This window comes from Ovis aries, chromosome 10, assembly GCF_016772045.2.
Source record: "Ovis aries strain OAR_USU_Benz2616 breed Rambouillet chromosome 10, ARS-UI_Ramb_v3.0, whole genome shotgun sequence".
In the NCBI taxonomy this organism is placed as follows: domain Eukaryota; kingdom Metazoa; phylum Chordata; class Mammalia; order Artiodactyla; family Bovidae; genus Ovis; species Ovis aries.
Genome location: NC_056063.1, coordinates 63705308 through 63777396, shown reverse-complemented (window position 1 = coordinate 63777396; position 72089 = coordinate 63705308).

Below are 72089 nucleotides of genomic sequence, written 5' to 3'. Positions count from 1 at the left end.
TTTTCAACTATTATCTCATCAAGTATTTTCTCATGGTCTTTCCATTTGTCTTCTTCTGGAACTCCTATGATTCAAATGTTGGGGCGTTTAACATTGTCTTAGAGATCTCTGAGATCATCCGCATTTCTTTTAATTCGTTTTTCTTTTTTCCTCTCTGATTCATTTATTTCTACCATTCTATCTTCTACCTCACCAATCCTATCTTCTGCCTCCATTATTCTACTATTTGTTCCTTCTGGAGTATTTTTTGATCTCATTTATTGCATTATTCATTATACATTGACTCTTTTTTTATTTCTTCTAGGTCATTGTTAAACCTTTCTTGCATCTTCTCAATCCTTGTCTCCAGGCTATTTATTTGTGATTCCATTTTGTTTTCAAGATTTTGGATCATTTTCACTATCATTATTTGGAATTCTTTATCAGATAGATTCCCTATCTCTTCCTCTTTTGTTTGGTTTTGTGGGCATTTATCCTGTTCCTTTACCTGCTGGGTATTCCTCTATCTCTTCATCTTGTTTATATTGCTGTGTTTGGGGTGGCCTTTCTGTATTCTGGCAGTTTGTGGAGTTCTCTTTATTGTGGAGTTTCCTGGCTGTGGGTGGGGTGTGTGGGTAGCTTATCAAGGTTTCCTGGTTAGGGAGGCTTGTTTTGGTGTTCTGGTGGGTGGAGCTGGACTTATTCTCTCTGGAGTGCAATGAAGTGTCCAGTAATGAGTTATGAGATGGCAGTAGGTTTGGAGTGACATTGGGAAGCCTGTATGTCGAACCTGAGGGCTATGTTCCTGTGTTGCTGGAGAATTTGCATGGTATGTCTTGCTCTGGAACTTGTTGGCCCTTGGGTGGTGCTTGTTTTCAGTGTAGGTATGGAGGCATTTAATGAGCTCCTGTCCATTAATGTTGCCTGGAGTTAGGAGTTCTCTGGTGTTCTCAGGATTTGGACTTAAGCCTCCTGCTTCTGGTTTTCAGTCTTATTTTTACAGGTAGCTCAAGATTTTTCTATCTATACAGCACTAATGATAAAACATCGAGGTTAAATATGAAAAGTTTCTCCACAGTGAGGGACACCCAGAGAGGTTCACAAGGTTACATGGAGAAGAGAAAAGGGAGGAGGGAGATATAGGTGACCAGGATGAGATGAGGTGGAATCAAAAAAGGAGTGAGCAAGCTAGCCAGTAATCACTTCCTTATGTGCGCTCCACAGTCTGGACGGCTCAGAGATGTTCACGGAGTTATACAGAGAGGAGAAGAGGAAGGAAGGAGACAGAGGTGGCCAGGAGGATACAAGAGGGAATCAAAAGGAGAGAGACAGATCCAGCCAGTAATCAGTTCCCTAAGTGTTCTCCACCATCTGGAACACACAAGAGATTCACAGAGTTGGGTAGAGAAGAGAAGGAGGAGGGAGCATATAGAGGCGACCTGGTGGAAAAAAAGGAAAGTCCAAAGGTGCAGAGAGCAGTCAATCCAGTAATCTCGCTCCCAAGTAAAAATAGGTACTGAAGATTGCGTTCTTAAAGGTACAAAATTGATAACAAATACCAAAAAGCAAAGATTAAAAATCTAGAGTAGAGGTTGGACTTTCAAAAATACAATATTAAAAAAAAAATACAATATTAAGCAAAAAGAGAGAGAGAGAAAAAAAGTCACAAAATACATATTATATTATAATTTTTTGTGACTTTTTTTTTCTCTCTCTCTTTTTGCTTAATATTATATTTTTGAAAATCCAACCTCTACTCTAGATTGTCACCCTGCTTACTTAACTTATATGCAGAGTACATCATGAGAAACGCTGGACTGGAAGAAACACAAGCTGGAAACAAGATTGCTGGGAGAAATATCAATAACCTCAGATATGCAGATGACACCACCCTTACGGCAGAAAGTTAAGAGGAACTAAAAAGCCTCTTGATGAAAGTAAAAGAGGAGAGTGAAAAAGTTGTCTTAAAGCTCAACATTCAGAAAACGAAGATCATGGCATCCGGTCCCATCACTTCATGGGAAATAGATGGGGAAACAGTGGGAACAGTGTCAGACTTTACATTTTTGGGCTCCAAAATCACTGCCGATGGTGATTGCAGCCATGAAATTAAAAGACGCTTACTCCTTGGAAGAAAAATGACCAACCTAGATAACATATTCAAAAGCAGAGACATTACTTTGCTGACTAACGTCCATCTAGTCAAGGCTATGGTTTTTCCAGTAGTCATGTATGGATGTGAGAGTTGGACTGTGAAGAAGGCTGAGCGCAGAAGAATTGATGTTTTTGAACTGTGGTGTTGGAGAAGACTCTTGAGAGTCCCTTGGACTGCAAGGAGATCCAACCAGTCTATTCTAAAGGAGACCAGCCCTGGAGTTTCCTTGGAAGGAATGATGCTAAAGCTGAAACTCCAGTACTTTGGCCACCTCATGCGAAGAGTTGACCCATTGAAAAATACTTTGATACTGGGAGGGATTGAGGGCAGGAGGAGAAGGGGACGACGGAGGATGAGATGGCTGGATGGCATCACTGACTCAATGAACATGAATCTGAGTGAACTCCGGGAGTTGGTGATGGACAGGGAGGCCTGACGTGCCGCGATTCATGGGGTCGCAAAGAGTCGGAAATGACTGACCAACTGAACTGAACTGATATATATATATATGAAGTTTGCTTTTTAAAATAGGCTCTTTTTTTTTTTTTTGCAAAGTAATAGTAGGTTATAAAAATGAAAATTAAGGGAGTAATAGAGGACTTAAAAATTAAAAAAAAATATTAAAGAATGATAGTAAAAATATACCTAGGACTTTCTCTGGTGTTGTGGCAGTGTGGGGTCAGTTAATTTTTGGATAGTTCCTTGATCTGGCTTATATTTCTCCAGATCTATAGGCCCCTTCCTATGTAGTTGATACTTTTTACAGGGTTTTAATCTATTGCACCTGTCACTTCCAAGGAGGGTCCCTCTGTTTTAGCTTTTGTTTGCTGGTCTCTTCAGTGTCTAATTTCCACCCTGGTACAAGGGGGTGGTGGTGGACACTCTTTTAGGCTCACTTGTTCAGTTGTGCTGTGGGGAGGGAGGGACTCTACAAACAAATAACACTGGGGTGTGGTTGCAGTGTCTGGGCCACACTGGGTTTGCCCTCACTCACAGTGTGTGTGCTTTCCCTGTCTACACTGCTTAGGCTCTAGGTTGCTCTGCTGGGAACTATCTGAGTTCGGCCCTGGGTTGTATGCACTTCCCAGGTCTAAGCCACTCAGGTTCAGGTACTCAGGTAGTCCTCAGTGGTACAAACTCAGTTGGGCCTGCATTTTGTGCCCTTCCCAAATCCAAGTAGCTCAGGTGACCAGGTGTTTGGTGAGCACGGTTGCTGTGAATTATCTCCTCCCGCATCCCTGCTGCTCAGCTTTATGGGTGTACAACCACCGCACCTTCTCAAGCAGATGTTGACCGTCCAGAATCCCAAGAAGTCTTGGTTAGCAATGAAGCCTGCTTGCAGTTTGGTAGATAATGCCTCTCTGGGGCTGCGATTGCCCCATTGCAGCTCTGGCAGCCCTCGCCTGCCTGTCTCTGGAAGGGGATGAGCTGGCCTGCAGCTGGCTAGCTCTGCTCAGTCCTTTGTTCTGTGAGCAGGCCTGACAGATTCTTAGGTTAGAGTTTTTCATGTAGCTCTTGTCAGTGGTTTGTTCTGTGAGCGGGCCTGACAGTGTCTTAGGCTAGGGTTTTTCACGTAATAGTTATCCCACAGTCTGGATTGCAATCCTGAGTTAGTACCTCAGATTGCCCTCAGGGCATTCAGACCCGGTTCTTACTCTAAGCAATGCAGCCCGCGCCTCCCTGCCCAGTACCCATTTGCTAGTGGGGAATGCAGGTGTCTACGCTGCTTCTCCGCTGGGGGAGTTACCATTGGGCACATAATCTGTGGTTTTTAAATTATTTATTTATTTTTCATCCCAGTTATGTTGCCCTCTGTGGTTCCAAGACTCACTAGAGACTAGGCAGTGAGAGTGCTTCCTGATGTTTGGAAACTTTTCTCTGTTTTAAGACTCCCCTCCCCAGACAGAGCTCCATCCATACCTCTTTTGTCTCTCTTTTTAACTTTTATGTTTTTTCCTACTTCCTTTTGAAGACAATGCACTGCTTTTCTAGGTGCCTGTTGCCAATATCCGCTGGATCATGGAAAAAGCAAGAAAGTTGCAGAAAAACATCTATTTCTGTTTTATTGACTATGCCAAAGCCTTTGACTGTGTGGATCACAATAAACTCTGGAAAATTCTGAGAGAGATGCTCTTGAGAAACCTATCTGGAGGTCAAGAAGCAACTGTTAGAACTGGACATGGAACAACAGACTGGTTCCAAATAGGAAAAGGAGTAGGTCAAGGCTGTATATTGCCACCTTACTTATTTAATTTATATGCAGAGCACATCATGAGAAATGCTGGGCTGGAAGAAGCACAAGCTGGAATCAAGATTGCCGGGAGAAATATCAATAACCTCAGATATGCAGATGACACCACCCTTATGGCAGAAAGTGAAGAGGAACTAAAAGCCTCTTGATGAAAGTGAAAGAGGAGAATGAAAAAGTTGGGTTAAAGCTCAACATTCAGAAAACAAAGATCATGGCATCTGGTCCCATCACTTCATGGGAAATAAATGGGGAAACAGTGGGAACAGTGTCAGACTTTATTTTGGGGGGCTCCAAAATCACTGCCGATGGTGATTGCAGCCATGAAATTAAAAGACACTTACTCCTTGGAAGGAAAGTCATGACCAACCTAGACAGCATATTAAAAAGCAGAGACATTACTTTACCAACAAAGGTTCATTTAGTCAAGGTTATGGTTTTTCCAACGGTCATGTATGGATGGATGTGAGAGTTGGACTGTGAAGAAAGCTGAGCACAGAAGAATTGATGTTTTTGAACTGTGGTGTTGGAAAAGACTCTTGAGAGTTCCTTGGACTGCAAGGAGATCCAACCAGTCCATTCTAACGGAGATCAGTCCTGGGTGTTCTTTGGAAGGAATGATGCTGAAGCTGAAACTCCAGTACTTTGGCCACCTCATGCAAAGAGTCGACTCATTGGAAAAGACTCTGATGCTGGGAGGGATTGGGGACAGGAAGAGAAGGGGATGACAGAGGATGAGATGGCTGGATGGCATCACCCACTCGATGGACATGAGTTTGGATGAACTCCGGGAGTTGGCGATGGACAGGGAGGCCTGACATGCTGCAACTCATGGGGTTGCAAAGAGTCGGACATGACTGAGCAACTGAACTGAACTGAACTGATGTTCTCTTTTGGCATTCAGAAGTTGTTTTGTGGAATTTTCTCAGCATTCAAATGTTCTTTTGATGAATATGTGGGGGAGAAAGTGGTCTCCCCATCCTATTCCTCAGCCATCTTGGACCGCCTCCCAAGTTTCCCTTTTACCTTGTACCATGCTTGCCTCTGTTCCTTCTACCGCTCCTTCCTGATGAATCAATGCAAGGCTGTTAGAAACAGAGAGCAGTGTTTTGATGGTTATCAGGATCACACTAACCACCAAGAGCAAGAAGTATCAGGCAGAGCTACCTTCAATCCGAAATTCCAGATAAAGACCAAAAACAGCTGCTGAGCCCAAATGATGACACATACCCAACCTTCGTCCATCCTATAAAAATTCAACATACTTTCATCAGGGCAATTTCTGATCTCCCATGCTCCCTGAGAGGCATCAGCTGAAGAAAGGATTTAACTGAAATCAAGTTTGTTAAACAATCTTTTTTGTGCACAGGAATATAATACCCTAACTAAAATACAACAGTTTAATAAGGAAGAACTGCTGATGGACAATGCTTCTGATTCTATAAGTTCATCCCACGTACAAATTAATCTATAATTTTATTTTTGGACGATCTTTTTTTTAAGTCAAGACAATTCCAAAAGCCAAACCTGTATTTTTCATGTATGTCCCCTCCCTGAAGCCTCTGGAAATCGATGAAAGGAGTTCAGTTGGAGTTATGCAGTTAGCAAGAGAGTGCGGGATTTTATGAATATTGAGAAAAGCACTCTCCTCGAGTGTTGGTCAAGAATTGTTGCTTTTATTCAGTCATAAGTCATCTCCAATTCTGTTGCAGCCTCATGGACTCTAGCCCACCAGGCTCCTCTCTCCATGGTATTTCCCAGGAAAGAATATTGGAGTGGATTGCCATTTCCTTCCTAAAGGATCTTCCCAACCCAGTGATGAACCCGTGTCTCCAGCATTGGCAGGTGGATTCTTTACCAGTGAGCCACCAGGGAAACCCTGCTCAAGGACAGAGAGACTCGAAGCATGCACAAGTGCAAAGGCCCTTCCTGGTTATTTTAGCTTTACTTGATGTTAAGAATGGGGTAAGGGATGGAAGCTCACAATGAGAGGTCCATTTAAAATTTCTTTCTTATGTCATTAAAATTACATTTAGGCTCAAATTTAAGGCACTCAACATCAATTTTTTTTTTTCAATTTTTTGAACACTGACCCATTAAAATTTCTCATTAAAATTTCCAGCCTGGTGTGAGTTCTTTGGACATGGGGATATTTTGAACAAGTTAAGTCAGCTATGGATGAAGCAATACAAGAGCAAGGGTTGTAGATCCCAATAGCAAAAAATATAATTTCAGAGAGAAAGATCCACAGACTAAACTGGGTGGCAGATAAAATGGTAGCCACCAGGCTCAGAAAATGTATAAATACTAACTGGAAATGAAAAGAAAAACACTGTGAGAAGAAAATATTGGAAATAAAGGTCTTGCAGTAAGTCCAGGGAGGTGAAGCACAAACTAAATTGATTGGGGCATTAAGCATTGCTAAATAAACTCTTAATATTTTGGTTATCTGAATTACACCATTTAAGAAAAAAAAAGATTACCTTCAGTTTACTATCCTATATATGCTAATACCCTACTTAATTGTTTCTACTAAAAGCAAAATATGTTTTAGAACATCTAAATATATCAAGGGATAGGTTTGTAAAATATTTTTATAATTCTCCAAATACAGCAGTTCACTTTATAATGACTGCTTACTTTTTTGGGTTGTAATATAGTCATTATTTCTTGGCCAAAATATTAATCCCATGACAGTGACTGTTAGTGCTGCTAATGTAAAGAAAATTGTCAGATATTAGAATTAAATAACTTCTATTAGTTATATTATTTCTATGAGGTAGAATGAAATTATATTGACAGTAAACATCTTCTAGAAAGGAAAAGAGAAATAGCTAGAAAAACTTTTTTTTTTTTTTAATAGAAGCTTAGTATAGCACACAGAACTCTACTCAATGGTGACCTAAATGGGAAGGAAATCTAAAGAGGAATAGGTTGACTGGTTCATTTTGCTGTACAGTAAGAAATCAACACAACATTATAAAGCAATTAAGCACCAATAAAATTAATTTGAAAGAAAGTAGCTTAAATATAGTTCTTTTAGAGCCACCTGATGTTCTTAATGAAAAAAAAAAACTTGAAAACTATATTGCATATGCAAATGATACATAAAATAAAGTGTTAAATTATCAATAATATGTCAAAAATGAATTTTACTGATAATTCTGATGTCCTTTTCTGTCCTTCCTTTAATATAACTCTTTCTAGCTTTAGACATAACTTTAGCATTTCTTCGTCTGCTAGGTATGGTCATGAGACTAAATTCTGTCCAGTGAGTTATAAGGGGAATTGTAGGGTGGGATATCTGAAACAGTCTTCAACGTGACAAATTATGTTCTTATTTGCCATGTCCTCTTTTCTACTGGCTGAAATGCTGGCATGACTGACATCCCATGATACATGTACTGAAGTAAGGGGAAATCAGAACAGAACAGCAATGAGTGCAGCAGTAGTTAGGTCCCAAATAAAGGTGAAGAGTCAAACCAAATATGAACTGACTTCTTCTGGACAAAGTATATGAATAAGAAATAAGCTTCTATTTTGCTGATACATCTGCTACTTTTGTCACTCTCAGGTTTATTTAATCCTAATATACACATGCAAAAAAAGTCCCCCCCCCTCCCAGACCACTGCAAAGCATTTAGCTTAATCATGCATTTCTTCTTCAATGTTTTAAATGTTTTTGATGGAAAAAAATTAATCAGCATTCAATTTAACTCTATTTTCTTTTTTTTATTATAATTATTTTTTAATTTTTATTTTTACTTTATTTTACTTTACAATACTGTATTGGTTTTGCCATACATTGACATGAATCCACCATGGGTGTACATGCGTTCCCAAACATGAACCCCCTTCCTACCTCCCTCCCCATAACATCTCTCTGGGTCATCACCGTACACCAGCCCCAAGCATGCTGTATCCTGCGTCGGACATAGATTCGATTCTTACATGATAGTATACATATTACAATGCCATTCTCCCAAATCATCCCACCCTCTCCCTCTCCCTCTGAGTCCAAAAGTCCATTATACACATCTGTGTCTTTTTTGCTGTCTCACATACAGGGTCATCATTGCCATCTTTCTAAATTCCATATATATGTGTTAGTATACCGTATTGGTGTTTTTCTTTCTGGCTTACTTCACTCTGTATAATCGGCTCCAGTTTCATCCATCTCATCAGAACTGATTCAAATGAATTCTTTTTAATGGCTGAGTAATACTCCATTGTGTATATGTACCACAGCTTTCTTATCCATTCATCTGCTGATGGACATCTGGGTTGTTTCCATGTCCTGGCTATTATAAACAGTGCTGCGATGAACACTGGGGTACATGTGTCTCTTTCAATTCTGGTTTCCTCAGTGTGTATGCCCAGCGGTGGGATTGCTGGGTCATAAGGTAGTTCTATTTGCAATTTTTAAGGAATCTCCACACTGTTTTCCATAGTGGCTGTACTAGTTTGCATTCCCACCAACAGTGTAGGAGGGTTCCCTTTTCTCCACACCCTCTCCAGCATTTATTGCTTGCAGATTTTTGGATTGCAGACATTCTGACTGGTGTGAAGTGGTACCTCATTGTGGTTTTGATTTGCATTTCTCTAATAATGAGTGATGTTGAGCATCTTTTCATGTGTTTGTTAGCCATCCATATGTCTTCTTTGGAGAAATGTCTATTTAGTTCTTTGGCCCATTTTTTGATTGGGTCATTTATTTTTCTGGAATTGAGCTGCATAAGTTGCTTGTATATTTTTGAGATTAGTTGTTTGTCAGTCGCTTCATTTGCTATTATTTTCTCCCATTCAGAAGGCTGTCTTTTCACCTTGCTTATATTTTCCTTTGTTGTGCAGAAGCTTTTAATTTTAATTAGATCCCATTTGTTTATTTTTGTTTTTATTTCCAGTATTCTGGGAGGTGGATCATAGAGGATCCTGCTATGATTTATGTCGGAGAGTGTTTTGCCTATATTCTCCTCTAGGAGTTTTATAGTTTCTGGTCTTACATTTAGATCTTTAATCCATTTTGAGTTTATTTTTGTGTGGGGTGTTAGAAAGTGATCTAGTTTCATTCTTTTACAAGTGGTTGACCAGTTTTCCCAGCACCACTTGTTAAAGAGATTGTCTTTACTCCATTGTATATTCTTGCCTCCTTTGTCAAAGATAAGGTGTCCATATGTGTGTGGATTTATCTCTGGGCTTTCTCCATTTTCATTAGACTTTCCCTCCCAAGTTAATATAAGTACACATATATTTATAATGTTTTTTAATAGTGTTATTTTGAGGCTTTAGTCAAACTGTATCTATCTATCTACCATAAAATAGAACATTATTCAAAGACCTTGACACTATTTGGTAGTGTCATTTCAATCAATGATTTGCTTGTTTAATCACTAGAGATGGAGAAGGTTTACAGCAAACAAGAAGATATCATATGTTATTCAAACCAATGATAATGCCATCCATCAGGTTACAGACTTTTTGAGGTTTATGTGAAGGTAATTAAATACTGGTGAATTTAAAAAAATGATCAGTGTACCTATATTTGGAAGGGCATATAACTTTGTTGCATATGTAAATGACCCAGCCATCTAAAAGTATCACAAACCCTGTGATTTTCATTAATACATTATTTTTTATGATTTTTGACATATTCATCATTAGGCATGGAATGAAATGAACACTTTATTATAGTTTCTTAGGCAAAAAGAGACTACCTCAATTAAGCTAACAGAGATTTGAAATCATTTTTGGAAGTTATTCAATATATGCATAGATAATTTATATTATGCCCTAACAGCCTTCAAAAACATTGACTTTTAAATTCATGTTATTGGCGATATTTCCTGTGCTTAAACTCAAGAAATCAAAATATCTAAATGTTAAGTATATTTGAACATGATTTATTTTACAGTGTTCAAGATATTCAACTAACAAATCTCAAGGCTGATAATGTCTCCTGCAATTGAGTAGCACTTCATTTTTTTAACTGACTACAATTGTTAATAACTATCTGGGCAATGACTATTAAATATTAAGAAGATGGAAATTTGACAGATTTTAAGCAGTATAACCCCATGGCTAATAACTTACAGAACTGTAATTTCCTCTTTCAGCTGCACCTTCATGAAAATAGCAAAGCAAACAAAAAAAAGACAGTCTATGTAATTGGCACTAGTACCTTTATGAAAGCTTTATAAGAATTCCACCGTTTAATTTTTCTAAAAGCAAACAGTAAGTGATATGATAAATATACTCAAATGGGAATTTATATTTGGAAAGCATTCAACATAAATGAATTTCAGCTGAGTTCTGTAATTCAGAGAACAAAAATAGCAAAACAGAACTATATGTTTAAGGCCAAAGAATATGCGATGTTATTTATGTTTCATTCCTTTAGTTTCATACATTAGTATGTTGTATTAAATAGTATGTTGTTGTTGCTGAAATTCAGTGAATTTCATTTTTAAACTAAGCTTGAATGCCCTCATTTTAAACAGTTAGGTGATTAAAGAAACAGGACTCTTTTAATGCCAGAGTTAACGTATATGGATATGCTAATAGGCATAATTAATAATATCTGGGGCTATGTATAACACTTACCGGAGTCATTTAATCAACTTGTAATTATATATATATATATATATATAAATAAATATTCAAATAAACAGGGCACTAGATCAAGGATTTCGATATCTTTGCTTTGGTTATGCTCTAAGTAAAAATCACATAATAGGTTCCTGTGGAGATAAGAGTCATTTGTAAATATCAATTATCTAGATTGAAAGAGATATTTTGATACTAACAAAAATATTTAACAGATTCTTGGTATTTCTCGCATAACGAAGATTAAACAAGAAAGTGGTACTATGGTAGAAAACTGAAAGAAATAGTTGAAAGTACAGTAAAGCAGCATTTGATTGTAGATGGTGGAGAAATGAAGCAAAAATGTGAGGTCATGACGATATACTCCTTTTCAGTTTGAAAATTGAATAATTCAAAGAATAAAATATATCTTAAGCAAAAAAATTTGGCTTAAAATGACCGAGTAAGCTTCCATTAACAAAATCTAAAGAAACCATTAGCTTTTACATTAGTCTGATATTTTGAAATCCTAACCATTGTCTCCATTTATATTACATAATATTTAAAAGGTTAACACTGCTGGGACTTTGGTACATATTTTGTCTAGATTTTAATTGAGACATAGAGTCTGGCGTTGTGGAAAATGTATCACTAAATTATTCAGGTAGTTTATTTTTATCTCAGAAAATATACACTTCAGTGAAAATTCAGTGATTTTCATTTTTTATTAATAACTAATCTTGGATGTCCTCATTTTATAAAGCTTAGATGATTAAAGAAGTTAAACTGTTTTTCTGGTTGTGAAATATGTATTATCAGCAGTATGCTGAAAACAATAAAGAATAACAACAATAAGTATAATCAGAAAAAAAGAGCTGAGATAACCACATTAATGAAATGATGAAGAGAGAAAAAAGTTTAAGATTTAATGGCACAGTCTAATGTAAATTAAAGACTATTGTAAAAGGCAAATTAGGAGACCAAAAAGATCTTTATAATTCTCTTTACTGAGTTTTACCTTATTTGATGTTGTTCAGTAGGTAAGTCATGTCCGACTTTTTGTGACCCCATGAACTGCAGCACACCAGGCTTCTGTCCTTAACAATCTCCCTGAGCTTGCTCAAGCTCATGTCCATTGAATCCATGATGCCATCCAACCATCTCATCCTCTGTCATCCCCTTCTCCTGCCTTCAATATTTCCCAGCATCAAGATCACTTCCAGTGATTCAGCTCTTTGCATCAGGTGGCCAAAGTATTAGAGCTTCAGCTTCAGCATTTGTCCTTCCAATGAATATTTGGGGTTTATTTTCTTTAGGATTGACTGGTTTGATCTCCTTGCTGTCAAAGGGACTCTCCAGAGTCTTCTCCAACACCACAGTTCAAAAGTATCAGTTCTTCAGCGCTCAGCCTTCTTTATGGTCCAACTCTCACATCCATACGTGACTACTGGAAAAATCATAAATTCAGTTCAGTTCAGTCAAAGGGACTGTTAAGAGTCTTCCCTAACACCACAGTTCAAAAGCATCAATTCTTTGGCACTCTGATTTCATTATAGTTCAACTCTCACATCCATACATGACTACTGGAAAAACCATAGCTTTGACTAGATGGACCTTTGTCGGCAAAGTAATGTCTCTGCTTTTTAATATGCTGTCTAGGTTGGTCATAGCTTTTCTTCCAAGGAAAAGGCATTTTTTAAATTTTGTGGCTGCAGTCACCATCTTTTCCCCATCTGCTTGCTGTGCAGTGATAGAACCAGATGCCATGATCTTCGTTTTTTAAATACTGAGTTTTAAGCCTGCTTTTTCACTCTCCTCTTTCACTTAATCAAGAAGCTCTTTAGATCCTCTTCACTTTCTGCCATTAAAATAGTATTATCTGCATATCTGAGGTTGTTGATATTTCTCCCGGCAATCTTGATTCCAGCTTGTGCTTCATCCAACCTGACATTTCATAATGTATTCTGCATATAAGTTAAATAATTAGAGTGACAGTATACAGCCTTGGAGTACTCTTTTCCCAATTAGGAACCAGTCCGTTGTTTCATGTCCAGTTCTAACTGTTGCTTCTTGTTCTGTGTACAGACTTTTCAGGAGACAGGTAAGGTGGTCTGGTATTCCCGTCTTATTAAGAATATTCCACAGTTTGTTATGATCGACACAGTCAAAGGCTTTAGCATAGTCCATGAAGCAAAAGTACATTTTTTAAAAAATTCCCTGCTTTTTCTATTGTACAGTGTATTTTGACAATTTGATCCCTGGTTTCTCTGCCTTTTCCAAAACTATCTTGCACATCTGAAACCTCTCGGTTTACATTATTGAAAAAAACATTAATCACAGAAAATGCATTCAATAACATGTAAAAATTTAAGAATAAACAGATGAACATAGTTGCCAAAGAGTAATAATGAATGCTAACATGACAATGTATTTTATTCATAATGCATATGTCTTTTATAACGGAGATAAGTGCATATATGTCCTGATATTCTAGATTTTTCACCGATAATTTTCATGCTATTAATTTTATATAATCATAGTTCAAAATAGTTTCATTGCTAAGTAAATATATTTCACTTAACGTCTTTACAAATGCTGTGAATATTTAGGAGACTTTTGCCCACATTTCTAACATTATAGATATTAATGAAATCATGTCATTTGCAGCAACATGGTTAAACCTATAGATTAACATACTATGTGAAGCAAGTCAGACAAAGACAAGTAGCATATGATATCACTTATATGTGGAATCTAAATAATGATACAAATGAACTTATTTGTGAAACAGATTCCAGAATTAGAAAAGAAATTCACAGTCACCAAAGGAAATAGTTGGAAGGAGGGACATATAAGGAGTTAGGGATTAGCAGATAGATGCTACTATATATAAAATAATAGTTAACTTCTAATCAACACTATAAAGGGGAGAAAACTAAAGAAACATGAAGATAAGAATTGGATAAATGTCGTTATTTAGGGATTATACCATCTATCTAAAACTCACAATATATTCAAATATAAACTATGTGAATAAGATATTTTCACATATTTTCCAAATTTAAAATCAGACACAAAAATTAATACTATTTTCAACACCAACAATAACTAGAAAGCATTGAAAATAAGATGTCATTCATAAGAACCTATGCTATAAGGTACATAGAATTAACATATTAATTACTTATAACATCTCTAAGGAGAAAGTTTTAAAACTCAGAAGTTATGCTATGTGTTCTAAATTTCCCCAGTTTATACCATCTTCAGATATGGAATGTCTCATAATCAATAAGGTAAGAAAATATTATGGCATAATTTAAAGTACAGCTTTTTTTTATTAATTTACCATACAATAATGCTGTATCTTCCAATAAATAGCATCTTACATTCAATAAATACTGCTAAAGGATATAGCAGATGATTTGAACAAGTGAATATATACTAAATTATTTTTCAAGAGATTACAATATTATAAAGTTATGTGTTGTTGTTGTTAAGTTTCTAAGTCGCGTCTGATTCTTTTGTGAGGCATAGCCCACCAGGCTCCTATGTCCATGGGATTTCCCAGACAAGAATACTGGAGTGGGTTGCATCTTCCCTACCTACGTCTCCTGCATTGGCAGGCAGGTTCTTTACCACTGAACCAGCAAGGAATCTCATAAAAATGTCTATTCTCCATAAATTAATCTACAGAGTTAATGCAATCCTAATTTTAATCCAATGAAACTCTTTTTAAAAAGTCAATGAATTAAAATTACCTTCAGTTGAGTTCAGTCACTAAGTCATGTCCAACTATTTGCAACCCCATGAACCACAGCATGCCAGGCCTCCCTGTCTATCACCAACTCCTGGAGCTCACCCAAACTCATGTCCATTGGCTCAAGGATGCCATCCAACCATCTCATCCTCTGTTGTCCCTTTCTCCTCCTGCCTTCAATCTTTCCCAACATCAGGGTCTTCTCAAAAGAGTCAGCTCTTTGCATAAGGTGACCAAAATATTGGAATTTCAAGCTTCAACATCAGTCCTTCCAATGAACACCCAGGATTGATTTCCTTTAGGATGGACTGGTTGGATCTCCTTGCAGTCTAAGGGGCTCTCAAGAGTCTTCTCCAACACCACAGTTTAAAAGCATCAATTCTTCAGCACTCAGCATTCTTCACAGTCCAGCTCTCACATCCATACATAACTAATGGAAAAACCATGGCCTTGACTAGATGGACCTTTGTTGGCAAAGTAATGTCTCTGCTTTTTAATATGCTGTCTAGGTTGGTCATAACTTTCCTTCCAAGGAGTAAGTGTCTTTTAATTTCATGGCTGCTATCACCATCTGCAGTGATTTCGGAGCCCCAGAAAATAAAGTCAGCCACTGTTTCCCCACCTATTTGTCATGAACTGATGTGACTGGATGCCATGATCTTAGTTTTCTGAATGTTGAGCTTTAAGCCAACTTTTTCACTCTCCTCTTTCACCTTCATCAAGAGGCTTTTTAGTTCCTCTTCACTTTCTGCCATAAGGGTGATGTCATCTGCATATCTGAGGTTATTGATATTTCTCTCAGATATCTTGATTCCAACTTGTGCTTTATCCAGCCCAGTGTTTCTCATGATTAACTCAGCATATATGTTAAATAAGCAGGTTGACTATATACAGCCTTGACTCATTTTCCTATTTGGAACCAGTCTGTTGTTCTATGTCCAGTTCTAACTGTTGCTTCCTGATCTTCATACAGATTTCTCAAGAGGCAGGTCAGGTGGTTTGGTATCTCTTTCAGAACATCCCACAGTTTATTGTCATCAACACAGTCAAAGGCTTTGGCATAGTCAATAAAGCAGAAATAAGATGTTTCTCTGGAACTCTCTTGCTTCTTCGATGATCCAGCGAATGTCGGCAATTTGATCTCTGGTTCCTCTGCCTTTTCTAAAACCAGCTTGACCATCTGGAATCATGGTTCATTTATTGCTGAAGCCTGGCTTGGAGAACTTTGAGCATTACTTTTTAGCGTGTGAGATGAGTGCAATTGTGCAGTAGTTTGAGCATTCTTTGGTATTGCTCTTCTTTGGGTTTGGAATGAAAACTGACCTTTTCCAGTCTTGTGGCCACTGCTGAGTTTTCCACATTTTCTGACATATTTAGTGCAGTACTTTCACAGCATCATCTTTTAGGATTTGAAATAGCTCAACTAGAATTCCATCACCTCCACTAGCTTTGTTCGTAGTGATTATTTCTAAGGCCCACTTGACTTCACATTCCAGGATGTCTGGCTCTAGGTGAGTGATCACATCATCGTGATTATCTGGTTCATGAAGATCTTTTTTGTATAGTTTTTCTGTGTATTCTTGCCACCTCTTCTTAATATCTTCTGCTTCTGTTAGGTCCATACCATTTTTGTCCTTTATTGAGCCCATCTTTGCATGAAATATTCTCTCAGTATCTCTAATATTCTTGAAGAGATTTCTAGTCTTTCCTATTCTATTGTTTTCTTCTATTTCTTTGCACTGATTGCTGAGGAAATCTTTCTTATCTCTCCTTGCTATTTGTTGGAACTCTGCCTTAAATTAAATTTTAATTAATTAAAATTCAAATAGAGAAATTAAGGACTACAATAATGGTCACTCTCATTTTAAAAAATGAAATAAAAGTGAGTAATTTTTTCTACCAAATATTAAAATATGCAAACAATCTTCCCAAGTTCACACACAGCATGTGCTCTTCAGTGTACAGACAAATAAAGTCCATCAGCAGATGAATGGTAAGAAAGCTGTGGTACATATACACAATGGAGTATTACTCAGCCGTTAAAAATAATTCATTTGAATCAGTTCTGATGAGATGGATGAAACTGGAGCCGATTATACGGAGTGAAGTAAGCCAGAAAGAAAAACACCAATACAGTATACTAACACATATATATGGAATTTAGAAAGATGGCAATGACGACCCTGTATGCAGGACAGCAAAGGAGACACAGATGTGTATAACAGACTTTTGGACTCAGAGGGAGAGGGAGAGGGAGAGGGTGGGAAGATTTGGGAGAATGGCATTGTAACAGGTATACTATCATGTAAGAATCGTATCGCCAGTCTATGTCCGACGCAGGATACAGCATGCTTGGGGCTGGTGCATGGTGAAGACCCAGAGAGATGTTATGGGGAGGGAGGTGGGAGGGGGGTCCAAGTTTGGGAACGCATGCACACCCGTGGTGGATTCATGTCAATGTATGGCAAAACCAATACAGTATTGTAAACTAAAATAAAGTAAAAATAAAAATTAAAAAAAATTTTTCTCAAAATGTTATATTCTCCTAGTGCTAGTTATAAATGTACCGGGAAATGAAGAAAATAGTGAAAGGGATAATGAGTGTGTTCTAACGTAAAATATTAGAGATTAAGACTCAAAGTCTTCTATTTCTTTGCATAATTTTTATCAAGGGTAGTTTGAATATTGTCTGGCCTCTTTTCCCATTATATAAATTATGAGTGAGCATCTTTTCAATGCTTTGGAGATTGTCGAATTCCTTTCCATATACTGATAACTTCCAATATCCCAATCACTTGAAAGAAGTGATATGATTACTCCCTGACCATTATATGCACCTCTTAATTTGTACAGTGTTAAGTGATTGAAATATTAGCAGTGAAGTTTGTGGTTTATGCACTCACAGTTGATTTATCCTGGCTACTAAGTTTTGACTTGCTTTATTTAACTAAACCATGGTAAATTAAATTCATGCAAATCAGAAACAGGCAAGGTGAAGACTACCTGCACTTCAAAGGCAAAATAATAAAACAATGTTATTGTCACAAGAACAAACAACACTAGAGATAAGAGAGAACTACAAAATAGTCTCAAATAAAGCAAGTTGATGGGGTGAAGCATTTCTTCAGTAGATGAACTTATTCAACTGACTCTCTTCATGAAGAAGCATACAACCAGATGTGTCCTATAACAAAAACATTGAATCTAGAAAAATCAAATTTTAAATATTTAAGTTAAAACTATATAGTTAACAGAAGAAACTACATAGAATATCTTTCTGAATGTGGGTTGAGAGAAATAATGTTTTAAATCCATTTTGTTTTTTCTTATCTTTTTAATTTTATTAAAATACTTTTGATTATATGAAATGTTAGCATAATTCTAAAAATCACATCCATATATAAGATATTCTCAGAGAATCTCACTCTAAAAGTGCATCCCTTTTAGTCCATCCCCATCATTCCTATCATTGCTACTTTTTTGTTCTATGTGAACATTAAAGGAACTTTAAAACATATCATAAACTGAGACAGAGAATCTAAAATATATGTGACTGAACCACATAAAGGATTTTTAGAAATAAATAAGAAAAAGTTAATAAACTAGTAAAAAATGAGCATTTATCTGCAGTAAAATTTGAATATGCAATACTCAAATAAAAAGGGATTCGATCTTCCATCACATTTAGCTTAATTATGTCTTAGGATATGTACATATGTTTAAATATGTTTAAGTGATGTATTGATTTTTGATGAGGCTGCCACAAAGTGGGAAAACATAGACAGTGTTCTTTGTTGCTGTGTATATTTCTATGAAACATCTTCCATTTGCCATCTCCATGAAAGCTGAAATTGTGCATTCCCTCATAAACAGAAATTCCATGTTTGTCAAGAATGATAAACACAAGATGAAGAATAATGGAAGCTGTGCTAACAAATGAGATAGATGATACTTTAAAGTTAAGAGAAATAATCTGTTTCATAAAATGATTAATAGACACACTGGTAGTCATCCTATCTCGAATGTTATAAATCAGAATGATTCCCAAAGACAAACACACCCAAATCCCTAGAACCCATGAACACATTATGTTACATGATAAAAAGAGCTTTGTAGATAATGAGGTTAAACATTTCAACAGAGGGAAATTATCCTGGATTGTCTCAATAAAAGTGAAAAAGTTAAAGTGTTAGTCGCTCAGCTGTGTCTGGACTTTGAGACCTCATGGACTGTAGCTCACCAGATTCCTCTGTCCATGGAATACTCCAGGTGGGAATACTGGAGAGGGAAGATATTCCCTTTTTCAGGGTCTTCTCAACCTAGGGATTGAACATAGGTCTCCTGCATTGCAGGCAGATTCTCTCTCTCTCTCTCTCTCTCTCTATATATATATATATATATATATATATGTTACTTTAATTGAAAGAGAATGTCTGTCCAAGAAAGAAGATGGAATAAAAGAATGTGAAAATTTTCATGGGACTATATCCAAGTACCTACATAGTATTCTATAAAGATCAATAAACTCTAGAATTTCCTACCGCTTCATATTTCATATTTTTGTTTTTGTGAAATCCTCCTTCTCTTTTTAAAACAAATTATTGGCCTTTCCTTTGTTTCATTAGCAGTTGTCTCAATTACATATAAGAATGTCTAATTTTCTTACATAAAATAAATTCAAAACAGTGAAGCAATTATGATTTAACAAATACGTAGCTTTATCCTTTAAGGTATGGAAGGAAAAATAATTTTGAAACTTATTTTTGCTTCTAGAATAAGAAATCACAAATTTATTTCTCTGGAATGGAGAAAAAGTGAAGGTTGAAATTGGAATCATATTATAAGAGAAGTATAATTAGATAAAGTTAATGTTCCAAGCAGGATCTATATGTTCTATTTCTAATTTCTAATCTTCACAGAGCTTCTAAATCCTTTCTGCTTCTTGGCATAGATTTAATCATCACTCTCTCTCAAAGTGATTTAAAATGAATTCATTATGTGACTTATTTAGCAGTTGAACAAGGGAAGCCTCCAAACCTAATCAGAGCCTAAAACAAATGCATTATTAATACATAAATAAGCAAGAGTCACAGTATAGTATATATAATTAGAATTTATTTATATATTTTTTTCCATGGGTCATCAGCATCTGAAGAAATGCACTTAAATATTATGATTCCCTCCTGCTGAGTTTTAAATGTCTTTGCTGTGCTAAAAAGTGCTAAATACATAGAATAATTGATTTTTCTCTCCTAAATAAAAAAGCAGATTAAATTGTAGCATGGTCTTTATTTATTTATTTATTTATTTATTTTTTAGCATGGTCTTTAAATATTCACCTCTGGAACAGTTCCTAAACTCTCCCCTGGATGGTCAGAGAAAGAGGATACTGACATAGGCAAACAGATACTGTTGATGTGATTAAAATAGTGGTTTGACTAGTTTGTGATGAAGGCAGAAGTGGTTTGAGAGAACAGGAAGATAGAACATTTTACTCAGGAAAGTTTGAAAGTTATTGTTTTGTTTTCTTTTTTCCTTTGTTGGTTCTTAAAATTGTGACTTACTGTTCTGCACTTGCATGAAGTTAAGAATTTTCTCATGTTTAGGAACAGAGTGTCTTTGTAAAAAATTATTAAGAATAGAGCAAGTTAATGAGGAAAGAATGATATGCATTCTGTCATTTATTCAATAAATATTAAAAACTTATCAAGGTGCCAAGTACTGACCTTTCTTGGAATGGGTAGTCTCTAACTTTTTATACTGCCCCGTTTGAAATCTATGAATTGAGTCATCTGAAACACATAAGGCCGCATCTTCTTATAGTAGTTTAGCAATACTTGATTATAGGAAGTTGGCATTGAACCTAACAGAAAATCTAGAAATCAGTCCTGGCTGAAGACTTGTGGACATATTCAGTGCTGGAGAAATGTTATTATATCTTCCTGGAAAAAGACAGTTCAATTGACAGTTGTGCATATATGCCTTGGATAACTGATTCAAGTAAAACAATCAAATCGTTTTGAATCTGTCTTCATCTCCAAAATGGGGGCACACTTTTTTTTTTTTTTAAAGTTTCAAGAGAGGACTATGAGAATTAATGAAAATCTTTAAATTGCCATTTTCATTTATGTTTCTGTATCCTTTATGTACTTTCCTAACTAGTCATTTTCTTTGAGATTTATATATTATAGATCTTCATAATGCTATTAAAACAACCTATCAAAGTATAAATGTAATTATACTACACTCCTCCTAGATATCCCATGAGTGAATACCTCTTCATGGCTTTGACTCAATTTTTTTTTTTGTTTTTGTAACAGTATATTAAAAAAAAAAAAATCCATGAGATGGCCCTGGGTACTCCCAAACTTTTGTGTTTTGTTTATGTGCATGCTAAGTTACCTAAGTCATGTCCGACTCTTTCTGACCTCATGGACTGCAGCCCACCAGGCTCCTCAGTCCATGGGATTCTTCAGGCAAGAATACTGGAGTGGGTTTCCATGCCCTAAAATGCAAAATCCCTTGCTTTTCTAAGTAGACACTATTTCTGACACCAGTGTCTTTCCACTTACACTAACTAGGCCTTACGCTCCTCATTCTCTGACACTATGTCTGTAGAGGGTAGGGAGGAGTGGAGGTATGAGTGGAGGTAGAGATGGAGGTGCTCCTAGCTCTAGTTATCAGTTATCTCATTATTCTAATTCTTTAGGAGACCTCAGCTTTCCTGCCCTTAGTAAATTTCCCCTGATAAAATCATCTAACATCAATCACCCTTCATCAAAAACAGGAATGAGCAGATATGTGTTGTTCTTCTGGAATCTAATCCAAGCTCCAAAGATTATATTTTAATAGATCAGGATCTTTAAAGTGATTTTAAGAAGTTTGAGGGCAGGCAATTAAAAGATAATTAGTCATATTTATAAACCTAAGTAGTAGTGACTAGCTTAATAAACCTGTGTTGAATTAAATAGAAAACACACTATTCTGAATAATCAACAGTAGTTACTGCTGAATACATATAAGTTAATTAACCACCAACATTTTAAAGACAACAGAAAAATAGTAGAAACTACAATGAATTTTAAAGCTATCTCAAAAAATTGAAAGAGCTTTAGCAATGTGTTCATTTGACTTTAAAAGCTTGTGTAAAATTTCAAAGTTAAGATGGAACCTGCTTTCACTTTGTCCCTCCCCTTCCATCAAGTTAGTCTAGAGTCTACAAGTATGCGTCTGGATCCAGGTAATATTTGTGGAATAGAGATATGGTCAAGGGGAATAGGGAGCGCATTTAACTTTATTATCACATGAGATATTCAAATGGTTACAAAGTCAAAGTGAGTCAAAGTGAAGTCGCTCAGTCATGTCCGACTCTTTGCAATCCCATGGACTGTAGCCTACCAGGCTTCTCCATTCATGGGATTTTCCAGGCAAGGGTACTGGATTGGGTTACTCATAGTTAAGATACCATTAGAACCCTCAGTTTGGAAATAATTTCTAGGAACCAGAAATGGAATCGTTCCAGATCTATTTATTCATGAACTTTTAAATTTATTCAACAATTACTTACTGAGAACTTTTCATGGGCAGGCAATTATGCTAGGAACTAGAAATACAAGGACGGACAAAAGAGACATAACTTTACACTGAGGTTCTAACTTCAAATTTTTCTAACAGTACCTGTGTTCATTCTGCTATAGGATTATGAACTTTGCTTTTTATTCTCATTCTAGGGTTACTGTATCAATGTTCCTGGCATCATGATGCAAGTCAGAGAATATATTCACTTTTTGAATGCTCTTCATAGTAGAAGAAATGGAAATATGTAGAGAAATATGCAAAGAAGAAAAGACCTATCCAAACTGTTATTATCATAGACTACATTTTAACTTATTTTTATAAAAAGAGGTGATCAAGGAATATTCACCTAAATAATATACAGGGAAAATATTATAGAGATGTCAGAAAGTAAATTATAAAGAATATAATCATATTTTTTGGCTTTTGTAGTATTTGTGGCAATTTTCATTTTATTAGCTTCATAATTTATAATGATTTCTCCTCATTCTAAGTAAATATTAATGTGTTTATCTAAGATTATTTATAATACATGCCATTTATATTATATAAGCTTTAAGGCTTGCGAAGCCTGTATCTACCAATGATTATAGCAATGTAGAAATTCATTGTTTATATAACTTTTTACACATAGTTCTCAACTACTGCTCTTTCAAAGTATACTTTACATCTGCATTTTTGCTTCTGAGTAAGAAATTCTGGTTCAGATACTGAAAGATATTTATTTCCAAGGCCATTAAAGGGAACTGAAAGTGAAAGTCACTTAGTCATGTCTGACATTTGTGACCCCATGGACTATACTAGAGTGGGTAGTCATTCCCTTCTCCATGGGATCTTCCTAACCCAGGAATCAAATCCAGGTCTCCCACACTATAGGCAGATTCTTTTTTTTTTTTTTTTAATATAAATTTGTTTATTTTAATTAGAGGCTAATTACTTTACAATATTGTATTTGGGGAGGGAGGTAGGAGAGGGGTTCAGGATGGGGAACATATGTACACCCTTGGCAGATTCATGTCAATGTATGGCAAAACCAATACAATATTGTAGGCAGATTCTTTATCAGCTGAGCTACCAGGGAAGTCCTGTGAACTGAGGCTCTTCCTACTTCAATCCAGGACTTCCTCATGTACAGAAATTTTCCCTATTCACACTGAGAAAAGAAGCAAGTGAGTTTGCTAAATTTTGCAGAGTTTGCTATTTATTTTTTGAATACATTCTTACATAATGATGAATATGTTTTTATACATTATTACCTTGACTCTCCCAACACATTTCTGACGGAGTGCATAAAGCATACTCTTATTATAGTATGTTTTATGACTTGCCTAAGGTCATGGCTATGCTTAATTTCAACTAGAATCTTGGTGAATTTTTTTTTAAATGTGTACAAAATCTTTTCATAAAATAATCAGGTGCTCTGTGAGAAAGTAAGACAACAATGTAAACCCAAAGAATTTTCAAGGGTTTGCCAGTATGCCATTAGAATTTACCCCCAAAACATTCATTCATTTTTATAATATTTATGACACTGTATCTTTGTATTTTTACAGTAAGATTTTAATGTTTTTAACCACTGAGGGAGGGAGTAAGGATTAAGTCAGTGAACTGGAAAATCAGAAAGCTCATTGTTCAGTCAACAGTATTTCCTAGACAAGCATTTTATGAAAACTTGTTCTAGTAAAATCAAAACTAAGATGATAACATGCATGAAAAATATTGCACATTCAATAGTTCAGAAAGATTGAAAAATTGTAGTAGTTTTTAATAGAATGCTGAATGATAAAATATGATAAATTTAAAGTTACATATATTAAATAGATTATTCATCTTTAAATATGACTATTGTAACAGAGTCTTGTTAATCACAAAACACCAAAGAAATGTTATTTGATATAAAATGCAAATGATAGATGAGAAATAACCCATGAATGATCAATAATTAATTGAGAAACAAAGTACAAATTACCCCAAGCCTGTTTTAGTATAAGAATTTAGTGATAATTATTAGCATATACCAAGCTTTATCCCTTTGCACAGCATAGAATATACTATGCTAAAATTAAGCAGCAATTATATTCTATGCTTTCTGGTGTTATATATAACCTCTATATGATATCATAAAAAATGATTATAACTCAGAATTTCAATTAAACCTTAATTTTTCAGGTTTTGTAGGATGCCCCATGATAGATGAAACAATTATAGTGTGTGCTTAGTTTCCATCACACCATGAAAGCAGGAAAAATGGATTATGAATCCATGGAAAATACAAGCTATTATTTACAGTGTGCAGGTGTTTCTTTGACAGGAAACAAAAGTCTATCATAATTCATATTTATCAGTTCCCTCCTATCTCTTTAGTTCTAGATTTCTTCACCCTGAACTTACACTGGATTAGGATTTGTGTCTGCTATAGTGCCAGAGATTTTCATCTCTTTATAGTATGAGCCCACTGTGGCCTTACCTCTGTCAGGCTAGGGTTCCTGTGATACACTAGTTATAGGCGCAAAGCATCAGAAGACATTCTAGACAACCTCTTTAGTGCATGACTTACTTTCAGCTTTCCAAGGACATCAGAACCAGTAACTAGCTAGTGGAGTAAATCTTCTATTTATCTCTGATCAGCTGATTGGCTAGAAGAGCCACCACTGTCCAGATGGTGTCCCTCCTCTAAGAACCAGGCCTTTATGCTGGGCAAAGCCTACCTGAGAAGGAACAAGGAACACACACTTCACAAGCAGGTAACTTTTGTAAAGGATACAAGAGAGTCAATACTATGCTCACTCCACGGTTAGGTTCAAAGCCCTCAAGATTTGAGGGTGTGGGGTAGAAGCATATATTCTTGGGTATAAAAATCTAATTGACAGGGCATCATGAGTCTTTGTCAAGTCTAATAAGTAAAATGTCATCAATACAATAAAGACTACTATGTTCAGATAACTTAGTTTACTGTAGTCTACATGCCGACTGGAACATAGGGAGGGAATGTGAACATTTGATTCTTCTTACGGAGGGAATTGAAGAGACAACCATTGCCAGATTAGTAGCCCATAACATATTTTACATTGTTACCAATACCACATCCCGACAGCAACTGTGAGTAGGGTTCTGATGTCTTGGTATAAGATGTATTTATCTAGTGTGATTCACCACACTCCATGTGTTATTGATTTCTTAACAAGGACACACCAGAGTGTCAAATGGGGAAATGGCAGATACCAACAGCCCAAAATCCTTTAAGTTTTTCAAATAGCTTCTTCCTCTTTTCTGCATTTTCACTGGAATATGTGTTCGTGTGTGCGTGTGTGTGTATGTGTGTGTGTGCATGCACGTGCACACACTCAGTCACATCTGACTCTTTGCAACTATGGACTGTAGCCCACTAGGCTCCTCTGTCCATGGGATGTCCCAGGCAAGAATACTGGAATAGGTTACCATTTTGTACTCTAAGGATCAAACCCGTGTCATTCGAGTCTCCCTGCATTGGCAGGAGTATTCCTTACCAACTGTGCCACCTCGGAAGCCTGGGGTATAGTATTGCCTATAACTTCTGATTTACTTCTTGGCTGAATTGGGTGTCATGTTTAGGGATTATAAAACTTTCTTCTGTTGTGCCCAACTCTTTTTGGCCTCGTACTGTAGACTGCCAGGCTCCTCTGTCCATGAGATTCTCCAGGCAAGAACACTTAAGTGGGTTGCCATTTCTTTCTCCAGGGGATCTTCCTGACCCAGGGGTTGAACCTGAATCTCGTATGTTTCCGGCACTGGCAGGTGGGTTCTTTACCACTAGCGCATGGTGCTAAATGCACACACAGTATTTAGGGATTACCAATTAGCCCTTCCTACCATGACAGGTCTTAACTCCAGTCAGAAAACAGATATGGACATTCCATTAGATATTATGTATATCAATCCCAATTATGTACACAAGAACTAAAGAAATAACAATAGCGTGTGTGCATAAATCCACTGGTCTCAGGTAACGTGAACTTCTTTTAGGACTTCATAGGATGGATAGATGCATAGATGAATAGCTATATAGATAGACAAATCTTTACCTTGCCAAAATAAACCCTCTCTCTTATGGGAGGATCATGCTATCATTTGATCCCCTGATATTATCAGATCCTATTTAAAAGCCTTCATATGGTTTCATAATTTCTATTCCTTCAATGCATTGTTCCTTGATAAATGCCTACACATTGCTTAAAAAATACTGGAGAAATATTTATTTCATATTATGGAAGAGATACTGCAGAGATCTTCCTCAAGAGAACAGAGCATCCTCTTCTGTCTGTGAACTGACTTAGAGCCAGAAACTGGTGAGAACTGAGAACTTTCCATTGCAGCTTCTGATATCTTGTGCTTTTGCTTGCTACCTCTTGGTATTTTCAGGAAAGTAAACATATTTACAGTGAAACAAACAAACAAACAAACAAAAAAAACTGAAAGCACCATGAAGTCAAACTGGATTTGTCTACTCATATGTTCTGATTATCTATTTCTGTTCAACAAATTAGTCCAAAACTTACTGGCTTAAAACAAATGCTTAATTTTGCTTACAATATTGTGGGTCAGAAATTCAGGAAAAGCTCAGCTGGCTGATCTGTGTCTGATCCATGTGCCATCTGGGCTTGAGAAACTGGCAGCCAAGATGGCTTTTCCTCACATTTCTAGTATATGCCGCTCAGTCTTTTCTGTCTTTTCTTTCTCTCTCTCCCCACATGGCATGTCATTTCCTGGCCTCTCAAAACAGTTTAAACTTCTCATATCGGATTTCTTATATGACAGCTAAGGCACCACCAACACCACCTCCCCTCACACACGTATTTCTACAGCAAATATTTCAAGAAATAGGAGAGAAGAAGCTGCCAGTCTCTTAATTAAGACCTAGACTTTGAGATTTGCACAGTGACACATTTACCATATTCTGTTGCTCATGGAGAGGGAGAGGCCACCCAGATACAGGGGGAGGAGGTTTAGATTCTCTCATTAGGAGGAGTGTCAATCTGGGTCTGTCTTGAATCCATCAGACAATGTTTCCATGGGAAACCCACAGATTAAGGTACTTTGTTTGCCACTACAACTCTCCTGTCCACTATAATAATTATAATTCTGCAGTGTCATAATATGGCCTCTGCCATTTTAAAGAATATGATTTCCATGAATTGCAAGCATCTTTTACGGTCAATCTAAGCCTACATATTATATCAAACATTGGTTTGCTCAAAAATGTCAAGGTCCCATTGCCAGTGCACCTCTTAAAGCTTTAGTGAATGGTGTGTCACACAGAAGTAGGAGGCATTCTCCACTCTAACATAATAAATCCATTCTTACCATTTCATTATTGTTGTAGCCTTCTGTGTCCTTCTTCAGTACCATACTGTGATAATCACAGCACATCACCTTGTCTTCAGTAAGGCCAGTATCATGTTCATAAGTTAACAACCATCCTAGATGAGTGTTACGGCCAGCTTCATTTCTCCCAGGTAAGAAAATTAAGCACAATTCATAAAGAAATATCCTCATGTCAATACATTTCTCCCTATGACGTCTTTCATTCTGATCACAAGTCCAGCATCACTAAGTTCTCTTCCCTCATGTGTTCCTCTGTTTTCCTTCTTGTCTTTATTCCCTAGGAACTCCAATTATTCTACAAATAAGGCCTTTCCTTACAGCAGGAATTATCTTGTCCTGGTGGTATGTGCTGAGAAGTGACTCTAATTATTGGTCCAAGAGGCAATAAGCAGAAGCAGACAGAAGCATACATGGGTCCTGACAAAGGCAAGCCGTATCTTGCACTGCTTTCTTCCAACAAGTGGCAGGGGTTAAAGTCCTTCACCCTGTCCAGGGGATTACTGAGAAATTTGGAGGTTCCAGATCCTCACAGTAATCTAGTAGAATGACCCAACCACAGACCTCTGACTTGTACTATTTTCCTTAGAGGCCTGAGGACTTGGCATAAAATGTTTTTAAAAATTATGTGTTCAGTATTTTTTGAGCCTTGCCACTCATGATTAAATCCATGACTTGGTTTTCTCCATAGTATTCTTATCTTATATTCAAGAAATATGAATATCTTTAACTCAGCCATGGAAGCTCCTGGTTTGCTCCATATGACTTGAGTTGGCAGATTTAAGAAACTTAGATATCTAACACTTCAACTTTTGCATGTTCCTTATCACAACCCTCCACTCATGACAGCCTGGAAAAGCATAAGCACTTTGTATGCCTGGTCTGATCATCACTTCACCACAATGCAATCCTTCTGTCATCAGATAAATAAGCAGTCCCCTTTCAGGATGCTACGTTTTGTAGGGTGGAGATGTTCTTATCACCATGGTTTTAGTCTGTTTTCTCTTCCAAGGGCTCAGTTTGAGTTCAGGTCCTTCTAGTTGACCAGAATCTTGACTCCAGAGAGAAGGAGTGAGAGGAGAGTAAAACAAGGAAGGGGAAAAGGCCAATACAAAGGTAAAATTTTGATTGGCAACCTTGGTGGGGGTCTAGTATTCCAACCCTCTATAAACTTCTGAGGATTCCTATGAATGGATCTCGGCACAGTCCACGATGGAGGGAATGGAGATGCCTTAACGTTCTGTTTCTACTCTGACTGGGTGAAGGCTTCTCTGGGGCACAGGCTCTGCCACACCTGCAGATGCACGTTTATGAGTCACACAGACATCACAGTGACATCATCAGAGAAGTTCCAGTTCCAGGCAGAAGCCAGAGGAATGTGGCACCTGCTATGCTGAGACCTTTTCATGTGAAGTTTGTTGATGCTTGTGTAGAACTCTTTTCTCTGTGATATGAATCAAACAGTAGGATCTCAGATATTGCTCAAGAGTTCATCTGAAAAAGAGTCTAAGAGAGACATGATATGAGATGGAAAAAAATGTTGACAGACCTTAAACATGAAGTAAATACAACATAATTTGGGGATGTCTTTAGATACTTGGCATAAAGGGCAGAGGATTGAAACATTCTAGCTTTTGGAACTCTTGAGTGTGGGGAAGCTGAACCAAATACAGGTTTGGGGTTAAAAACAAATTTCAATGAGTCAACCTAAAATACCTGTGTAAAATTTTAAACTTCATCCAGGATTTTTATTTAATGAATCACAAGAAGATAAAAGAGGGGTGAATTTTCCTTTTTTTTTTTTTTTTGAAATTAGATGAGAGATGCATCTGAACATCAGAAACTTCCAGGAACTTCATCAGACTTCACCAGAAAAATACTGATGGGGACAGACTGGAAAAACACAGGCAGCTTCCAGGCTTGTATCAGAGAACAATATGCCAGATTAAGAGGCATTGCTGTAGCTAATCTATAATGAGAACAAAGAGCGTAATTATCTCCTGAATGCCAGAGCAAACTGGAAAGAAGCTCAAATAATGACAAAGTTAAAGTGCCTTGCCAAAAAGTCTTCTAGATTTGGCTTTCTCCCAGTTCTCCATAGGCCACTTTTTGAAGTCTTTGTTGGGTCTTAAAACATTTAGACAGGGAAACTTACACTGTTCTCTAAATCAAAGTTCCACTCACAATTGTAGACAAAAAGAAAAAAAAAAAAAAAAGAATCCTCCATAAACAGAAGCAGAGGAAGAAGTCACAGGCACTGAGCACAAAATATCCTAGTACAAATGAGTTGAACAATGCTCTGTGGGCTTATAAATTTATTTTCTTTAAGTAAAATCAATTCAAGAAACTAGGCCCAAGATAATTTTAAAGGAATGCACTTGTGTGTGCAAAGTTCCAAAATATTACACAGCTAAGAAGCTAGTTGAGAGGGGAAGGGAAAATGGGGAATGGCGATAAACTGCTTTAAATAAAAAATATATCTATACATATATACATACATACACATATTTAATAAAGTAGTTTACATAATCCAAAACAATTTGGGCTTAGAAACTACCTAGAAAGTTGAAGTAGAAGCTTTTGAAAGTTCAACAGAATATATGAGAAAAGGAGAGAGAAATGAAGTAAGAATAAATATAGAAGCAAGAAAGTCTAGTTTATGTAAATAAAAATTAAGGATAGAAAATTTTAAAAAAGGAATGGGGAATAACTTTTAAAATTATGAAAATAAATTGTTAATGAATTAGAGAAATGATTTGGCAAATTTAAAAAAATCAATTTCTTATCTTAGAGAAAGCTTAAAAATTATAAAGAAGAAAAGGCATAAAAACAATTGCTACAAGCATATTACAATTGAAACAAGTTAATTGCAATTGCAAAATCCAATAAAATAATTTATGCTCATTTAGATTTCATCTATAACAGTAAATAACAAAATGAAATAAAAGGAAAATATACACAGTGACTTCCAGAAGACACAGCAAAAGCCAAACTAATTTCAATTTTTAATTCATCTAGGTAAGCAGCACTGGTGCTTTTGAACTGTGGTGTTGGAGAAGACTCCCATGGATTGCAAGGAGATCAACCAGTCAATCCTAAAGGAAATCAGTCCTGAATATTCATAGGAAGGACTGATGCTGAAGCTCCAATATTTTGGCCAACTGATGAGAAGAACTGACTCACTGGAAAAGACCCTGATGCTGGCAAAGATTGAAGGCTGGAGAAGAAGGGGATGAAAGAGGATGAGATGATTGGATGGCATTACCAACTTGATGGACATGAGTTTGAACAAGCTCCAGGAGGTGGTATGGACACGGAAGCCTGGCGTGCTGCCATCCATGGAGTCACAAAGAGTCAGACATGACTGAGAGACTGAACTGAACTAAAGCAGCAGTAACACATTTTCACATAAGTAAAAAGGCAGGAAATATACAGCCCACAGCTTCATTAATCTGTCTCTCACATGCATACTCATGCATATACACAGCTCCGACACATCACATCCCCTTATCAGAGGGAATGTAAAGACAGACTCAAAATCTTTTGACAATATTGATGTGTTTATATGCTAATTCTATAAATGAATGCATGGAGAAGTGCCCCAAATCAGATACTTTAAAGCATTCCCTGCTTATCCTTACAATGAAATCAATTAATAAATGTAAAATTCAGTAATATGCGATGTGAAAAGCAAAATGGTTTGTTAAATTTAAAAAAAAAAATCCAGTAAAGAGATATTTTATCTCTTCTAAGTGCCTATAGAGTTGAATGAAGTACAGTCATTTCCGTGGAGCTTCAAAGAGGAAAGTTTTACATACCCTTTCAAAACTGAGTTGTCAGTATAAATATTATGAGTGCAGCAAATTAAATATAAGCACATCAACCTAAATTCTCTAACTTTGGAGAGAAATTTTATTTCTCAAAAGAAGATTCTTGTTGGAAATAACGTGAGATGATTTTTAAATTCAGAATATTATTTGCTATAAAAGGGAAAGACATTTTTGTTTTTTTCTAATTTTACTGAGATGCCTTTACTGTTAGAAAACTCTGCAGTTTCAAGGCCAAATACTGGAATTCCTTTACCTAGCTCCAACAGTGGTGGGGGGAGGGGAAGTCTGAGGTCCTCTAAACATATAATATGGAGGAGAAAATAAGGGAATAATTTTAACAAGTGGAGTTTGAAATTTGTAATATTTTGCCTCTGCTTCTGTTCTCTATTGGTTATTAAACAATGCTTTTTTAAAATGCTCATCTTTCTAAGACCCTTTATCTAATATATATAAACAGCAATTTTAAATATTATTATCTGACACTTCAGAGTATATTCTTTAGTGTACTTTGTTAATTTTCAGATTGTGTTACATCATGTGGCATTTTTAATGCTTAAATTTATGACACATTTTAGAAGAGTTATTGCTTAATATGATTCATTATTTCCAGCATTACTAATATACATTGTAAGGTTTTGCCCCTTCATTCCTGCAAAGGTGACCTTCCAATGTGAATACATACTGGATATCCATGTTGTAAAACACAGAATCTTCATTTTGGATGTGGTTTGAGAATTCATGAACATATTTGTATTTGAGAATGGAGGATACACCTTCCATTGCGTTGAAAGGTAAGCAAACAAAGCTACATGATTTTCTAGGTCTCTAGTGCTAATGGAAATCTTCAGTTATAAGAGGGTGAAAGACTAGAAAGAAAAGGAATCCCGTATTACTGACCTGTTCTAAAACACTTTTTAAGTATTTGATCTCTGGAATAGACTGCAATACCGTAAAAGGAGAGTGTTATTTGCCCAGACTTAGTGCTTTGCCCAAGTTCAGTGCAGCAGCACCACATGGGTGCTTCTTCTTAGAGAAGGCTGGAGGTCAATACAAAATAGAAGTAAAAACAGTATACATATCAAGAGCCTGCCCAAACATAGAGAAGTCCACAAGTGACATATATGTCATCATACCTTCCTTCTTAAGTCTGAAAGTCACACTCATAAGCAAAGCAGCAATGTACTTTATAAAAACTGGGTTTTCAGTGTAGCCTATTCGGATCACTACACACACCTAATTCATTCAACAGGATATCATAAGTGACAAAATATGATATTCCAGGGACTCTAGATGCTAAATAAAGGCAGGCTTATCACTTGCATTTTGGGAGACACTCAAAGAAACACAGAAAAGTAGAAAAGCTTTATAATGGAAAAAAAGGAAACTTCTGGTGTGCCTTTTTTTGGAGGCTGTTAACATGAGGAGGCTGTGCAGTGTCTAGAAGCAGGACATCTATGCAATTCATTAGCGATGCTCATTTAGCTTTCTACACTTGGTCCTAAATTGGACATGGAGGCAAAAGTTAGGGAAGCTGTCAGTTATTGATGGTGAAAGTTGCTCAGTCATGTCCGATTCTGCAATCCCATGGACTATACAGCCCATGGAATTCTCTAGGCCAGAATACTGGTGTGGGTAGCCTTTCCCTTCTCCAGGGGATGTTCCTAACACAGGGATCGAACCCAGGTCTTCCTCATTGCAGGTGTATTCTGTACCAGCTGAGCCATAAGGGAAGCCCAAATCCTGGTCATTTTGAGCTGATTGTTGTGGGGGTTATCATTTGCCTTCCTGAAATGGTTATTAAAGATACTAGTTTACCTTCTTGTAATGATTATTGAAAACAGTAGGTTGGCTTTCTGGACTGGTTACTGCCAATTGTGGATCAGAGTTCTATTATATATGGCCTGGTCATTGCAAATTCAGTTTCTCAATTTATTAGTCACTTTGCAAGGGATTTCCTGTGTAATGGTTTATTCTGGTAAAAATCCTATAATAAAGGCACTGCTGCTGTTCTTATCCTAAACATGAAAAATTGAAGCCTAGAAATGTTACAAAATTAAGTTCAAGGTCACTCAGGTAAGAAATGATGGTGATATGATTTTAATTCTTTAATGTATTATTAACATGTATAGCAATGCTGATCAAATAGAACTTTCTGTGATGATAGAAATACATAAAATCCCAGCTGTCTAATATGATAATCCCTGGACACATGTATCTACTGAGCACTTGTGTGACTGAAGAACTCAATCTTTAAATATGCTTAGTTTTAATTGCTTTAAATTCTTACTCAAATAGCCACAATTGTCAATAATGGCTCATGGCTTCTGTATGAAAGAACAGAGCTCTATACAACACTGATTGTCTGAAAATAGGGTTTCTGAGGGAAATGTGTTAGTCAGTTTAGGCTATTTTAACAAAAATGTGTAGACCAGGTGGCTTAAAAGCAGAATTTTATTCTTCGTGGAGGATGGGGAGTCTAGGATCAAGGTGTCAGCAGAGTCAGTCTCCAGCGAGAGCCCTCTTAGTTTTTAGCCAGCTGGTCTGGCTGTGTCCTCACATGTCAGAAAGACCATTCCTCTCATGTCTCTTCTTATAAGGGCAATAATTCCATTTATGAGGGATCTACTCTCATCACCTAATTATTTCCCAAGCACCCCACCTCTCATCACTGGGCTCAGGGTTCAATATATGAATTTTGAGGAACACAAACATTCAGCCCACTATTTTCATATCCAAGTTATCTAGAATGGAAAAAATAGGGAACAGAGTGGAAGAAGATAGAATGAACTATAATTGCATTACATCATATGTATATGTGTTTATATTGCATAATCTCTATATAAACATATGTGTATGCTCTATTACTCTATATTCCATACGTATGCTAGTATATAAGTTGCATACAAAAACAGAGTTACAGTATTTATAGCTAGAATAGAATAGTATAAACTAGCAGTGGTAGCAACAACAGTTAGAAGGAATGAAGCTGATTCACTGTAATATTGAAAGATTAAAAATTCCAGTTGTTGAAGGATAAAGCGGTTACTAAATTGTCAAAATCTTTCTACATCTCAACTGTGCTATAGTTTCCAGAGGAATGGTTGCCAGTGGGTTTATATGGCATTCTTTATTACCTTATTTCTATACTCTATTAGTTGATATTACTTGATATTCTGAGTTCCTAAAAATCAAATGAGCCAAATACAGTATACTTAATGTGTGTAATTTTGCCTTGAAACTAAACACTTCCTTTTTAATCCTATATGCCTTTTATGATACACCATATCTAAATGGTAAGACTTAACATTCTTTCTCCTTATACTGGCATTTAGCATACAAGAATGGTAATTAGATACATAAAATAAAAATGTAACGGCATAACTTCAGAAATAAGGATCTTAAATTTGTTATGTATGGATATACCCTATATTAACTTAATGTTATACACTCCCATCAACCCTAACAAATTATTAATGAAATATACGTTCTCCTGTTATTGACAAATGCTAAGTAGCAACTCACCCAATTTTTTAAATATTTTCCAGTTAAAGTTATAGTCAGAAGTATGTTGTTTAAATGACAGCATTATGTATGCATCCATAATGGCTAATCATATTTTTGAATCCACCGCTACAGGAACAATTAACTTTGCTCGTTATGTTTGATGTACGTCTAGAATCATATCTTTAAAAAAAAAATCAAAACAGAATACTTTAAATTCTTCTTTGTGCCTTAACCAGTTGTGAGTTTAACTCCTCAGAATTTGTAACAATTTTGCATACATTATTTACAGAAAACAATGTTTTTAATTTTCTTCTGCAACTTCAATTCAATTAAATTTGCTGAGTGACTATTGTTCTCAGGGAATGAAGATAACCATAGTCTAAATCTTGAAGTTAATTTATAGGTTTGGGGAAAATAAACACCTAAGTTAAATTTTTCAATAAAATGTTAGTATTATATTTAAGAATAATGGTAACTTTATGTACAGAATGCTATGAGAAGACAGACATGGAACATTTTAGCAAACTCTGAAGTCTAAGGGAAGATTTTTAAAGGAGGTACTATCATACAATAAAGTTAATGACAAGTCGACTATAGTATTACCACCAAATAAAACAAAACATCATCATTTTTATTTACTCTTTCTCGTTCCTTCTTAATTATTCTGAGTGTAGAAACTGAAAGCAAATTAGGCTATCAATGAAAGTTTTGAAGCATTAATATGCAATTGTTCCCATAATATGGCTTCAATGATGGCTAATAAATCCAGATTTACATTTCTAGCACTTTAGAAACAAAATGTAACAAAGTAAATTTAATATAAACCAAGACATGATAAATTACTTGTGCATAATTCTCATTTCAGCATTTCTAAATGTCATTTCTTGTCAATTCATAAATAATAAATGTAAATATATTAATAAAGTGATTGCTGCGCTGTGCTTTGTCACTCAGTCATGTCTGACTCTTTGCAACCCATGGACTATAGCCCACCAGGCTCCCTCTGTCCGTAGGGATTCTCCAGGCAAGAATTCTGGAGTGGGTTGCCATGCCTCCCTCCAGGGGGTCTTCCTGAGCCGGGGATCAGACCTAGGTCTCCCACATTACAGGTTGATTCTTTACCATCTTAGCCAGCAGGGAAGCCCCAGTAAAGTGACTGCTTAGTGTCTGTTTTCCTGGATGGGAGACTCTGGGTCATCAAATCAGTTTAGAATTACACTTTAAAAATATTAAGTGACCCAATACAGTCAGAGTCTATTAAGTAGAAAATAGGTTTAGAAGTTTAGGACTCATTCATTACTTGAGTCGTTATTACAGCAAATATTTTCTGAGCCCCTTCCACATATGGCACTGGATGAGAGCATAACTTCTCTAGAGATACAGATCTGGATAATGGCTTAACAACACAACACATTACATATTCAATATAACTATGGTTCAGAAAGACAATATATATTATATAGAGTTAAATTATATAGAGGGGATTTTCATCTGTGTAAGTTCTAGTAATAAAGAATCTTAGTGAATATTGGTATATATATACATGTTTTTTGTTTGTTAAGTAATGTCAAACTCTTTGCAAGTATGTGTGTGCATTTGTGTGTATATACATACATGTCATCATATCAGCATGTTAGCTATTTGAACCATATGTTAGTTCTAAACTGCTCAAATAAATTTCTTTCAGATTTTATCAATGCTCCCTGTCAACTTAGCCTATAATAGTTTATTTTACCTTCTATTCTGAACTGTGGTGTTGGAGAAGACTCTTGAGAGTCCCTTGGACTGCAAGGAGATCCAACTAGTCCATTCTAAAGGAGATCGGTCCTGGGTGTTCTTTGGAAGAAATGATGCTAAAGCTGAAACTCCAGTACTTTGGCCACCTCATGTGAAGAGTTGACTCATTGGAAAAGACTCTGATGCTGGGAGGGATCGGGGGCAGAAGGAGAAGGGGATGACAGAGGATGAGATGGCTGAATGGCATCACTCACTCAATGGATGTGAGTTTGAGTGAACTCCGGGAGTTGGTGATGGACAGGGAGACCTGGCGTGCTGCAATTTATGGGGTCGCAAAGAGTCGGACACCTCTGAGCGATTGAACTGAACTGAACTGATTCTCTAAATACAGTTACTTTTTCTTTGATCTGGGGAATATATCAATTCTTTCATTTCACGAAATCCACCTATAACTGAAGTCAAACCAGGCTTGTGAATATTAAGCAGGTGTCTTATAACTCAGGTGTGAAGCTTGATGAAGAAGTAAGATTTCTTCCTGGCCTTTTGATTTGAGTCAAGCATGATCTGTTAAACACTCAACAAACTGCTTTTTTTTAGCAATAAAAACACCAGAAGAATTTCAAGGGCTTATATCCAATTTTGTTTTGGCTCTCAAAACAAAAGATTCATACCAATCCCACTAACCCTTTCATTAATGCTTTTACTAGATTGTCTGAATTTTATTTCTGCTGGCCTTGGAGGACTGAGAGACATCCAATAACCGCAGAATCTTCACCCTTCATCTACTCTAAACCAGTGCACAGGCTATAAAGGAAAAGCAAGCCTTGCTATGACTACTGAGTAAAAAGTCTTTATCCTTAATTTGTCTGTCTTTGTAAATGTCTGTTAATCAACTCTTTTCCAGAATTCACATTTATTTATAACTAGATTCCCAATTCATTGAACACTCCATTTTAGATACTAGCATTCTGATATTTGACAAGGCCATTGACTTATTTGTGAAACCATAGGCAATGCTGAAAAATTAGTGGCTGATTTTCGGCACCATTCACATTTTAGTCTCAAACTGGATTTCAGAACTATCTTAGAGAACTAAGTAATGGAGGACAGGAACTTAACATCTGAGGAATGTGATCACTATGCTTGTACATGTCTCACTCCAAACAGGAGATTTAGAATGGACATTTCCACTTTTATTTTTATTTAATTTTCTTTAAATCTAATGACCATCTTCTGATATGCATACATTTGGCTATAAGTCTTCTAGTCATGCCATAGTGGGCATGTGGGCCAGTTATGAATGTTGTTGTTGTTCAGTTGCCTAGTCGTGTTGGCATCTTTGTGACCCCCATGAACTGAAAAACGCCAAAACTCCCTGTCCCTCACATCTCACAAATTTTACACAAGTTTACATTCATTATATCAGTGATGCCATCCAGCCATCTCATCCTCTGATGCCCTCTTCTCCTTCTGCCCTCAGTCTTTCCCAGCATTGGGGATTTTTCTAAAGAGTCAGTTGTTTGCATCAGATGATCAAAAAACTGGACTTTCAGCTTCAGCATCAGTCCCTCCAATGAGTATTCAGCGTTGATCTCCCTTAAGATTGATTTGATCTGCTTGCTGCTTCTCAGGAGTATTCTCTAGCACCACAGTTCAAATAACATCAGCTGTGATACTTTGGAATGCATAGGCTACCACATTCTCACACCAAAGAGAAAAAACCCTCATTACCAGCCACCAAAACTTTACAGTCAATGAGAATTTGCTTCTAGCAAATCTATTCAAAAACATTAACATATACTGTAGGCAAGATGCTTTTGAAAGAGAAACTGATTCCAAACTAGTTCAAGATGTGATTGTGTCTATATATGATGTATATATGTAAACAAAATAAATAATATCCACGGTACCAATGGTTATTATTTTTAACACTAACCAAAACTAGCCACTAGGCTGATAATTTAACAACAATTCTCTTTCTGAATTTGCATAAAACTGTATTTCTGTGCTCATTTTATAGTTGCGTCCTCTGATAAAAATGCCATGATCTGACTGGTTTCTATATCTAATTTAATTGGTTTGCATATATCATTTAAATACTACCAAGAGATAACTAATAGCCTGAATTAGGTTTACAAAACATTTTTTACCCATGTAGATTTTTAATCCTATGAAACTGGTGGAGAATTAAAAAAAAAAACAAAAACAAAAACAAAAAAACACACACACCCAACGTTTCTTAATTTTGATTGATGATATAACTTTACATAATGAGATATTTTAGACCTATAATCTAATGGAAAACCTTAAGTAGTCAAATATCTTTAGATTAATCATTTATTTCAAGTGTTCTGAAATTTCAAAATCTCTTGTAAATCTTTAAATCTATTATATCTGGGGGCTTCCTTAGTAGATCAGACTGTAAAGCATCTGCCTGCCATGTAGGAGAATCAGGTTCTACTACAGGTATACAACGCTAAATGTGATAATGATTTTGAACATCACTTCAAGATTGTGGTGGCTCAGATAGTAAAGAATCTTCCTGCAATGTGAGAGACCTCAGTTCAATCCCTGAGTTAGGAAGATCCTCTGGAGAAGGAAACGGCAACCCACTCCAGTATTTTTGCCTGGGAATCCCATGGGCAGAAGAGCCTAGAGGGCTACAGTCCTTGGGGGTCACAAAAGTCGGACACAACTGAGCTACTAAGACTTTTACACTTTCAAAATTGTTAGTTATCTATCCATGTTCAATTTCTATTCTATTCTGTTCCTTAAAGTACATCTGTGCCTATGCTTTATTCACTTGCCCTGTGTGGCATTTAGAATGTAATAGAGACAAGGCTGACACCTTTGTCTACTCTGGCTATATTCAATTTAGCAGTGGTTAGCAATTCCATAGAAGAGTCTGTTATTACTCTGAATACATTTTATGTAAAAACTTGAGAAATTCATTTCAGGCTGTTTATTTCAAAGACAAACACCCTATCCTGGGACTGGGATATGCATGTTCACTTTTATTCAATATTCTTCTGGCACATACTATGACAAGTAAATTTCCATTCTGAAGTTGATGTTAGGCAGCCTCTAAGCACGTAGCAGTAGTATTAGGAGCATAAGGCAAATGAAATAATCCCATTATCAATCCCTTTGCTTCCAGTTTACTCCCTACCAAAATCAATCATTTTAACTGTTGCTATATAATCTTTCAAAATATCACTTCCATCATGTCATAATATTGGCCAAAACACTACAGTTGTCAAGATTCATTGTCTCAAAGAGAAAGAATAATTTCCTTTCTACATTTTCCACAGTTCCCAAACTACATTTTAATGTTACATACTCAACATTCTAATACCAATGTTTTCCATGCTAATTAAAGTGTTCTATTAAGACTTAAAGCCTCCACACTGCATTCCCCTGATTTCCTAACACTCACTGAAATAAGACTTAAGATGTGCTTCATTATCAGTCATAATCCTCTGTACTTTCAGATGTAAATTTCAGTATATACATATGATACTAACTTCTCCCAAAATTTGAATTTTATTAGGTCACAAATTCACTAACCACTACTAACTTGCATGTTAAATGATGATATTATACACTATATTTGTCTTTAATTGTCCCACTTTCCCCTTATTCATGATATAGAATTTGTGTAACTTAGTATATGCTTGCTAAACTATGTTAAATATGTGAATATATCCAAACTTCAGTCAATCTAGTACATACTAATTATGTTGTAATTATTGGTGATGTTACAATAGATCTAAAGATGAAAAGAGAAAATACAAATTAAAGAGCTAAAGGACAATTGTAAACTTCTTCAAAATAGTTCTTATAATGTACCCCTCTCTCTGTGCTTGTGATCACACACTCAGTTGTGTCTGACTGAGATCTCAAGGACGGTAGTCCACCAGGCTCCTCTGTCCATGGAATTCTTCCAGCAAGAATACTGGAGAGGGGTGCCGTTTCCTCCTCCAAGGAATCTTTCTGGCCCGGAGATCAAACCCACATCTCTTATGTCTCCTGAATTGGCAGGTAGTTTCTTTATCACTAGCATCACCTGGGAAGCCCATCTCCCTCCTATATTTGTACAATATACATCTATATGGTGTAATTTTGTAACAAACACAAAATTAAGACAGTTTATAAACTGTGCAGGTGAAAATATTGGCTATGATCAATGTTAGTTTGGATAAAACTGAAAAAAAAATTGCCGTTTTTAACCATTAATACGCACAGATTTTGGGCTTCCCTGGTGACTCAGATGATAAAGAATCTGCTTGCAATGTGGGATACCTGGGTTTGATCCCTGGGTCAGGAAGATCCCCCAGAGAAGGGAATGGCAACCCTCTCCAGTATTCTTGCCTAGGAAGTCCCATGGACAGACGATCCAGCAGGCTACAGTCCATGGGTTGCAAAGAGTCAGACATGACTGAGAAACTAACACCAGTTAGTTTCTGGTGTTAGATGCAGATTTTATGAGATTCTTAGGCTTTATGAAAATAATGCATTATTTTAAGGCAGATTACTATCTTCAAGTATGGCATAACACCAATGAAACCGTTTTTCAAAAAGTGTACTAAAAGCTAAAGCAAAGTCATGCTAGGTCACAGACTTCATCCATCAAAACAATGTCATAAAGACTTGATCTAAAATCCTTATGTTGTCAATCTACTTCTTCCTTTGGTATAATCTAAATCTGTAATGAAATAAGCCAATGGCTAAATAATAAAAATCTCAATTTCTTATGTTTATAGAAAAAGGATTTATGAACATATACATTTTTGGCAACTACATAATTTTATCAGTTGGGAAGGGGGTGCAAATTAAAAGGAGCTGGTAATAATGGAAACTAGCATTTATTGGTTACTGTACAATAAACAGAGTACTTTCTTCAGTTTAATCCACACAAAAAAATGTTGGGTATATTGGCATTACAAATAGGATACCGAAACCTAGATAAGATCAGAAAGTTGCTTTGATGCCCAGTATGTTTAACTATTATGTTATTACATCCTGTCAGAATTACAGGGTATCTTTATTATGGGCTTCCCTGGTGGCTCAGATGGTAAAGCGTCTGCCTGCAATGCAGGAGACCTGGGTTTGATTTCTGTGTCAGGAAGATCCCCTGGAGAAGGAAATGGCAACCCACTCTAGTTCCATTACCTGGAAAATTCCATGGACAGAGGAGCCTGGTAGGCTACAGTCCATGGGGTCGCAAAGAGCTGGACAAAACTGAGTGACTTCACTTTTGTTCAAAGACCAGTGGCAAATGGAGCATAATGCATTCTTGGGGGAAAAAGAAAAAAAAGTTTTTCAGTATCAGTTGAATAAAGATTAGAGTGAGATATAACTCTAGTCTAGATCTCAGGTATCATGTAATTACATATTAAATTTAAAGATAATTTTAAGAAAGCAGTGAAAGTGATATGAAGTTAGTAGAGATTTTAAGACAAGGATATGATATGGTTTGTAGGAAGGGATGAGGAAAGATCATTCTTACTGCAATGTGAAAAATGAATGGCAGGAAGTCCTAGTTCTAACAAGAACAGGTCAAATTACTTGCACTAAACTTGAATTGAGAAAAAGTCCACCTAAATTTTGAAAGACATAGTCTAGGGGCTTCCATGGTGGCTCTGTGGTAAAGAATCCACCTGCCAGATCAGGAGACATGGATTTGATCCCTGATCCTAAAAGATCCCACCTGCCATGGAGCAACTAAACTCATGAACCACAGCTGTTGAGACTGTGCTCTAGAGCCTGAGAGATGCAACTTACTCAAGCCCCTGAGCCTTAGAGCCTGGGTTCCACAACCCAAAGAAACCAGGGCAATAAGAAGCCTGAGCACCACAACCAGGAGCAGCCCCCACTGGCCACAACTAGACAAATACTCCACACAGCAATGAAACCCCAGCACAGCCAAAAATAAAATAAATACAATTATTTAAAAAGAGAGTCTGAATAATAAATAAATAATACTGAATAAATCAAAAAACAATTTGAAATTTCTATGCCAAATTATGGAGAAGTCCAAATTTACAAAGGTAAACACAGTCTTGAAACAACAAGATTTTTCTTATTCTGATGGCATTTGTGGATATCCTCCACTTAGACTTTAGTTTCAGAACTTTCCAGGGTAAGGAGGAAAAAAAAAAAAAAAAAGCCGAAAAAACACTCTATGAGACTTTCCCCTGCACTGTGGTGCTAGCACAAATTTCTGCTCATCTTTAGAAAGTGAAAGTCACTCGGTCTTGTTGGACTCTTTGCAAACCCCTGGAATTCTCCAGGCCAGAATACTGGAGTAGGTAGCCTTAACCCTTCTCCAGGGGATCTTCCTGATCCAGGAATCAAACCACGGTCTCTTGTATTGCAGGCAGATTCTTTATCAGCCGAGCTACCAGGGAAGCCCCCGTAACTTTAGAATAACAGCAAAAAAGAAATAACCCCTCCTTACCCCCACCCACAATAAAACCACGTTGGTGCTGATCAGGGTAAAACAATAATAGCGACAACAATGATAAAGTTGAGAGAGGGGAGGGATTTCTGATAAGCCATGGCAACAGACTGTGAACATACAAATTCCTGCCTTGGATGCACATGGCTGTATTGATCAGGGAACCTCAACTAAATAATCTAGTTTCAATCTAGTTATACACCAAAACAAATACAAAACAGTAAAAAATTTTTTGTTGTTGTTAGAAAATGATCAGTACACAAAGAAGCCAGTGAACAGGAGGCAAAGCCACTTGACAAGTAATTATGACAACAGATGTACGTGTACTTTGCATACACGCATTATCAAAGTGTACAGTCCCCTTAAACAGCCAATGTGAAAAAAGTGTAGCCAAGTTGATTGTTTAAGAAATATCATGAGTCTTTACTTAGAAAGGCTGAAGAAGACTCAGAGATACATACTAGGCTTATTAATTACAATAGTCAACATGCAAAGCTATAGTTTTTAATAGATTTGAATAGATTCAGTGCAATATCAAGTAAAATTTCAACCTTTTTCATGAAAATGCATGATCTAAAATTGATATAAAAATCCATGGGAAATTAGGACTCTCTTGAAGAACACTATGGAAAGAAGAATTATTCTATCAGATGCAGATGTTTACTACAAAGCAACGTGAATAATTTTTCTTTTGTTTGATCAAAGGCACAGATGAATAAATTTGTGAAAGTGAAAACAGAGTCCCAAAACAAACCTATGCATATATGGTAATTTGATGTATAACAGGCTTGCCACTGTAAATCAGTGGGAGAAACAGAGTCTTTTTAAATAAATGGAGCTTGGCAATGCTCTAAAGACCTTGTAAGATAAGACAGAATACCTTTGTGACTTTAGATAGCATGTCAATAAATTTAACACTTAGGTAGGAAGAAAAACGTACAAAAAAAACGTAAAGAAAACTTAAAAGCAGCTTCACGGGGCTAAAAGCAAAGCAACAAAAAATGACCACCACTGTTGGAACCAAAAGTAAGGGGTGGATGGGGAGTAATCAATTATCCAGGAAGTAAACACTGTAACATTTTTGTAAACTATCCTATGGAAACATCATCATGATATTAAGAAAAGTTTCATTGGTGTGTGTTTTGTTTTGTTTTGTTTTGTTTTGTTTTTACAGATTTGAAGAACCAATATACTTTGAGGCATTGCTGGAGGTTACAAAGTCAATTGTAACTTATTCTGGTGGGCAGAGTGCTGTGGGTAGATCTACTCAGGAAGAGAGTTTTGAAGCTGTGCTTTCTTTTCTCTGTTACGTTCCTCTGAGATGATTATTGTATCAGAGTGAGCAGGATGTCATTAAGAGTGTGGGCACATGTAGGATGCAGTGAAGAACAGATAGCAGCGGGTTCCTCCCTACAGAATTAAGAACCAAGAGAGAGAGAAAAGCTAATGGAACAGGTGAAGACAATTTTCCTGAGAACCAGAATTTTCTGAAGAGGAAATTCCTGATCTGCGTGTCCAAGCTCCAACGTAGCAATTCAGCCTCTACCATGAAGGATGCATCTCTACATTTTAAACCTACTACAGGCACTAAGGAAGGTTTTGACTTTGTTCCTTTCACCTTTTATAGTCTACAAGCCAAGTACATGGCAATGCTAGGAAAAAGTACATTTAAAATGTAAAATAATAAATATTTAAGCATTCAACTCCAACAAAGAGACATCATAATGAAAAATCCATATTACAAAAACCAGATATGATGCAACAAAGAAATTGAGAATACTTCAAAGAGATGATACATCGCAGTAACATCATGAAGACAAAGAACTAGTTTTAAAGAAGACTGAGTAAAGTATTAGGTAAAAATATAATGAGTTAAACTAATTCAATAGATGGAGGAATAACAGAACAAATACAATTTAAGAACATGTATTAAACTGGTAATTCAATAAAGGATCTCTTACAAAAACACATGAAAAACAAAGAAATAGATGGCATACAATTAAAATTACTAAATGTGTAGGATTACTGTTGAGTTCAGATGTATAGGAATAAAAAACTAACATGAAGAAAAAAATTCTAGAAACATAAAAGACCTCAATGAAGGGAAAGAATCATAGTTTCAAACAGAATAGTTAAAATAAAATCCACATGTAGAATAATAATAAGGTCATCAAAGATACAGTCATTTTGAAAAGTTATTGAAGTTAATAAATTCAAATGGAATAAAAAGATCAGATTTTGATCAGTAGTCACAGTAATGACAAGAGAATAAGAAAAAAGTGAATAAACTTTTCCACATTTTTATAGAAAACAATTCTGTACTACTGATTCTACATCTAATATATTAATAAAGCATGATAGTAAAATACATATAATATCCATATATATAAAGCTTAAAAAGCTTACCAAATCCATCTTTGGTAACAAAACAAAACAAAACAAAACAAAAAAAACTCTTGGTAGAAATACCCAAAAAGAGAGAAACAAAATTCTTCAAAGAAAGCATAAAAATTTTAAATGGGAAGTAAAGATGAATGAATATTTAATAGTGATTGGAAAGTTGGAAAACCTTTCCATACTAATCAAGTAATATCTAAAATAGAATCAAAGAAAACAGAATTTAAATGAAAAAACAAAACCTACACACAGAAAAAAAAATGAATGAAAAAGAATATAGGAAAATTCACTAAATTTGGATGTTTATGAATTAAAGGTACTTGAAAAATAAAAATCACAAGTTTCAAACTCTGGCAGACAGACTTTATGAAGGTAACTATGATTTATGCCTCTGGTGTTCAAATGAGAGAGGAACCAAAAAGACAGGCTACAAAAGAAAAATCAAATCACAAAAAAAGAAGGTAATGATGCAGAAAAAGATGAACAAAAAAAGTATAAGACATTCAGAAAAAATAAAGTAAAATTACAGAAGTAAGGCTTTTTCATGTGTAATTATTTTAAATGCAAAAAGTTTAAACTCTCCAATCAAGAACTAAAATCTATAAAACTGTTATAACAAAGTGAAGTGAAGTCGCTCAGTCGTGTCCGACTCTTTGCGACCCCATGGACTGTAGCCTACCAGGCTCCTTTGTCCATGGGATTTTCCAAGCAATAGTACTAGAGTAGATTGTCATTTCCTTCTCCAGGAGATCTTCCTGGCCCAGGGATCGAACCAGGGTCTCCCGCATTGTAGGCAGACGCTTTACCGTCTAAGCCACCAGGGAAGTAAGTAAATCTTTATGACCTTAGATTTGACAATGGATTCTTAGATATGGCACCGAACACATGATCAAAAACAAAAGATTCAGTTCAGTTCAGTCCCTCAGTCATGTCTGACTCTTTGCGACCCCATGAATTACAGCACGCCAGGCCTCCCTGTCCATCACCAACTCCCGGAGTTCACCCAAACGCATGTCCGTCAAGTCGGTGATGCCATCCAGCCATCTCATCCTCCGTCGTCCCCCTCTCCTCCTGCCTCCAATCCTTCCTTGCACCAGAGTCTTTTACAATGTGTCAACTCTTTGCATGAAGTGGCCAAAGTACTGGAGTTTCAGCTTTAGCATCATTCCTTCCAAAGAAATCCCAGGGTGATCTCCTTCAGAATGGACTGGTTGGATCTCCTTGAAGTCCAAGTGACTCTCAAGAGTCTTCTCCAACATCACAGTTCAAAAGCATCAATTCTTTAGCACTCAGCTTTCTTCACAGTTCAACTTTCACATCCATACATGACCACTGGAAAACCATAGCCTTGACTAGACGGACTTTTGTTGGCAAGTGATGTCTCTGGTTTTGAATATGCTAACTAGGTTGGTTGTAAGTTTCCTTCCAAGGAGTAAGCATCTTTTAATTTCATGGCTGCAATCACCATCTGCAGTGATTTTGCTACTGACCCCATAGATGGCAGCCCACCAGGCTCCCCCGTCCCTGGGATTCTCCAGGCAAGAACACTGGAGTGGGTTGCTATTTCCTTATCCGATGCATGAAAGTGAAAAGTGAAAGGGAAGTTGCTCAATCGTGACCAACTCTTCACGACCCCATGGTCTGCAGCTTACCAGGCTCCTCCATCCACGGGATTTTCCAGGTGAGAGTACTGGAGTAGGGTGCCATTGCCTTCTCGGAGTGATTTTGGAGCCCCCAAAAGTAAAGTTTGACACTGTTTCTGCTGTTTCCCCATCTATTTCCCATGAAGTGATGGGAACAGATGCCATAGTCCTAGTTTTCTGAATGTTGAGCTTTAAGCCAACTTTTTCACTCTCTCTTTCACTTTCATCAAGAGGTTTTTTAGTTCCTCTTCACTTTCTGCCATAAGGGTGGTGTCATCTGACATCTGAGGTTACTGATATTTCTCCCAGCAATCTTGATTCCAGATTGTGATTCTTCCAGCCCAGCATTTCTCATGATGTACTCTGTATATAATTAAATAAGCAGGGTGACAATATAGAGCCTTGACGTACTCCTTTTCCTATTTGGAACCAGTCTGTTGTTCCATGTCCAGTTCTAATTATTGCTTCCTGACCTGCATATAGATTTCTCAGGAGGCAGGTCAGGTGGTCTGGTATGCCCATCTCTTTCAGAATTTTCCACAGTTTATTGTGATCCACAGTCAAAGGCTTTGGCATAGTTAATAATGCAGAAATAGATGTTTTTCTGGAACTCTCTTGCTTTTCCCATGATCCAGAGTATATTGGTAATTTGATCTCTGGTTCCTCTGCCTTTTCTAGAACCAGCTTGAACATCTGGAAGTTCACGGTTCACGTATTGCTGAAGCTTGGCTTGGAGAATTTTGAGCATTACTTTACTAGCATGTGAGATGAGTGCAACTGTGCAATAGTTTGAGCATTCTTTGGCATTGCCTTTCTTTGGGATTGGAATGAAAACTGACCTTTGCCAGTCCTGTGGCCACTGCTGAGTTTTCTAAATTTGCTGGCATATTTAGTGCAACACTTTCACAGCATCATCTTTCAGGATTTGAAATAGCTCTACCGGAATTCCATCACCTCCACTAGCTTTATTCGTAGTGATGCTTTCCAAGGCCCACTTGGCTTCACATTCCAGGATGTCTGGCTCTAGGTGAGTGATCACACCATCGTGATTATCTTGGTCATGAAGATCTTTTTGTACAGTTCTTCCGTGTCTTCTTGCCACCTCTTCTAATATCTTCAGTTTCTGTTAGGTCCATACCATTTATGTGCTTTATTGATCCTATCTTTGCATGAAATGTTCCCTTTGTATCTCTAATTTTCTTGAAGAGATCTCTAGTCTTTCCCATTCTATTGTTTTCCTCTATTTCTTTGCATTGATCGCTGAGGAAGGCTTTGTTATCTCTCCTTACTATTCTTTGGAACTCTGCATTCAGATGCTTATATCTTTCCTTTTCTCCTTTGCTTTTTGGTTTTCTTCATTTCACAGCTATTTGTAAGGCCTCCCCTGACAGTGATTTTGCTTTTTTGCATTTCTTTTCCATGGGGATGGTCTTGATCCCTATCTCCTGTACATTGTCACGAACCTCTGTCCATAATTCATCAGGCATGCTATCTATCAGATATAGTTCCTTAAATCTATTTCTCACTTCCACTGTATAATCATAAGGGATTTGATTAGGTCATTCTTGAATGGTCTAGTGGTTTTCCCTACTTTCTTCAATTTATGTCTGAATTTGGCAATAAGGAGTTCATGATCTGAGCCACAGTCAGCTCCCAGTCTTGTTTGTGCTGACTGTATAGAGTTTCTCCACCTTTGACTGCAAAGAATATAGTCAATCTGATAAACAAAAGGTTACAAACTGATAAAACTGGACTTCATCAAAATTAAAAATGTTTGTGCATAAAAGGGTGCTATTAAGAAAGTGAATATACCACATAATTCATGTGAAAAATACTCAAAATCATAAATGTGATAGGAGTCTAATATCCAGAACAACAATGCATTAAAATCCAATAACTAAAGCACAAAGTCCAATTTAAAACTGGACAAAACTTGACTAGATGTTTCTCCAGAAAGATAACAAAAATTTCCAATGAATACATAAAAGCTGCTCTCAACTTTAGTTATTAGGAGAATACAAACCAAAACCACAATACACCATTCACATTCATGAGGATGACTATAATGTTTCCAAAAAGGAAAACAGTGTTGATGATGTGGCTAAATCAGAAACATTTGATCATAAGAATGTAAAGAGATTCATTTTGTGGAGCATGATTTGGTCGGACACGACTGAAGTGACTTAGCAGTAGCAGCAGTAGCAAATAGTTAAACATCTAAAGAGCTTCTTGATAAACATGAAAGAGAAGAGTGGAAAAGCTGGATTAAACCTCAACATTCAAAAAAGTAAGATCATGACATCCAGTCCCAACATTTCGCAGCAAAAAATGGGGAAAAAATGAGAAGAGAGACAGATTTCACTTTTTTGGGCTCCAAAATCACTGTAGAAGGTCATTTCAGCCATGAAATTAAGACTCTTGCTCCTTGGAAAAAAAGTTACGACAAAGGTAGACAGCATATTATAATTCAGAGACATCACTTTGCTGACAAAGGTCTGTCAACTCAAAGCTGTGGTTTTTGTAGTCATGTACAGATGTGAGAGTTATACTATAAAGAAGGCTGAGTAACTAAGAATTGATGCTTTCAAACAGTGGTGCTGGAAAAGACTCTTGAGAGTCCCTTGGACAGCAAAGATTCAAACCAGTCAATCTCAAAGGACATCTACCTTGAATATTCTTCAGAAGGACTGATGCTGAAGCTGAAGCTCCAATATTTTAGCCACCTGATACAAAGAGCCAACTCACTGGAAAAAAACCCTTATGCTGGGAAAGATTGATGGCAGGAGGAAAAGGGGGCAACAGAGGATGGGATGGTTGGATGGCATCACTGACTCAATGGACATGAGTTTGAGCAAGCTCCAGGAGATGGTAGAAGACAGGGAAACCTGGCATGCTGTAGTCCATGGGGTTGCAGAGAGTCAGACATGACTGAGTGACTGAGCAACAACAATAACAATATTTATGATATAAGCTAGCAATTCCTTTTCTATCTGTATAGACAAAAATAACTCAAAACAAGTACTCAGAAAATATATATGCATGTTCAGAGCATCAGAATGTAGAAACAACCCAAAAACTTATCAACAGATGAACAGATAAGTTGTGGTATATATCTTCAATGGAATATTTTTCAGTCATATAAAGTAGTGGCATACTAATACATGATATACAAAATGGATGAACCTGGAAATATAATGTTTAGTGAAAGAAGTCAAACACAATGGATCTTTTATAATTTCATTTATTTGAATTATCAATAATAGACAAAGACATAAAGCTGATTGGTGGTTCCTGGAGTTTGGGGAAAGGTGTTAGAAAGTAAATTCTTTAATGAGTATGGGATTTCATTTGGGACTGACAAAATACTTTTGTATGTAGGCAGACCTTGTTATTACAACTCATTGTGAATGTACTGCATATCACTAAATGGTTCACTTTAAAATAGCTAATTTTATTATGTGAATTTAACCTCAAAGAATATATCATAAAGAAGGGAATGAAAATTACACACTATAAAAATAGAAAAATAATAAGTCATGAAAGCAATTTTTGAAAACATACATAGACACAATGAAAATAATAATTTGATAAATACTGAAGAGGAATTCAATAAGGTACAAAAGTACTAAATAAATAAAATTAAAAAATCACAAATATACATGTATCTAACAACCTGATCTCAAAGCACCTAAGGCAACAACTGGAAGAACTAGAAATAATATTAGATAAATCAATAAATAAAATTAGATACTATTTTTTAAATAGTAAGAATTTAAAGTATAACTCGAATTGCCAAAGCAATCTTGAGAAATAAGAATGGAACTGGAGGAATCAACTTGCCTGACTTCAGGCTCTACTACAAAGCCACAGTCATCAAGACAGTATGGTACTGGCACAAAGACAGACATATAGATCAATGGAACAAAATAGAAAGCCCAGAGATAAATCCACACACGTATGGACACCTGATCTTTGACAAAGGAGGCAAGAATATACAATGGAGTAAAGACAATCTCTTTAACAACTGGTGCTGGGAAAACTGGTCAACCACTTGTAAAAGAATGAAACTAGATCACTTTCTAACACCCCACACAAAAATAAACTCAAAATGGATTAAAGATCTAAATGTAAGACCAGAAACTATAAAACTCCTAGAGGAGAACATAGGCAAAACACTCTAGGACATAAATCACAGCAGGATCCTCTATGATCCACCTCCCAGAATTCTGGAAATAAAAGCAAAAATAAACAAATGGGATCTAATTAAAAATTAAAAACTCATCTCAAAACAAAATATAAGCAATGTGTAGACAGCTTCTGACCCAGAAAAATAAACGACCCAATCAAAAAATAGGCCAAAGAACTAAATAGACATTTCTCCAAAGAAGACATATGGATGGCTAACGAACACATGAAAAGATGCTCAACATCACTCATTATTAGAGAAATGCAAATCAAAACCACAATGAGGTACCACTTCACACCAGTCAGAATGTCTGCGATCCAAAATTCTGCAAGCAATAAATGCTGGAGAGGGTGTGGAGGAAAGGGAACCCTCCTACACTGTTGGTGGGAATGCAAACTAGTACAGCCACTATGGAAAACAGTGTGGAGATTCCTTTAAAAATTGCAAATAGAACTACCTTATGACCCAGCAATCCCACTGCTGGGCATACACACCAAGGAAACCAGAATGGAAAGAGACACATGTACCCCAATGTTCATCGCAGCGCTGTTTATAATAGCCAGGACATGGAAACAACACAGATGTCCATCAGCAGATGAATGGATAAGAAAGCTTTTGTACATATACACAATGGAGTATTACTCAGCCATTAAAAAGAATTCATTTGAATCAGTTCTGATGAGATGGATGAAACTGGAGCCGATTATACAGAGTGAAGTAAGCCAGAGAGAAAAACACCAATACAGTATACTAACACATATATATGGAATTTAGAAAGATGGCAATGACGACCCTGTATGCGAGACAGCAAAAAAGACACAGATGTGTATAATGGACTTTTGGACTCAGAGGGAGAGGGAGAGGGTGGGATGATTTGGGAGAATGGCATTCTAACATGTATACTATCATGTAAGAATTGAATCGCCAGTCTATGTCTGACGCAGGATACAGCATGCTTGGGGCTGGTGCATGGTGATGACCCAGAGAGATGTTATGGGGAGGGAGGTGGGAGGGGGGTTTATTTTTGGGAACGCATGTAAGAATGAAAGATTTTAAAATTAAAAAAATAAAACACTTAAAAAAATAAAGTATATCTCCCAGAAAGAGAATTTAAAAAGACAGGGAGAGGGAGAGAGTGGGGAACGAGTTGGGGGAAAGAAGAGAGAAGGCAATAATGAAAGATAAAAGGGAGAGAAAAAGAAAGAAGTAAAGAAAGGTACAGAAAATTTGAAAAAACACAGTACTGAAATGTGATTATACACAAACATCTAAGTAATGTTTAAGTAATAATCTCAATTTTAAGTGATGGTTTATGTTTTGCTGGTATACACTATGTTAAACATAAATTAGGTGGTGGTTTAGTTCCTAAGTCGTGCCCAACTCTTGCAACCCCATGGACTGTAGCCTACCAGGCTCCTCTGTCCATGGGATTCTCCAGGCAAGAATACCTGCATAGATTGCCATTTCCTTCTCCAGGGGATCTTCCTGACCCAGGGATTGAAATGTGGACTCCTGCACTACAGGCCGATTCTCTACCAACCAAGCTACCAGGGATTTAGACAAATATAAATTTATTTAATCACAATTCAAAATTTTGCAAAATTAATTACTTCTAAGTTGACAGTTAAATTCTCAATGAATTTGACAGGGTCAACATTATGCAGATTGTGTTATTTGACCACAGTTGATTAATTTATAAGTCAAAATTGAAAGCATAGCTAATACTAATCCATTACATTAGGAATCAAAATTATATTCTACAGAAATTTTAGCCAAAAATGTTAATACTCACAAAAGAGCAATAATGTGTATATTTTAAAATAATAAAATAACAAAATCCAATAATAAAAATATGGTCCATGGAATACAGTTTATGAAGTACTTAAAGTATATTTTCAATTACCTTTATCCAAAGAGGAAAGTGACTGATTTAATGGAATGCTTTTAGTTTAAAAAGTTGGAATAAGGAAATTGAATACACTAATTGAAACTAATAAAAAAAGGGATAATAATGTTAATCCCATTAGAATAAATGCCTTTCAGGAAAGTGATGGGCTTCCCAGGTGGCTTGGTGGTAAAGAATTCTCCTGTCAATGCAGGTAGTACAAGAAATGTGGGTTTGACCCCTGGGTGGTAAAGATTCCCTGGAGCAGGAAATGGCAACCCACTCCAGTATTCTTGCCTGGATAATCCCACAGACAGAGAAGTCTGGTGGGCTACAGTCCATGCCCTCATAGTCAGACATGACTGAGGGATTGAGCACACACATACAGAGAGGTGAGGGAATGACTGGGAATGAGGGCACAGGGTAAAGATAAAACTCAGGAGAGGGAGGAGTTTACATGGACTGATATGTCGATGATTTCTGAAACAAGGAATGAAACTGAATGTTGTGATACAGTCAAAACAATATATATATATTATTTATTCAAAACAATGTCTTATATGTATAATTTATATACTACATGTTTTGCTAGGCAATATTCTTATTACATTTCAATGCTAAAAGGTCTTTCTAATTTCCCTTTTGATTAATTATCCATCTATAGTTAGTTAACATTAATTTGTAATATAGTCTTTTTTTGGTAATACAATATTAAACTTTTTGATATTTATAGTATAATTGCTTTATAGTCAAAATATGTTGCCTGTGTAATACAATTTATTACAAATTTCTTGAAACTAAATTGGCAAAAAGTTTGTCAATGGATTGAATTGTTTCATGTGTCTTTGAGTGGGTATATACTGTCTCTTACTGTTGGGTAATCAGTATTATACATGCCCACTGAAGCTTGTTAATTGCATTATTAAATGTTTCTATATTCTTACTGATTTTCTGCTTGATTAATTAATGACTGGAAGGGTATGTTAAAAATCACATTCTATTATGGTGAATTTATTGATTTCTTCTTTTAGTTCTAACACTTTGAAAGGATTTTATTAGGCACACAATTAAAAATTATTATATCCTACAGTGAACTACATCTTATAACTTACCATATTTAGCCTCTTCAAATGTAGAAATAAAATATGCCTTAAAGTCTTGCATTCTTTTGTTATTCAGGAGAACTTGAGTTATATAACAGAAGAACTCATTTTGATTAATATTTGTGTAGTGTATGTTTTTTCATCTCTTGTGGGCTGACATGGGCCCCCAAATTCACCCAAATTCATATGTTACCATTCTAATCCCTAGAACAGAATGTGACTCTATTTCAAAATAGGGTCTTTAAAGAGATAAATAAATAAAAATGACATTAGGGTAGGTCTTCATCCAATATGACTGTTGTATATTAGAGGAAGAAATTAAGACAGGGACATGTATAGACAAAAGATCGTGTGGAGACAAGCAGGGAGAAGGTATCCATTCACAAAGCCAAAGAGAAAGGTGTGAGACACACAATTCCTGTTAACTCTCATAAAGAATCACCCCTGTCAACACCTTGATTTCAGACTTCTAACCTGTATAATTGTGAGAAAATAAGTTTGTTACTTAAGACACACAGTCTGTAGTAGTTTATTTTGGCAGACCTAGCCAACCAATACACCATCCTTTTTCTTTCGTCCTTTTACATGGGTGCTTCTGCTGAAAATTTTCCTTTGTATTTTTAATCCAAAGTCTCAGTTCAGTTCAGTCGGTCAGTATGTCCAACTCTCTGTGACCCAGTGAAGTGCAGCATGCCAGGCTTGCCTGTCCACCACCAACACGCGGAGCTTGCTCAGACTCGTGTCCATTGAGTCAGTGATGCCATCCAACCATCTCATCCTTTTCTCTCCCTGCCATGAATCTTTCCCAGCATCAAGGTCTTTTCTAATGAATATGTTTTTTGCATCAGGTAGCCAAACTATTGGAGTTTCAGCCTCAACATCAGCCCTTCCAATGAACACCCAGGACTGATTTCCTTTAAGCCTGACTGGTTGGATCTCCTTGCAGTTCAAGGGACTCTCAAGAGTCTCCTCCAACACCACAGCTCAAAAGCATCAATTCTTCAGCACTCAGCTTTCCTTGGAGAAGGAAATGGCAACCCACTTCAGTACTCTTGCCTGGAAAATCTCACGGATGGAGCAGCCTGCTAGGCTAAAGTCCATGGGGTCACAAAGAGTCGGACACCACTGAGTGACTTCACTTTCAATTTTCACTTTCATGCATTGAGAAGGAAATGGCAACCCACTACAGTGTCTTTCCTGAAGAATCCCACGGATGGAGGAGCCTGGTGGGCTGCCGTCTGTGGGGTCACACAGAGTCAGACACAACTGAATTGACTTAGCAGCAGCAGCAGCTTTCTTTATATTCCAACTCTCACAACCATACATGACTACTGGAAAAACCATAGCTTTGACTAGATGGATTTTGTAAGCAAAAAAATGTCTCTGCTTTATATTATGCTCTCTAGGTTGGTCATAGTTTTTCTTCTAAGGAGTAAGTGTCTTTTAATTTTATGATGGCAGTCACCATCTGCAGTTATTTTGGAGCCCCGCAAAATAAAGTCTCTCACTGTTTCCATTATTTCCCCATCTATTTGCCATGAAGTGATGGAATCAAATGCCATGATCTTAGTTTTTTGAATGTTGAGTTTTAAGCCAGCTTTGACTCTCCTCTTTTATATTCATCAAGAGGCACTTTAGTTTCTCTTCACTTTCTGCCATAAGGTGGTGTGATCTGCATATCTGAGATTATTGATTTTCTCCCATCAATCTTGATTCCTGCTTGTGCTTCATCCAGTCCAGCATTTCTCATGATGTGCTCAAGATATAAGTTAAATAAGCAGGGTAACAATATACAGCCTTGATGTACAACTTTTCCTATTTGGAACCAGTTTGTTGTTAAAGGTCCAGTTCTAACTGTTGCTTCTTGACCTGCATACAGATTTCTCAGGAGGCAGGTAAGGTGGTCTTGCACTTCCATCTCTTGAAGAAATTTCCACTTTGTTGTGATCTATGTAGTCAAAGACTTTGGCATAATCAACAAACCAGAAGTAGATGCTTTTCTGGAATTCTCTAGCTTTTTCAATGATCCAACAGACTGAACTGAACTGAACAGATGTTGGCAATTTGATCTCTGGTTGTTCTGCCTTTTCTAAATCCAACTTGAACATCTGGAAGTTCATGGTTCACATACTGTTGAATCCTGGCTTAGAGAATTTTGAGCATTACTTTACTAGCATTTGAGATGAGTGCAATTGTGAGGTAGTTTGAACATTTTTGGCACTGCCTTTCTTTGGGATTGGAATGAAAACTGACCTTTTCCAGTCCTGTGGCCACTGCTGAGTTTTCCATATTTGCTGGCATATTGAGTACAGCGCTTTCACAGCATCATCATTTACGATTTTAAATAGCTCAACTGGAACACAAAGTCTAGTTCAGTTCAGTTCAGTGGCTCAGTTGTGTCCAACTCTTTGCGACCCCATGAATTGCAGCATCAAAAAAACCCAAAAAACCTCCCTGTGCATCACCAACTCCCGGAGTTCACTCAGACTCACGTCCATCGAGTCCGTGATGCCATCCAGCCATCTCATCCTCGGTCGTCCCCTTCTCTTCCTGCCCCCAATCCCTCCCAGCATCAGAGTCTTTCCAATGAGTCAACTCTTCGCATGAGGTGGCCAAAGTACTGGAGTTTCAGCTTTAGCGTCACTTCTTCCAAAGAAATCCCAGGGCTGTTCTCCTTCAGAATGGATTGGTTGGAACTCTTTGCAGTCCAAGGGACTCTCAAGAGTCTTCTCCAACACCACAGTTCAAAAGCATCAATTCTTTGGCGCTCAGCTTTCTTCACAGTCCAACTCTCACATCTATACATGACTACTGGAAAAACCATATCCTTGACTAGACGGACCTTAGTCAGCAAAGTAATGTCTCTGCTTTTGAATATGCTATCTAGGTTGGTCATAACTTTTCTTCCAAGGAGTAAGCGTCTTTTAACTTCATGGCTGCAGTCACCATCTGCAGTGATTTTGGAGGCCCCAAAAATAAAGTCTGACACTGTTTCCCCTGTTTCCCCATCTATTTCCCATGAAGTGATGGGATCGGATGCCATGATCTTCGTTTTCTGAATGTTGAGCTTTAAGCCAACTTTTTTGCTCTCCTCTTTCACTTTCATCAAGAGGCTTTTTAGTTCCTCTTCACTTTCTGCCATAGGGTGGTGTCATCTGCATATCTGAGGTTATTGATATTTCTCCCGACAATCTTGATTCCAGCTTGTGTTTCTTCCAGTCCAGCATTTCTCATGATGTACTCTGCATAGAAGTTAAATAAGCAGGGTGTCAATATACAGCCTTGACGTACTCCTTTTCCTATTTGGAACCAGTCTGTTGTTCCATGTCCAGTTCTAATTGTTGCTTCCTGGCCTGCATACAGATTTCTGAAGAGGGAGGTCAGGTGGTCTGGTATTCCCATCTCTCTCAGAATTTTCCGCAGTTTATTGTGATCCACACAGTCAAAGGTTTTGGCATAGTCAATAAAGCAGAAATAGATGTTTTTCTGGAACTCTCCTGCTTTTTCGATGATCCAGTGGATGTTGGCAATTTGATCTCTGGTTCCTCTGCATTTCCCATTTAATTATCTTGTTAATATGACATATTTGTTTTTTTTTCTGCCACCCAAATATTTTCTTTTTATTTATCCCTTGTGTTGTGTACCCAGTCCACACTGAACACAGCTATTCTTCTTTCTTTTGACATTTTTCATTTTCTTTTGCCATACCCACTGATTTAGAAGATAGAAGATACATAATCTGTTTTGTTTATGTTAGTGTGTATCCTTGACACTTTAGTAAATATAGACAAAAGCAGTTCAATTCAGTTCAGTCGCCCAGTCATGTCTGACTCTGCAACCCCATGAATTGCAGCACACCAGGCCTCCCTGTCCATTACCAACTCCTGGAGTTCACCCAAACTCATGTCCATCGAGTCGGTGATGCCATCCAACGATCTCATCCTCTGTCGTCTCCTTCTCCACCTGCCCTCAATCCCTCCCAGCATCAGACTCTTTTCCAATGAGTCAACTCTTCGCATGAGGTGGCCAAAGTACTGGAGTTTCAGCTTTAGCATCATTCCTTACAAAGAAATCCCAGGGTTGGTCTCCTTCAGAATGGACTGGTTTGATCTCCTTGCAGTCCAAGGGACTCTCAAGAGTCTTCTCTAACACCACAGTTCAAAGGCATCAATTCTTCATCACTCAGCTTTTTCACAGTCCAACTCTCACATCCACACATAACCACAGGAAAAACCATAGCCTTGACTAGAGGGACCTTTATTGGCAAAATAATGTCTCTGCTTTTGAATATGCTATCTAGGTTGTCTAAAATAAATCAATGATTTACTCTCTGAATCATTAAAGTATCTAGAAAGCATTAATTCTAGGCCGATCTATAATACTTTAAATGAAGTAGGCTATGTAGCTAATTTCAATCATGCTTTTGAAAAACTCTATTAATTAAAATTTATTAATTTTGTTTTATATCATCCATTTGAGTTCAGACTTTGTCCAGGTCAAAAACCTATTCACCAATTTACTAACACATAATCTCATTTAGCATCATCACCTTCTTCCTAGGTATATTCTTCCTCTTTTTGTAATTGATTCACACTTTAGTGATGGTTTGGTAGGATACAACTTTCAACATTTCTCAGAATATATGTTTAGGTCATGCTCTAGAGAAAGAGTTTTGCTAGTATTAAACTTTAGGATGCAAATTATTTTCTGTCAATAATTTGAAGGCCTTATTCCTTTTTTCACCATCCTAATAATGAGATTTTAAAAAGCCAATATAGTTTTTCCTTTACCTAATCTCATAAATATTTAATTTAATTTTTAAAAACGAATCTTATACTTGTTTTCTTACAGAATATAAAGTGTTATTGTTTCCTTGGAAATAATCTGTAACATTCATTTAACAACTGGATGATGACAATCACTTTCATCTCGGGAATCTAATTATGATTAGCACTTTTTTCAAATATTTATATGACAAATATATTTTAATGATTTTTTATCATTTCATCTCTGAATTGTTACTTAATTTTATATTTTTCTGTTATTTTAATTATGGCCAGCTGATATTATTGTCATCTCAAAACTTTAATATCGAAACAACTTCAAATTTAAGCTTTTTGGATTGCATTTCATAGGGTTCTCTGACTCTTATTTTACCTCATTTTAATACACTAGAATAGTTCTGTTTTAACTTTACTTGCAACAGGTTATTGACAGTTTCTTCTAATGAAACATACATGTTATGATTAACACACATGGGTATATTCTCATTATCCTGAACATTTTAAATTCATTTTCTGTCTCACGTTTGCTGCAAAAGATATGACAGTAGTTATTATTCCAAGCTTTTCTTGGTTTATTACATGTTTAAGGCATTATAAAAGCATAACAACAGTAAAGCTGAGTTTATTCACTCAACATATTTCTGCTGACTGACTATGGTCCAAACATTGTTAAAAGCACTGAGCTTATTCTGAAGAACAATGCAAATGTGGGCATGAACAGTGATATGGGGATACAGCTGCTGGGGTATCCAAAAAGCCCCAAATGTTTAAAAAGTACAGATATAAATATGTTAAACCTTCTCCTTCATTAAGAAACCTATTTCTCTTTTTTTACTTTACTCTAGCAAACATTGATTTCCCTCCAATGAGAATGAAGTTAATAAACTAATATAGAATCAATATGATAAGTTATTAGGTTGATGAAAATACCAAAACTATTTTCCTCAGTCTTGATACCTTATAATTTAAGATGTCTTTTGCAATATTTCTTATTTTATTCTATAAAATAATAAACATTTTAAGGATGCAGAAATATTATTATTTGTATCATTAAGCCTCTAGTCCTCCTACAGATTTTGTAAAAGATGAGACAGATGTTGGCAGTCTACATGGTTGAAGAGTAAATGTTTACGCACCATTTGCTGCCAAGGACACCAGAGATATCAGACCCATGCAAACTTTCCAATCTGATACCCATGGAAAATTTAACACTAGAAGAGAGAAATAGAAGAAACTGCATTTTAAAATTATAAAGAAGCTTCTTATTAAAAATCAATGGGTAATATTTACAAAGGTGCACAAAATATTTTATTTTACTGTTCACTGATCAAAAATATTATTTTAAACATACAAATGTGACTGCACCATTACTGTTTTATACAGACTGGAAGTAAGTAATGTCCAAGGCATAGGAACTGACATTTTTTTAAACCAAGTGTTCAGAACTAAATATAGTAGAGAAAGAAAAGATACAATTAATAAGTAAGCCAATATATTGATGCCTACATTTATTTATATGGATAAGCAATGATTGTAGATTTTCATTGCAGCATAATTTTGGTAGAAAATTATATAAATAATCAACATTAACAAAAGCAGTAACTTTAATATATTTATAGTTAATTTGAATTACTAATCAATAACTAGATTATTCTAAAATCTGAAATCATATCTATAGTCCCATATAGCATGACTAACATCCAATTTGTACAATAAGATTCAAACAATTTTGGAGACTTCAAAAAATTTTATGACTCAGAATAGCTGTTTCAATAACTATTTTGTTTTTCAATGTTTTCCTTTGATATCACATAGCCATAGAGCATCCCAGGTGGTGCTAGTGGTAAAGAATCTGCTTGCCAATGCAGGAAAAGCAAAAGATAAGGGTTTGATCACTGGGTCAGGAAGATTCCCTGGAGGAGGAAATGGTATCCCACTCCAGTATTATTTCCTGGAACATTCCATGGGCAGAAGAAGCTGGTAGGCTACAGTCCATGGGGCCATAAAGAATCAGACATAACTGAGCAAACATATTCTTGTTTAATCTGAATTTAATTCTACTTTAAATTTATTTACATTGGATTATCACTGATTATCAAACTATGTAACCAGTTGTTCCTGTTATATTACTTATACAACTTTCCATGAGAATCTATTGAACTAATGCAGGTAACTATATCTTACTGACTCTGTTTGTTGTGTATTAAAGTTTCTAATTAAAGAAATAAAGTTTAGAACTAAAAAAGGTACCAGCTTCTCTTTTTAAATTCAATTCATAATAAAAATAATTTGTATAATATGATATTCACTCATATGGGAAGTATAGCTTTAAAAATCATATAACAAAGGTCACCTTTTACTCCTTTTAAAATGTCTACTGAAATTTTGCAAATATCCAGGCTATTCTATCCCTTGATTTATTAAAAAATAAACTAAAATTGGTTTCTGCAATAGTTCATTTACTGGGAATATTTTCTTCTTTAAAATACAAATATTTCTTGATGCCAAACTATCAACACAAAGATATTTTATAAACAATATTTATATGTGTTCTGGACATAGCAAAATACTTACATATTTCCATTTATAGTTTAGGATATAGTACACCTAAAAATAAGTCATAATACTTTGTTTCTCCTATATTCAATGTCAGGACATTGTAATCATGACATAGATATGTGTTACACTCTAGTCAAAATCCTTAAGTGGCTTTCTATGTGGCTGTACATAGACATAGCACTTCTAATCTTTTGAGATTAGCGTTTTGTGTATGTGTGTGTGTGTGTGTGTGTGTGTGTAGGCACACAATATTAGTATACATATATGTAATATGAAAGACCCAAGTTTGATCCCTGGGTCAGGAAGATTCCCTGGAGATAGGAATGCTACCTACTCCAGTATTCTTGCCTGGGCAATTCCATGGATAGAGGAGGTTGGAGGCTGGGTTTCAAAGAGTTGGACACAACTGAGTGACTAAAGAACAATAAATTCTATGTAATATGTGAACATAATACATATTATATAGTATTATGAAACTGAAAGTGTTAGTCACTAAGTCCTGTCTGACTTTTTACGACCCAATGGACTGCAGCATGCCAGACTTCCCTGTCCTTCACTATCTCCCAAAGTTTGCTGAAACTCATTTCCATTGAGTTGATGATGCTATCTAACCATCTCATCCTCCACTACCCTCTTCTCCTTTTGCTTTCAATCTTTCCCAGCATCAGGGTCTTTTCCAGTGAGTAGGCTCTAAACATCAGGTAGCCAAAATACTGTAACTTCAACTTTGGCATCAGTTCTTCCAATGAATATTCAGGTTGTTTTATATTAATATATAGTTCTTGTCTTATTTAATTCTCAATTTATGCACAACACAGTAGGAGATTTTACCTTAAGTGTGGTTTTTGGAACAATTTTTAGAAATGAAAATAATTCCATATTTTCTGAATTTGACTAAATTGTACAATAGTGTGGTACTTAACAATACTTAGTGTAGTAAAAAAACAAAACAGATTTTAAGAATTTTTCCCACTTATTTTGCCTATTGTTATCCTTTGCCTTGACCTACTGCCAATAGACTTTATGCTCTTTCAAAGAAGAAAATATTTAGTGAAGTTACTGCTGAAAATATCAAGAAGACATTACTAATTGACAAAGTAATAACTATTCTTTGGTTTTTTAAAATTTGTGTGTAAACCAGATTCTCTTCGTGCCCCACCCCTACTTTGTAGACATTGTTACCATTTTATACAGATAATCAGAAATGTCGGTAGAATGCTTACATAAATATTTTACTAAAAATGACCATGCATGCTGTTTCCTGGGGTGAGGTCATGTTTGCTAGCTAGGCGAATTAGAGTTTGAATTTTCTACAGGGCTGTCCCTTTAGAAGAAATAGATGAACACTGGAGAATAATATGGGAAAAAGTTTCTTTTCCTTATTTTTTTAGAAGATAGACACACACACACTTCAAAAAAAAATTATTTCCAACATGGTTATGATAACAGTATTGTATTACGTAACTGCAACTTCATTTACTTTGGTCATTTTTCCTGTCAAAATATAAATGATTGGTAAGGATAAAGCTTAGGTGCAATGGGTATTGGCTACTATTATTTATTCTTTAATCTCATCTTTCTAGTTACATTAGCTAAAAGCAGTTTATGAGCAGTCTGAACAGTGAGGTAAATTGCACTGCATTCTATTATGTACATTGAGAGGGCCAAAGGCTTTCAAGCAGAGTTGGGAGATGAAGCTGAAAATGGGATCACATCAGAAACAAATCTCTCTGATCTAACTGTGTTAGTTTGGGTCAATCCCTCATTATCTGTTACTGGAAAACCATAAAGCCTAAGACATTTATCATTTTCCTATCTTATCTATTTTTTGAAACAAACTGATTATTTAATTTGGCCTGAAATGTTACAGATATTCTTAGAATCACTGAGTGATTACACCCTAAAATGGAGAAGAGATAAGCTTTTCACACAAGCATAGTGCATTGACCTAGGCTGGGAGAATAAAAGGAGTAAACTTCAAGTACTTGGAAAATGGCATATTTTCAATATGGAAAATATTTCAAGAGAAAGCGACATGAAACTCTAAACAGATGGAAGACTATAGTGCAGAATATAGAAAATGTCGAGTGTTTTAAACATCAAAATAAATATATAACGTAAAAATAATTTGGGACATTGAACATGTAATGCTTAGAATGGAAACAGGAATGGAAATTATCTGGTGACCTGAATGTGGTATCTGGTATTTGTAGCATATGACTGAACAGGAACTGCAGGGAAAACAGGGAATTTCTCTTCAATGCACAGTAGACAGAAGACAATAACAATTATTATAAAACTATAACAATATATTTTCTGTCTTGTATTTTCATTCTCTCAGGTTTATAACCAAGGAATTCAATAGTAAGACATTAAAGATATGCCTGTGAATTTACATGGGGCAGTAAGGGAGAGAGTGAATGTCCTGTTAATATCATTTTCCATCTTGTTGAAGCAGAACATCTCTGTGTGTGTGATTACCTCACTTTCACATCTCTTCCATCTCCTAGACAGGAAGGGAATCTGCTGGAGGCAAGAGATGATGCATACAAAGTCATGTTTGCAACTGTCAAAGTCAGCAGTCATATGAGCATGGAGTTTTAGATAAGTTGTTTATTTGTTGGAGCTCAGTATAGAGGATCCCAGAGAGAATTATGAAGTGCGTATTTTTAAACATCTCCTATTCCCACAATGAATAACATGGCTCCCTGGAGAAAATGGGTAAGTTCACTGTTACTTCACTCTAATTTTTTTAAAGGTAAATAAAACAATATATAATACAGTGAAGAATTCTAAAATAATAAATAATAGTTTATCATTGAACAAGTAAGCTAGGCTTTCAATTTATAAATTTAACTTTTATTTCAAATGTCACAATTTAAAAGCATCAAGAAAGGAAATAGAAAATGTAAATCTGTATAAAAGTAAATATACATATTTATATTTACACTGTATATATATTTAATGTGTAATAAGTATATGGGAACAAAGATGACACTGTAAGAAATACAGTATAGAATAATCATTAAAGAAATAAAATTACTACTTTGATCTTACAGAACTGAAGGAGGCAGCTATACCCTACTGGTGCAAGTGTGGAGTCAGTTATTCATAATTTCTCTGGTCATTCTCATTTAAAAAATACTATAATACTGTTAAAAAAGATGACAGAAGGATATTTGTTATTTATGGTCAAGAAATGCGGAAGTAGCTAATCCAGGCTTCTAATCTATTCATTACTGAGATGGATAAATTCCTTACTCTTATGGTCCTTCATTTTCTCCTGTTTGTACTCCCAAGGCCACCACATGGTATAGGAGATGAGTTGAAGATTCAGCCGTTATGTTTGCCTTTCAAACAGCAAGAAAGAATGAGGGAAAAGAGATATAGAACACGTCTCTTTAAGGAAACTTATCAGAATTATTTTTCAAGTCACCAGTAAGAATTTAATCACATGGTCAAAACTGTTAATAAGGGTATCTATTTTTCATGGCTGTGCATTTCAGAATCACATTTTCATTACTGAGGAAGAAAGAGCACATTTTGAGGTAAAAAAATGTCTTCTAAAATTCTGATAATAATATCTACCTAATACTATATTTTTCCATGGTATTCATATGAGAGATTATATAAGAAATGACATTGCAGTACATATATCACTCAACTAAACTTTCAATGGCACATGATGGTCCAAGTATAATCTGAATTGCATCTTCCATTTCCTCAAATCTTGCTTTTATGCTTCATCAATAATGTGTGGGTGTGTGTTACTCTTTCAGTCATGTCCTACTCTTTGTGATCCCATGGACTGTAGCCTGCCAGGATCCTCTGTCTATGGAAATCTCTAGTCAAGAGTACTGGATTGAGTTGCCATTTCCTTCTCCAGGGGACCTTCCTGACCCAGGAATAGAACCCGGGTCTCCTGCACTGCTGGCAGATTCTTTACTGTCTGAGCCACCAGGGAATACATCAACAATAATAATTATGTTTTAAAATTAACATTTTATTTAATGTCAGAGAGAATTCGTTTGTTTTTTAAATCCTTAGGCTCCTTTTTTGGTTACTTCCTGCTTCCTGGTTCAGTAATAATTATGTTTCTACTAAGAATGTTCTGTTTCGTGCCCTGTATCCTTAGAAAGTTCACTTACTTAAAGCAAAGTGAAAGAAATGACTGGAGGTCTAGCAAAGCCACATGCAAGTACACACCCACACACACATATGTACCCATACACACAGAGTTCTAAATCAAAGCACATTGTTCTAAAAAAACTTAGAAAACTGAGCATAAATGCAAGATTTGAAAAAAAAAAAAACTATGAAGAAGAATATTGGGCAGTTACAAAAGGTTAGGGACCTAAGAGATCACTGAACATGTTTAAGGATCTGATTGGCATCAAATTTATCCAAAATATAAAAGTAAATGTGCAAATGTCTTCAAAATTCTGAGGAAAAATTATTATCAATGTAAAAGTCTGTTATAAGGAAAACTATAAATCTGATAATGGTAAAATAAAGGCACATTTAGGTATGTAACACCTAAGAAGTTTTGCCTTACATACATAAACACCTCATAAACACATGGAGGGACCTTCTACTATCAAAATTAGGTTATAAATCAGTATGACTTTGAATTAATAACATAATTGATCTTGGTTCATTAATTGTGACAAATGCTCTATACTGATGTAAGATCATAATACTGTGCTGGGTGTTTCACATACACCCAGGAAGAGCAGTGAACACCATCTTGTTTCACCAAGCTGCCCATGGTAAAACTGAGGAGGAGAGACGGGAGTTTAAAAAAGACCTTTTCAGTATTCAAACAGAAGTCAAAATAGAAAGGGATTTCTGGTTTGAAATTTAAATTGTTTCTCATACCCGCCTACTCAAGACTTTCAAATGAAAAAGGGCTTCAGAACAAAAGTGAAACTCAGCATGTAAATGTAAGATCATTGGTAAAGAAAGACCTGAGAGATATTGAAAGTGTTGCCTCAGAGAAGTGTTCGATTAGACAAGAGACCTACAAGTGATCCTGAAGACATGCCTCACAATTTTTATCAAGTTTTAGGGCTTCAGAAAATCTTAAGAATGCTGTTCTTCAGCAGCCTTCAGGAAGGCCACAACAAAAAAGTTCTTACTTTGGGGAAAAGAAAAAGTAACATGCCTTTTGCCGAACAGAGCAGATAAACAGTTGATGGATAAGAAAGCCACAAAATATTTATGGTTATTTCAGCTTAGATGGAAAGGGACAGAGACAATGCAAAGGGCAGTATTAGGCTCACAAAGCTACTCAACTGGCAATCTCCACCCAGTTGTGGTTCAGAACTGTCTCAATCTCTGTGCCTTGGTGGATCCCTTTCCACCCTTTTTGAATAGGAGTGGCTGTATTAATTGTTCTATTTCTGTTTACCACTGGACATGAGTTGTGAGGGTCAGAACTTGTCTTTTAAGCTCTTCACTCTCAAGATTGAGATTAAAAAAAAAAAAAAAAAAAAAAACTGAAAGCACAGAGCTTCACAAACAGAACACTTCTGATAACTTGATTCCGGTAAGTAGATCCTGGACATCAAGCATGAGTGGGATCCAATGGATCAAACACCAGCACACTATGGGCAGCAGGGCAGTTCTGGCCTATGTGTTTTTGTAAATAAAACATTATTAGAATACAGCCATACATATTTGCTTACACATTATCTGTGAGTCCTTCAAGCTATAATGGCAGAGGTAAGCAGTCTGAACAGAGCTCATGTGTCTTACAGTGCTAAAAAAATTTACTGTTCTATAGATAATTCTTTGGCGATGGGTCTTACAAAATGGTAAGTGGGTTTTTCATATGGAAATAAAGCAACTACTGTGAAGCTACAGGTCAGTAAATTAGTAGCTCAGTTGTGTCCCACTCTTTGTAACCCCATGGACTGTAGCCAGCCAGGGTCCTCTGTCTATAGACTTCCCCAGGCAAGAATACTGGACGGGGTATTCATTTCTTTCTCTAGATGCTCTTCCCAATCCAGGTGTTGAAGCCAGGTCTCCTGCATTGCAGGTAGATTATCCTCTGAGCCACCAGGGAAGCCCAGACATCAGAGACTGATGCTTTTAAAACAGGCCTTCATATTCTGTTTCAATTCTCCCACAAATATTTCAGGATAATTTCTCTCTCCTCAAATTCAGCGTTCAGTCTTATTTTCTCATTTCTAATGTGTGAACTGCAATAGAAGTAACAGTGTCCAAAGCAAGGTCCTAAAAATATTACAGCTTCTGCTTGGCTTACTCTGTCTTAGGACACACACTTTTGAAATCCAACCACATACTATGAGGTAGCCCAGATTAGTTACTGGGAGAGAAACATGGATAAACCCAAGTAGAGAGAAACTGAGAACCCAGTTTAAATAAAGGAAAAAAAAAAAAAACACACACACACACACACATTAACAACCTCCAGACATCAGTGGATAAAAAGATTTTGATGATTCCAGCCCCTGGCAGAGGAGACATGGACACAGATGCATGATCTTGGGACTTATGTTGACTGTATATCTCAACATCCAAATCTGCCTACCTAACAAAATAGTAGTATGTCCCTGCCAAGACTAAAGTAATGTTCCAACTTGGGAAACACCCTGTAAGCTGGGGTTCTTTCTTCAGGATGTTGTGTATAATCTAAGATACAGTGTTGTGTCTCCAATAGCTAAAATATATTAGTGCAGGAAATAAAGTGAAAGTCACTCAGTTCTATCCAACTCTTTGAGACCCCATGGACTTATAGTCCGTGGAATTCTCCACACCAGAGTACTGGAGTGGGTAGCCTTTCCCTTCTCCAGGGGATCTTCCCAACCCAGGGACTGAACCCAGGTCTCCTGCCTTACAGGCTGATTCTTTACCAGCTGAGCCACAAGGGAATAAAGGGAGCAGTTAATATTGGCCTCTTCTCATGCTCATGACCTGTGATTCTCCTGTAGAATCTGTGCTTCTGATCCTCACAACATCTTTACTCTGCCAATTTGAAATCATGTGTTTTGAATTAGGCATTTTGAGTACATGTCATTAAATGGGATCATAAGGATTACAAAAGACTTAAAGTTATGAGTAACACCTTCTCCTTTGGGCTTCTCATTGAAGAGGTTTAGCAGGGGAGAGAAAAAAAAGAAAAAAAAAAAAACACTAGGGTACTCTACTAAGCCCATATAGATTCTGATAACCACGAAGGGTTAAGGGTAATTTTACACTACTGTAGCAAGGGAGAAGTAAGCTTGGAACCCAGGAAATTCATGGTGTTCCTCTAAGTTCTTCCAAGTCTGTGGTAATCATGAATGACCAATATCAGTGATTACGAAGCACCATAAATGAAATAATGCAGATCTCAGATATTTTATGAATAAAGGACCAAGTGACCTCATGAACCAAGAACCTGGATATTCCATATTCTTGGTGAAAAAATCAAAATATTCATTTAAGAAGAAAGAGAACAAATACTGGTTACAGTCCCAAGATCAGCTGCAATAATAGGAACTGCTGTAGGTAGTTAGGGCTTTTAAGAAGCTGCTATTGGGAATTATCTACCAAGGGCTCTTTGAAAAATTTAGCTTAATGGTAGGCCAAAGTTGATTTCCGTGGTTCAGTGAGTAGACTACTCTTATGTAACAATTTAAAATCCTCTTGGTTCTTCCTCTTCCTCCAGCTTAGCCATCGTATTATGCAGGGTTGCACAGCCTTCATGTGAGTAGAACCTCACCACATTCATCTGATATCACTGCTGTGTACCTCATGATTTCTGTTCAGGTGATACTCTATCATTACAATGGAGGATGCCAGCAGGAAACTATACCTATGTGTACTCAACTCTAGGGTGCAGAAGTGTTAGCAGCCATGGAGTCTGTGATGTATAAATTCTACTCTCTTACTCCTTCAGGCTAAGAGTTTTGACATGCATTTCAAAAACACTCTTTATAGACTTTTCTGGTGGGATTAAGTGCCAGTCACCTGTAGTGAAGTCACTCAGACATGTCCGACTCTTTGCGACCCCATGGACTGTAGCCTACCAAACTCCTCTGTCCATGGGATTTTCCAGGCAATAGTACTGGAGTGGATTGCCATTTCCTTCTCCAGAGGATCTTCCCGACCCAGGGATCGAACTCGGGTCTCCTGCATTGTAGACAGACGCTTTACGGTCTGAGCCACTAGGGAAGTCACCTGTAAGCAGTGGCTAAATCCAAAATACACCTTTGTTTTGGCTTTTCCTCCTTTCATGTTTCACTCACCTGCCCTTTATATCCACTTCCTGAGATCATATTTTCAAATAAACTACCTGCATGCAAGTTTTTGTTTCAGACTTTGCTTTATGGAGAATGAAAGATAACCACAGCTTTCCCATTTTCCAATATTTTGTTGACAGCTCCTATTTGTGGTTATCTACTTCTCTTAGTTTTGTAGATTATAGTTTTATTCTGTTACTGATATGCCAGTGCTATCCTGGAAGAAACAGTGGTAGACATGTAGGTAGGTAGACAGAAAGCGGTAAGTTGCTAATTAATAGACAGATGCAGAAATAAGTATAACTATGGATATGTAGAGATATCAATATTATGTGTATGAATGTGTTCAATTGTCCTTATTTGCATGTAAGTTTAAGATGCAGTATTTACGTAACTTAGTATCAAAACATATTAAGGACTGTTTCTAATTGATCTCTATAATTTCTGGATTTACACTTTTGAAAAAGTAATCTCTCATGTTCAACAAAAGATTCAAGAGTGAAAACAATAACAACAAAAGCTAATGCACATAATTTAATATTCAATCTGGTAATTTGGTCCAAGCAGTTCATGTATTCCTAGGACCATTTCTTTAAAAAAAAAAAAAAAAAGATAAAGTTAAGAAGCATTACGAATGTACAAAATTTTTGTTTTAAGTTCTTTTTCAGATATGTTAATAGGAACACTAACATATCAGATATTTTATATGTATGGGAAGAATTTGTTAGACTTGAATTTTATTCTTTTAACCTATAAAATACTAAAATACACTGAGAAAAACAGGTGTTAATTTTCTAGATTGTGAAAAGATTAAGAAATTAATAATTTATCAATTCTTTCAATTAACTATATTCTGAATCCTTCATCTAACTTCATCATAATAAGATGAGCAGAAAGAAAGTCTCTAAGTCAGACTCAGAGATTCTGGAATCAGATAAGAGGGGTACCAAACATGAGGTTATAGTCTAAAAAGATAGATGATTTACTCAGATCCAATGCATAAGAGATCTCTCATACTTACTAGGATCTGATACATTTTATAGAGAAAAATAATTTAAGTATTTGTAATAGGAAACACATTATGGGTCAATTCAGTCAGTCAGTTCAGTCGCTCAGTCGTGTCCGACTCTTTGCGACCCAATGAATTGCAGCACGCCAGGCCTCCCTGTCCAACACCATCTCCCAGACTTCACTCATACTCATGTCCATTGAGTCAGTGATGCTATCCAGACATCTCAACCTCTGTCATCCCCTTTTCCTCCTGCCCCTAATCCCTCTCAGCATCAGAGTCTTTTCCAATGAGTCAACTCTTCACATGAGGTGGCCAAAGTACTGGAGTTTCAGCTTTAGCATCAGTCCTTCCAAAGAAATCCCAGGACTGATCTCCTTTAGAATGGACTGGTTGGATCTCCTTGTAGTCCAAGGGACTCTCAAGGGTCTTCTCCAAAACCACAGTTCAAAAGCATCAATTCTTCGGCACTCAGCCTTCTTCACAGTCCAACTCTCACATCCATACATGATTACTGGAAAACCATAGCCTTGACTAGAGGGACCTTTGCTGCCAAAGTAATGTCTCTGCTTATCAATATGCTCGCTAGGTTGGTCATAACTTTCCTTCCAAGGAGTAAGTGTCTTTTAATTTCAAGGCTGCAGTCACCATCAGCAGTGATTTTGGAGCCCAAAAAAATAAAGTCTGACACAGTTTCCACTGTTTCCCCATCTATTTCCCATGTAGTGATGGGACCAGATACCATGATCTTCGTTTTTTGAATTTTGAGCTTTAAGCCAAATTTGCACTCTCCTCTTTTACTTTCATCAAGAGGGTCTTTAGTTCCTCTTCACTTTCTGCCATAAGGGTGGTGTCATCTTCATATCTGAGGTTATTGAGATTTCTCCCAGCAATCTTGATTCCAGCTTATGCTTCTTCCAGCCCAGCATTTCTCATGATGTACTCTCATGATGTATAGAGCGGGGCTATGTAGACCCCACGTCCAGGGAGTGGTGGCTGCTCAGGCACAGGAGGGCCTAGAGCAGCTACTCCATGGTCAAGGTCAGGAGGGGTGGTGGTGAGGAGATACCCCTCGTCCAAAGTAAGGAG